General features: G+C 39.1%; 4 protein-coding genes across 5 annotated transcripts; 2 read left to right on the top strand and 2 right to left on the bottom strand.

Moving 5' to 3' along the window:
- The first annotated feature begins 7,293 nt into the window (after positions 1-7,293).
- On the top strand, positions 7,294-12,242 carry LOC135218622 (uncharacterized). Its single transcript, XM_064255059.1, has 4 exons — positions 7,294-7,450; positions 10,580-10,922; positions 11,049-11,183; positions 12,107-12,242. Exons 1-4 carry the CDS (start codon positions 7,369-7,371, stop codon positions 12,138-12,140), a joined length of 594 nt encoding a protein of 197 aa, XP_064111129.1. The 5' UTR covers positions 7,294-7,368; the 3' UTR covers positions 12,141-12,242.
- Positions 12,243-12,451: 209 nt separating this feature from the next.
- Positions 12,452-24,354, top strand: LOC135218105 (uncharacterized). The gene is made up of 5 exons (XM_064254251.1): positions 12,452-12,496; positions 12,672-12,884; positions 17,348-17,528; positions 22,867-22,949; positions 23,591-24,354. The coding sequence occupies exons 1-5, from the start codon at positions 12,452-12,454 to the stop codon at positions 23,855-23,857; spliced, it is 789 nt and encodes a 262-aa protein (XP_064110321.1). The 3' UTR covers positions 23,858-24,354.
- A 7,967-nt stretch (positions 24,355-32,321) lies between these two features.
- On the bottom strand, positions 32,322-38,656 carry LOC135218357 (zinc finger protein 79-like). Its single transcript, XM_064254597.1, has 3 exons — positions 38,547-38,656; positions 36,732-36,873; positions 32,322-36,286 (listed from the first exon to the last, which is right to left on the bottom strand). The coding sequence occupies exon 3, from the start codon at positions 35,892-35,894 to the stop codon at positions 35,283-35,285; it is 612 nt and encodes a 203-aa protein (XP_064110667.1). The 5' UTR covers positions 35,895-36,286; positions 36,732-36,873; positions 38,547-38,656; the 3' UTR covers positions 32,322-35,282.
- A 4,359-nt stretch (positions 38,657-43,015) lies between these two features.
- On the bottom strand, positions 43,016-55,772 carry LOC135218356 (gastrula zinc finger protein xLCGF3.1-like). Of its 2 annotated transcripts, none has more exons than XM_064254596.1 (3): positions 55,651-55,772; positions 43,735-51,025; positions 43,016-43,333 (listed from the first exon to the last, which is right to left on the bottom strand). In XM_064254596.1, exon 2 carries the CDS (start codon positions 50,518-50,520, stop codon positions 49,396-49,398), a length of 1,125 nt encoding a protein of 374 aa, XP_064110666.1. In that variant the 5' UTR covers positions 50,521-51,025; positions 55,651-55,772; the 3' UTR covers positions 43,016-43,333; positions 43,735-49,395. The 2 variants fall into 2 exon arrangements, with proteins under 2 accessions (XP_064110666.1, XP_064110665.1); XM_064254595.1 differs by having other exon boundaries at positions 43,803-51,025.
- Between the last annotated feature and the right edge of the window lie 9,228 nt (positions 55,773-65,000).

Raw genomic sequence — 65,000 nt, 5'->3', positions numbered from 1 at the left:
TCTTCTCCCATTCCCTCTCTCCCTATGGCTGTGAAGGGAAGGGGAGGGATCCTACAGAGCATTCTCCGTAGGATTCCACGTTGGGGACTGCGCTCCTGGAGGGACCTTCAGGTCCTACCGGACGTAAGTCCCCTTAGTTGAGGAAGGATCTTGCCTTAGCCTCGATTTCTACGGGAATCGGGAGGACCACCACCCAATGATCGTCTGACAAATTCAGGCGGGGGTTTTATCCGAGCACTTAGAATTCTTCGGAGTTTCTAGCACTCTCCGAGTGTTCTGGTCTTCTACGATCTGCAAACACTTGGGCGAAACCATGGTCCAGAGTGGGCGAGACGAGAATCCCAGATAATTGTTACGACGATAATTGGGAATCTCGCCGAATGCTCGAATTCCTGGAGTTTCTAGCGTTCGAGGGAAGTACTGCTGCTGAAGGAAGAATATCTCGGGAGGGGCTCAGCCTGGATGGACCTGATGGTCCGTCGCCTCAGTAGGCGGCCAACCCCGGGATAGAGAAAAACGAGTGGGAACATCCAGTTCGGCTTGAACTATCGTCTTCAGTATCCTGTTATCACCGTAGAAGTTTTCCTTTGGAAAAACTTCACCTTCGCTCTCTTCATTAGAGAATGCAGGGTGTCGACTTCCAGTCCTTATTCTTGTTCCTCGAATGGAAGAGAATTTAGGATGGAGGTCTATGTACAGGAACCTACAAATATACTACATATATTGCCCTCGTGACATGCTTCTGTTATCAGTTGAATTGTCCGAGGTGTAAGCACATACCGTAGTTAACTCTACAGGTTGTGATTGAGACGAATATCCTCTTAATTGAACTGCAACTCGGGACTGCCCTGCAACCTCCCAGGAGTTACTAGTTTCGATTTTGAGATACTTGTGGTATTGTTACAACAACACCACCACAGCATTTGCATTCACCAAAATCCTTTTCGAGTAAATGCAAAATTCTCTAGCGTATTTTTTTGCTCTCGATGGTTCTAGCCGAACGCATTCCTTCTTGGAATGGATTACCTGGCAACTCAGGATAACGAGTGAGCGAGAGCTAGCGGTGTATGGCTTGCCTGCCAGCCCTGCCTGACGCAGCCCAGTACTAGCTGGCTCTCCAAGATGTACGGTCAGATATTCTCTCCTCTGTGATGATTGACTACCGAACCGAATCTCAGCCCGGCAATCACAGACTTAGTTCTCTGGTTGGCAGGAATTCTCGCATACGTGTATGACCATCTCTATTGCATCGCCTTTGACATTGCAAGAATTTTCAGACAGATATCTCACTAGACTTGCTATCATCTTTCTGTTTACCGCACGGTTACAGAAGTCTGTAGCCTAGTGTCCCGCTGCATCGCACCTGCCACTGCCATGACGCGGAATGATTTCTTCAGACATCTGAGTTTGTCTTCTAAATATATCTCGTATTCGTAGGTGTGCAATTGTTCATTATCCACCCCGAATTGTAGATGTATAATGGAAGACATCACCTGTTCTCCGCCCTGCCAGCTCTACTTCCAAGTATATAGATGTCCTCCCTGATTCAGCCCATGAGAAGCGGTTCTTCAGGCAGTACAATCCCTGTGTTTTCTTTACTGAAAAGCACTCTGCTTTCATTGCAACTCTGACTTCTCACCAAACAGTAATGAAGTAGCGGTTTAGCGTTTTCAGTCCTCCGTAAAACAACAGGGATTAAGCTGTCTTCACGGGTTGGTGTCATCAGCAGGACTTTTCTACGTTTAGAGTCTTGAGAGTTAACTTCTCTCGATTTAGCTGTGAAGACGTACGTAGGTCTGCAATCACCTATCACCTTCGTCTTCAACGGCACATGTATTTTTTCTCCTTAGTTGAGATTCAATTACTATGAGAAATTCTGTCTTGCCATGAGGGGCCTCGGTCTCTAGAAGGCAATTGACTTTCGTCTGTTGGGCACATGCCTTGAGAGAATCATCATCTCGCCTTCCAGCATCGGTGGCAACAGATAGACGATATGTATGGTCTCTCGGCATAACCCCCTCAAAAGGCGAGGGTCACATGACTACGCCTGGGATGCATGGACGGCTCGCCCCACACAACCGAACGCAGTCAGTCGGCAGCTATCGAAGCGTCCGAGACCGTCATTAGCTACGTTGTGGACTTTGTATCGGTTGATCCAGATCAGTCATTACTTCGTCCTAGTGGCGTGTTACGGTACCCATAACTGTTGACACCCGCCATGGAGTGTCGGTGTCTTTATCCACTATGGAGACGACGAGACCACAGGATACTTCGTCGCAGTGGGATACGAGACCACGAGAGACTTCAATGCAGTGGGATACGAAACCGAGAGAGACTTCGCTGCAGATGGATAGACCAGTAGTGGGTACTGGACGTCACTCCGAAGAATATGTCGGACAGGGAGATGGATAGGCCATTGCGACCATATCTTTCTTTCCCTTCGGGACTGCCCACAGGTCCTTGGAACCTCATTTCCCTGGACCAGTGGTGGATGCTTGCAAGATATGTTTGCTTACCCAGCACCGTCAAGAGGACAAGTTGCATCTCGTCCATGGTGTGCAGTTGTAGAGGTAAGAAGGATGCAAGTGTGACTGGCTCTCCCCCCTTCCACGCCTCGACCCTCCATTCCTTGTCCTTCGGGTTTCTGGATAGGACTCAAACTCTCACTGGCTGGTCGGACGATTGATACGGTAAGCTTACACATAGAGCATCCTTTTTATGTTTCTTATCAGAATCATAGAAGCAATCCTCCTTCCTCTAGCAAGGGGAGGAAGGAGACTGACAATAATGCAAACCCTTCCCAGAACTTTGCATTAATGTCTCCAACACCAAATGTTCTTCACAGCCCTTTTTCAGATGAGTCACGATACCTCACTCATTTCGAAAAGACCCAGAAGGCTGACTCTGGATCATGCAGCTCCTATACTCTGATCAAGTTGTCAGAGGCAGCAGGGCACTCCTCCTCGCTCTTACGACCAGGAGTAACCTAGGTGGGCAGAACTCCAGTCAGTTCTAGAGGCTCACTCAGATTCCTCCTACCAATCAGTGAGTCTTCCTTATTTATGCTAAAGGACCGAGGGTTTGTATTACGTATCGGAACAAATCACAATTTGTCGAAAATTGTATTTTTCCTAACTATACAAACCTGAGGTCTTTTAACAGATATGCCACCCCTCAATCTGAACCTGGGCCGAAAGGCAAAGTGGAGTATTTACATCTGGGCAGGCTTGCCTGCCCCACGGTAGTTACTGCCTAACCACCTTGTTCAAGATTCAGCGGCCGTAATTCCAGCTACGCCGTAAGTACATTCCTATTGTTAAAGGACCTCAGGTTTGTATAGTTAGGAAAAATACAATTTCAACAGATTGTGATTTTGCTGCGCGCCGTGACTCGAGAGCACGGGAAAGCTCATTGGTGTGCTATGCAGTGTAGATAAGGTGTTGTGTGCTGTAACGCTGTTTTAATTGTTATCAGGTATATAATATCTAGATATAATATCTAGACTGGATTTCATCTGTTTACTGCTGACCAAGGTAAGAACACTAGCTGTCCATCTATGTAAGCATAAACAGTGGTCCCCAACATGTATATATACCGCCAACTCTGACTTGAAAGAAAAACGGAAGGTAGGAGCTTAGGTTGGGATGAATAAAAAGAAAGCTGTTTACCATACGAATAAGCTGCAATTCTAATGATATCAGCCACCATCAGAATAAACTTAAACATTTATAAGAATAACCTCAGTTGATTATCAAACTGATTTTTTCACACACTTTTAAAAATAATTTCATTGCCAGGTCACCGTGAGAAATTACTCTCTCGACGATTTTTTCAGTATTTTGTGTATTAACTTGTTTCCATATTATCCATCGCTTTCTATAGAGTTCTATTGATTGATTTTTCATTGTGACTTTAGTAGACTTTAGTAACAAAAGTATAATTTGTATCTTATTTTTTAGTATCCTCAGTTAATTTTATATATATATATATATATATATATATATTATATATATATATATATATATATATATATATCTATATATATATATGAAATTTTTGCTCTTGGTGAATGTATTGCGCATACCACATATGATAACAGATGAAGGTGTTATTGAGTTTGTTGGTGCATAAACCCATTAGGAGAGGTCAAGAGTTCATAAGGGGAAAGGAACAGAGGAGAGAGAGAGAGAGAGAGACGCGTACCACTCTCGTCGTCCTACAGCATTTCATAGCGACTTATGATCAGAGTTCACGTCAATAGGGACTGCTAAGTAAGTTAAAGCACTTAATGTTATTCTCGTAAGCAATGAATTGGGTTGAGAGATCTCCCCGTAATTTAGAAACAGCAAAGGGAACCTTGTGGTGTTGTTATGTAAGGCTTTTAGCAGTTTTTACCAAGTGGTAGCTAAAGTGGTATTTATATCATTTATAATAATAATAGTTATGATATTGATGGTAGTAGTAACAATTATTAACAATAATTATATCTTCTAAGATCTTGTAAAATGTTTTACATTTAGTTCCATCAGCTAACGTATAAATAATTAGCTTTATATAAGTCCAACAAAAATGGACTAATTGATAACTCAATCTCACCCATCCAAACTCCGTTTTTTGGGCGGCTATTTTATTTTGTCGACGTGTCTTCGCATCATCTTCAGATATAATAAGTAATGGATGTGTTCATATCAGCAACTAATTTAATAATTGTAGTAATAACACTTATCAGTAATAATATTAAAAAGCATTTGTTAACTTTGGTGAGAATGTTTGTGTACAACGTTGCGCATCGCGCTCGTCATTTGTTTGTGAGGTTTGTTTATGTTGTGAGCGGGAAGGACAAGCGATTGGAAACGTTGTAGGCACTTGTCAGGTTGGGACTGAGAGGTAAATAAACACCGTTTTCATGTCTGCCTTTGATTTACCCTGCCACACTGGTCTACACGATCAACAAATGGTAGCAGAGCGTGGTTGTGGCAGGAAAGAGGGGATTGACAAGTACTAGTTTAGAAGATAGGCTAAGACATCGTAAACATGAGTAGCATCTGCGAATGTGACGGTAGGCTGGTATTGCCAGTTTTCGGTGCTGATAAGGGCTACTATGACCGCTGGAAACAAGAGCTAAACATCTCCCTCATCACTAAACATCTCCCTCACCACCAGCCACTGCATCACCCACAGCAGAGTCAGCACTTACCTATTCTTTATGAAGTTGAGGAAGAAGAATAATACTCTCCACCTAGCTCAGATGAGGAGTAATGTGAGTATAGGTCTAGGTTCTTTAAGTTATTTAGTCTAAAGAAAACTGTTCCGTGGCAGAGAAGGGAGGGAGAGATGAAGAGGGGGGTTAAGAGTTTTTACATATAATAATAATAACGTACAAGTTATAGAATTGCCTCCGTCGCGGTACAATGCATCACCATACTGCCTTAGTTTTCTATTTAGTTCTACATGTTCTTATACCTCTTGCAATTTTTGCAGAAACTTATTATTAGGGGAGGTAGTACTCCACTGTGATCACAACAGATGTAGCCCACAGCGACACAGCTTACTACAAAAGGTTGGGGACCACTGCATGCAGTACGTAATAGATTTTAAGCAGTAATGATTAAATTTTGGGTGAATTTACATGGAATGACCCATATATATATATATATATATACAACAGTTTCATCAGTTGTTATCACTAGCTGTAAGTGATTGCTTTTTTATGTTTAACAAGGAGGTATATAAACAGGTAGACGGCGTAGCAATGGGTAACCCGTTAGGACCAACACTAGCCAATGCTTTCCTAGCTCATTATGAAGAGGAATGGTTGAATGAATGTCCCGAAGATTTCAAACCTATGATGTACAGGCGATATGTCGATGACACATTCTTAATCTTTAGATCTAGTAACCACATTTCACTCTTTTTAGAATATTTGAACTCAAAGCACAGCAATATCGAATTCACTTCAGAAACCGAGGCAGAAGGAAAGCTGGCCTTTCTTGATATACTAATCAGCCACAGTGAAAACGGATTTATCAACATCTGTTTATAGGAAACCGACCTTTCACGAGTTTGACCACCAAAATGTCCTCATTTATTCCTGTTCAGTTCAAGAGAAATTTGATTACGACCTTAACATCGAGGGCTTTTAATATATGTTCAAATTATGTTAATATGAACCTAGAGTTTAATTTCATCAAGCAGTGCTTATTTTTGAACGGTTTTAGCAAAAGTTTTACTGATACGTATATAGGAAAGGAGCTTCAAAAATTATTACTTCCAAAACCTACAACTGTCACTGTCAACAGAGCAGTTTAGTGTATTTTCCCATCAGGTTTCTTGGAATAGGTCCTTTAATGTTAAAAAAAAGAGTAACAAACTTTTGCATGAATTCTACCCACAAGTAAACATTCGAGTAATATTTAAGCCTAAATCTACATTACAAAAATTCTTCAGGTTCAAGGATGTGATACCAACTGAACTGCAGTCAGCTATTGTGTATAAGTATAAGTGTCATTGCTGTAGTGCAATGTACATTGGAAAATCTAAACGACAGTTCAGGGTTCGCATCTTCGAACATCTCGGAAGATCTGTTAGGACCAAATAGGCCATTAAGCAAACCACCATTTAGTGCCATTCGTCAACACTCTGAAGAATATGACCATCCTATCAATGTAGCTTCCTTTTCAGTCCTTACTTGCAGAACCAACGCAATGGAGCTCGGAGTGGTTGAGTCTCTATATACCATAAGAGATAAACCCTCCCTTTGTAATAATGAAAGGTCTGTTGACATGCTGTGTTTTTAGATTTTAGATTTTTTCTGCTCTCTTTGACAACAAACAATGTATTTCTCTATATTTTAAGATTTTGCTGCGAGTTTAGGTTATTATGTCTTGTAATTGTGTAATTTTATATTTTATTTTGCTTCGTTAATTTTAATGTAAACTTATAGTAACTATGTAATTTTATCTTATTTTGCTTTGTTTTAATGTAACTTATATTACGTCATTGATTTTAATTGTAAATAATATTTCATTATAGATTGCCCGATGACGGAGGTAAAGTAAATCTCCGAAACTAGTCGCAAATAAAGATGCTCTTCATTCAAGCCCTGTTTTTAATTTTATTATATATATATATATATATATATATATATATATATATATATATAGAGAGAGAGAGAAGAGAGAGAGAAGAGAAGAGAAGAGAGGATTGAGAGAGAGAGAGAGAGAGAGAGAGAGAGAGAGAGACGAGAGAGAGAGAGAGAGAGAGAGAGAGAGAGTATATATATCTTCATTCATTTATATATGATGTAGAGGTGCTGTTAATTTTATAATTAGCTTTGTGATATTAATATTAGGATCTATTACAGACGTAATGGTGTCGACGTGGGGCATTGCCGAGGTTTCTGCTTGGCTTACAAGAATAGGATTACAAAAATATGTTCAAGCTTTTGTGGGTAAGTCCTTCGCGTGAACAAATAAGAAGTGTTTACTTTTCAGCAAACATTTGTTTTTTTCCTCAATATTAAACTATTGAAGTACTTGCCTAATATACTTATTGACATAAAACCAAAATGAGTGCATCTTAAAATTCTGCCTCCGACCATATATCACATGATGCAAAGGTTAAGGTCAAGATCACAGAAAAACAAAAAACAAACTTTTTTTCACACTAATTCACGGTAGAATCATCATATAGCTAGGTATTAAACCGAAACCAAAATGTGTCTTTCAATTCTGCATCTGACCTCCTTGGCGGAGGTTTGTTATGAGCTCTGAGGGTTTTTTGTTTTTTTTTCTTGTATTTTGTCACAATCTTTTGCGTTTATTTTTTCAATACTGTTTTTAAAATTGTAGTTCCATTGATCAAAATAACAACTCAACCTCATATACAGTTTTTGTTTCTTTTTAAATTGATTAGTAATGTTACAGAACCGTAATTAACTTTTCTTTTTACAGATCTGTAGAACAACATAATGCCTAATGTCAAAGCCCATCCACTTCCTGGCCCATTTTGTAGTTTGCCAATTTACAGTTTTTGTGAATACACTACGCACTTACAGATATTTCATGAACATGAAAAAAGGTTCAAAATCAATTGCCTTGATCCTGATTGTTATAAAACCTTTACAAGAGTGACGCCATATAAGCGGCATAATCAAAGAAATCATGCAATAAAAGAATTCTTTGACTTCCCATCAATTAGTTCTCCAAAACTTGCAGAATCAAACATAATAAACAATGCTGAGAAGCCACAGCATGAACATACTGGGGAAACCGATTCACCTGGAAACAATTGTGGTGAAAGCCAAGAAGGTGTGAAGGGGGATTTTACAAAGCATTTTGCACACTACCTCTCAGTAGAACACATGCTACCAGACAATTTTGCAAAGGTCTCTTCATTTTCAGAGCTAGAGTTTTTACTGAAATTTCATTGGTAAATTTACATTTAAACAAATGGTTAAATCAATGTTTCTTAGAAGAACATGGATGTTACCCAAAGAATTTTCAAACATACAAAAAATTAATGGCTCAGGAAACAATGTTTGATGAGGAGATAAATGCGGTCAACAGTATGTTCAAATTAAAGAACTTTGTTATATCAAACTTTACTTATGTTGCACCACGTACATATTTATTATCTGTTCATGACAGAGACTCCCACATATTATTATGTCCTAATAATTGATATGCTAAAAGCATTTCTTTTAAGGATTGATGTCCACAACAGCTGTTATTAAGCTTCACATGTACATAGATGAGTTTGAACTCTGCAATCCAATTGGTGCCAAGCGAGGGGACTACAAATTGACTGCAGTGTATTTTACGATTGGAAACTTGCCTAAAATCTACAGAAATAAAGATACCATATTTTTGTGCTTACTAGCTAGGCATAAGTATTTGAAATTATATGATCGCACATACCAAGCATTGTTTGAGCCATTGTTAACAGACTGCAAACTCTTTGAAAATCAGGCCTTTGAACTTGAGTATGAATCAGGCTCTAAAAAACTTGAACTTGCGCAGTATTGGAGGTTGTGCTGGGAGAGCATTTATCTTCCCATCTGTGCTGTTTTCAGACATTTTAGTTCAGGGTCCTTTTGTAGATTTTGTTCTATAAAATACTCTCAGTTCAGGGACACATTATGCATATCTAAACTTAGAGAAAGGAATAATGCTGCTTATGCCAATCAAATCAAGTTCATCGATGATGATGCAGCAGATGCAGCTATATATGGCATTAAGCATAGATGTGCATTCTCTCAACTAAGTTACTTCAAAGTTCCTGAAGCATTTCCTTCTGATATAATGCATGACTGCCTTGAAGGAATCATTCCCCTCACAGTTGAACTTGTTCTTAAACAACTTTATAATGAGAAGCTTGTTACAGTTAAAGATTTGAATGAATCCCTCCTTCACACCAGGTTACCTGTCAGTGATAAGACTATTTCTTTTTCTGACAATTTTTCTAGAGGTGGTTGCAAGATTGTGGGTAAGGCTTCACAGAAGTTAGAGCTTTTTCTAATCTTGCCTCAGCTTGTTGATCTTACCTCTGAGGGGAGCTCTGCAGCATGGGATGTATGGATTTTATATTCAGTCCAGTTATTGAGAAAGATTCTCTGCCATTTTTAGGGAGCTTAATTGAATCCTATCTTCTAAAATTCAAGAGTACATTTGGTCCTGGTAATTTAATACCTAAACATCATTTCATGATGCACTTTCCATCACAAATAGAGAAATTCGGACCCCTGAGGAATTTGTGGTGTATGAATTTTGAGGCTAAACATCAATATTTTAAAAAACTTATTGTAAATACTAGGAATTTTAAGAATGTAACTCAAACACTGACTGAAAGACATCAAATGAAAGTTGCTCATGCACTTGCATCTACATGTTTTTTGCATGAGGGAAAGGAACCACACTGCAGTAAAATATATTGATGTTAACAGCTTACCACAATCTCTAAAAGTTGCACTTCAAGATAAGATTGGTAAACCATTACCTGACACAGTTAAAGTTGTAAATTGTCTGAAAGTTGATGGCATAGTTCATAACATTAATTCAAATGCTTGCTATATTTTAGATTGCATTGATGAAATTCCATGTTTTGCACAAGTCAAACACATAGTATTATTGGAAGATGAGTGGTATTTTTGTCTAAAATTGTTTTTACCTCAGAAGTATGAGATTGCTCATGCATATGAAGTTGAACCTCAGTCAGTTTGGATTATTGTTCTCCCTGATTCTTTACTTGACAGTCACAAACATAGACTTTACAAGAAAAATCAGGTAACATATGCTTATTGTATATTCTTTGTCAACAAGTACCTCCAATACCTTAAGTAAGATTATGAAGCCTTCGTTTTTCTCTCTTTGGAACTGAAAAATTATTTTCTGGGCTCAGTTCGTGTTGCTGCGTGAAATAATCCTTAAGTTCATTATTTCTAAGGTAAATGAAGCTAACGAAAAGAAAAATTATTATATGTGCATGTTTTTTTAACAGTAATGTACAGTTTAAGCAATTCACAATGTGGATTTTTGTACCAAACCGTTTAAAAAGATTGTGATTATTTATATTTCATTAGACAATGAAATGGAAGGGCAAGACATTTTGGACATTAGTGAGATGATGATTGGGAAGCTGATACCTCCAATGGGAAAACAGCTCCTTTACTTAAGGGAGCAGGCTATTTTGAAGTGCTCATCTTCTCCCTCAAAGCTGGATGCCAAACCTGGAGCTGAAACGCAGTCACCTCCGACAGGAAACTCATCAGAAATAACTTCTACCCCAACAAGCAGTACATCAGGAATAACCTCTAGGCCGAGCAGTACGTCAGGAAAACAATCACCAACTTCCCAGATAGACACTTTGTTCACTGATGATGAGGAAAACCCTGATGAACTTTGGAATGATCTACAGAATTACAAGTGAGTTGCTGCTCTTTATAACAAAAAATTTATTTCTGGGCCCCTGCACGCTTTTTTGAATGTATGCATTACCAGAGTGGCCTTCTCTTGATGCTCACCACATATATATAATTTTTGACATTTCAGACTGCCTCTATTTTCACCATGCATAAAGACCATCTTGCAAACAAGGAAAAGTCCACGGGATTACCTGCCTGGGACTTCAAACAGAAGGGCAGTCATCAGGGCCCTTACAGATGATCTAGTAAAGAAGCATATTGTGTAAGTACCTCATTCTTTATCTATTTCATTGCTTTCATACCTTAAATGCCCCTGGTATATTATGTTATCCCTTGCTCATATATTGTCTGCAACAATATTAATTAAATTTCAGTGTATTATTAAACATTATAGTTTTGTAATCTCTCAGCTTATAAATAAAAATAATATAAAGTATGTATATACTTCACAGCCTGCAATATTGTGCAGGGCAATAATTGATTTTCTGTGACTTGTTTCCTGTTCATAATATAATAGTGTTGGGTTTCTATTCAGGACACTGTCAAAGCAAGGATACACCAACCTAGTGAATGCCCTGTTCAGTGAATATCCACACATTGGAGACCCTGTGAGAATGTGTACACTGTTATTAATGTTCACTATGTAATGTCCATCTCACCTGTGTTTGTTGTCCATTTTTATTTACTTGATCAAAGCATAAGTAGCTTTCTAGATTTAGCGTATGGAAGTATAATGTTAAAGTATGCCAATATATTTTAACTTTTTTTTATTAACTATTCTGTAATACATGTTTGTTTGCTTGTGGGGAAAATAAGTAATTCATAACACTCACCCTTCATTATACCCCTTATGATATGTTTGATCACTGGAAGTACTGTATCTATCTGAATTTTTTCACAAATCTCTGCATGTTACTAACTGTGCAATGGTAAACTTATTTATATTTATTGTTTCATATTCTCTTTTATACATAAAGGTCAATAATCAGTATGTACTAATTATTACAATACAGCCATCTGGCATTTTCTCACCGGCTGCTGAACTCAAGGAATTATACAAACTTTATCTCTCACATGGTTTGTTTATATTTCTAATGTAAGTTTATCTTTTAAGATATAGTGTATCATATGTGCACTGTACTAAACTACAGCATATTTATTCTAAGAGCATTTTTTGTTCAACAGAAATGTTGGAGGATGTCCCTTCGTACCAAGATGAAAAATATTCGAATGCCATTAGAATTGAATAATGTGCAATTTCTTAAAAAAAAAAATTTGGTTGCCTAGGGACAGGAGGTCGTAAGAGGGTTGCAGAAACAGTAGATGAAGAAAGGGAGGCTGTTAGAAAAGACAGAAACTTAAGGTACTATATTTTTTATTTCTATTCCTGCCTGCTTATTTATGATTAAGGTTCTGTTCGGTTTGGTTGGGGATAGTTCAGAGGGGGGGGGGGGGGGGGGGAATTTTAGAAGAAAATTAGAAGAGAGAAGAAAAAAAGATAGAAAATGGAAGAAGTTGAAGATTAACAGAATGGGGCCAACCTATTTGCTCTTGTCAGTTCATAATTTGTTTGGTGTAATGGGACAAGGGCTCATTCATTCTGTCTTACTTTCATATGTCTTGTTGCTTCCGTACTCCAGGCACACTCATTTGCAGTTCTGGTTGCTCACATTCTTGAGATTATGGTTAGTTATTCACGATAATGATACTTCATATAACCACTCTTTAAACTTTTTTATTTATTTTCCAGATTGATTTAGAAGGACCTGGGGATGATGAAGTGACCACACTCAGCCACATAGATATTTTAAAGGCTGAATGTCAAAAAGAATCACCTGATCTTGCTATGATTGCAAGAAAAATGGAGAGGACATTTGCCTTCAGATGGAAGAAGATCAACAATCCAAATTTGTCTGTGGAAGACATCCTCTTAGATTTTCCAGCTCTAAGGGAAAGAAATTTTGTAAGTTTCATTGTCATCATCTTATTTCTGATGTTTCTTTTTTTTAGGAGGGGATGTGAAAGATTGTGATTTATCATGAGTTTTGTTATATTACATTTATTACTGATAATATCATACTTCACATTATATAAAAAACCTTTTTTCATAGACAAAGCATTGTTGTGGCAGAAGGAATAGAAATTGTCATTACAAGTGGTCCCCCCGTATTCGCTGGGGATGCATACCAGACCCCCCCGCGAATAGTTAGAATCTGCGAATGTTTGGAACCCCCCTCTAAAAATGCTAATAAACTCCTATCCTGAACATGCAAACACCATAGTATCCCTAAAAAGACCATCCTTCATTAAATATACATAAAATATCCTATTATGGTTCATATTAATCTTTGAAATATTATTAATACTGTTTTAAAGTAAATCTTACATTTTATGGTTATACATAAATACATACTATGTACGTACTGCATGACTTAGTTACGTTTGTCAAAATAATTCAGTCCCCCATAAGTATTCAGTCATGCACATTTTCTTTCATATGGTTACTATTTGAGGCATTCATTTTCTTTTTACAAGGGAAACAATTATATGTGAAATCACAAGCGATTGAGAGAAAGAACAAAATTTGTATGAACATGAAACAATTGTTTTACGCTAGTACAACATATGTAAACAGGGTACTCACCAGTGATGAATGTTGATTAAAGATGATGATGATGAATTAACCGTGCAGTCCGATGAATGACAATGAAGATATGACTGCACAGCTAAGCAGAGGAGTTACATATCCTCTGAGGGCGCCTCTTCACCTTCAGGAGGCAGTGACTCAGGCGATTTGGGAGGCACTTCTTCAGGCGATTCAAGAGGCACTACTTCAGGTGATTTGGGAGGCTTTGGAGGGTCTTTCTTCGTTCGTGTGATGAACATTGTGATTGGCAACTGCTGCTGTTGCTTCTTCATGGTGGTGAGAGCTTGATTATAGGGCTCCAATGCTGTGTCTAGAATATTAGAAAATTTCAAGGAGCGCTCCATGTAAGGATCCCATGTTGCGACAAACTCCTGGAGGTCGTTTACCATTTTTTTAACTTGGGACAGGCATTCCAAAGTCAGGCCCTCCTCCTCCTCCTCCTGATCCCCTCCTGAACCTGGAGTGTCTTCTTCCTCGCTGGCGGACTTCATCAACTCTTCCAAGTCCTGGTCGGTAAGGGGGTCAGAGTGGGCATCAATGAGGGTGCCGACTTCTTCCTCCGTGATGTCGTCAAAGCCCTCACCACCAAGAATTTTTGCCAACTGGACTGCCTTATTAATGGCTGAATGCTGGATTTCCTGGGGAGAAAAGCCTGTATAATTATGGACGCAGTCTGGCCACAACTTACTCCAGCAGGCATTCAGTGTCTCCTTCTTCATGTCCTTCAACAACCGGTCAATGACAGACAGACACGTGGCAATCGTGAATTTACGCCAATAATCTTTCTGCGTAAATTCACTGTCACAATCCATTGCATCAACAAGGTGCTGGAGGGAGTTCCCGGTGTGAGTGCCTTGAAGGCACGGATGACGCCCTGATCCATAGGCTGGAGGAGAGAGGTGGTGTTGGGAGGAAGGAACTCAAGCTGGACTCCCATTATCAGCAAGACCTTGAAGTTGATGTCCAAATCGGCCAGGTATTGCCTAACTTGAGGAATGAAACTCTGGTGAAACCAGTACTCCGTCAGGACTTTGGTGATCCAGGCCTTGGGATTATGCATCCAGAAGACGGGCAGTAACGCCTTGTTCTTGTTCTTGAGTGCCCTGGGATTTGCAGCCTTGTAAATGAGGCCTGGTTTCAGCATGAAACCAGCTGCATTCCCGCACATCAGGAGGGTCACCCTGTCCTTTTGTGCCTTGAATCCGGAGGCTTTAGCTTCATCCTTTTAAAGGTACGTCCGGGACGGCATTTTCTTCCAGAACAGGCCAGTTTCGTCCATATTGAACACCTGTTCTGGGCGATATCCTTTCTCCTGGATTATTTTCATGAAGGCCTCCGGATATTTTGCGGCTGCCTCTTTGTCTGCAGATGCAGCTTCCCCATGTAGGGAAACAGACTTTAGATGGAACCGGTGGAACCATCCTTTGCTCGCCTGAAATCCTTGGGGAGCTGAGGACTGTCCCGGTTGTGGTTCTTCTTCTTCGTCTTCCTCTTCAGGAGCTGGTTCTCCAAAGTCCAAGAATTCCAATGTCCCTTCTTCATCGCCTTCCAGTGCCTCCACATCTTCGGCTTTGGCTTCCTCTTCCTCACCACCTTGTGAAGCAGTAGGAGTTGATAGCAGCTGGTAGATCTGTCGTGCTTTTTGGCGTATGATCTTGGAGTCAAGGGGCACGTTCTTCTTCCTGCAGTCCTTGATCCAGAACGCGAGTGCAGATTCCATTTTCACGATGGTTTTGTCTCTCTCTGTGAACACAGCCTTTGCGGTGCCATAGTATGTCATACTAACACTTTTTCTTAATTCATTTTCTTTTTTCTTTATATATCCGTGCTCTCATTCACTTTGAAATGGCGGCCGACTGCAGTGTAACTTTTTCCCTCCTTCAACATATCGAGAAGTTTCACCTTCTCGTCAAGCTTCATTACGGTCTTCTTTCTTTTAGCTTCTTGGCCAGAAGCCTTAGAAGGAGTAGGGCGCTTTTTAGGGGCCATTTTCGGTACGATGTACTCAGATATTTGCTGATACGCACAAGAGCTTAGCGTTAACGTTCACGTATTCCTGTAAGTTTCTGCGCAGTGAGGCTGCTCGGGTACTGGATGCGCGATACCCACAATTCCATCTCCGCGAAATGGGGCCAGGGTTCAACCAATCAACACCAAGTGTACAGCCAATGAGCGACAAGGAAAATGAATGTTGCTCCTGGATTGGCTGCTGTGCAGACAACAGCCAATAGCGTTTTAAATATCATTTCGTTTGGGTACTGCTCTAAGAAGGCGTCACGGCATCATTTCGTTTGGGTACTGCTCTAAGAAGGCGTCACGGCATCATAAGATTTGTTTATCTGCGGAAAGTTGGCTTGGGTAGAGCATCTTTTAAGAAAACCCGACTTTGTTACCGACATTTTGCTGTGTTTATAGGAAAGTATTACAGAAATGTAATATTTGAAAATTAATAAAGCTTTTTTTCATCATAAAAATGTATTTTGTCACAAAAATATACTCATTATGTACATATGAAAAATACACGTACATATAGGTATTTAATCATTGTCTTACGTACTTGAGATATGGTCTGCATACTTTTATTATCATCATAAAACAATTTATGTATGTACATACATGTCATATTTAGAAATCATCTTAAAAATTTCATAAAATGTACAGCCTGCACAATGCGTACCCAATTGACCCAATACGTATGTATGTAAGTTCAATGGCAGTGTTGCTAAACTAACGCGTTTCACGCTAGATCTGGAGTTTTCAGATTTAATATAGCACCATTGTTTTCCAATTTGCGCGGTCGCGCAATCCTAGAGATTTTTATGATTATCTAACGTGAAATTTGGCTTGTTATCGAAGGTAATGGACAAATTATTAATAATATATTAACACAGTGGTGCTTAAAAATCTGCCCTGATGCCAATTTTACAAAAACAACACCTGTCACGTGTGTGACACACCTTTGAATGTCTTTGAGACAAACCCAAAGGCTATAATTATAAGATTATAGGGGTTGTTTTTCATTTCCAGGTACTGCTTAAATCACCTTCCTACATCCGCCCTGCCCTTGATCTCTCTCTCTTTTCTACATCTTACAGTTATCCAAGTGAGAGTTTTTTTTTTTATGGGATAACATAGGCCCTCCAATTGCTTTTTTATCTGGAAAATATTTATTTTGTATACAATTGCCTTTTCTCGGCTGTGAAGTTGATGTCTATCCGTGGCTGTGAGATGACCAGGAATGACATGTAAGTCAGTGTCAAAGTAACTCTACACTTCAGTCAGACCAAAACTTTGTTGCCATATCATATTCAAGCAATACATATTCCGTTATTGTTTCTTATCTATCATTTTGTGAGAGAGAGAGAGAGATGGCTGTACGTATGCGATTGTTTATTTTCTCAGTCGCCAAACTCACTCTGTTATGCTTTATTTCATATTATCTTGCTCACCAATTTATACCTACGATATTTTTATTCAATTCATTACATTAAGATTTATAAGGAATGTCTAATAAACAGAATAACCATATCATTATGAAATGTCCATGTACGAATAGTAAACACATAAAAATTTGCATCCGCGAATAGCCGGGGATGACCGCGAATAATTATGTATATGTTCCACAGAGAACCCCGCGAATGGGCGAGTCCTTCCTCGAATAATTTCTAGATAGGTTCCAAAGAAAAATCTGCAAATATGGGGGGCCCACTGTAATGCTATTAAACAAATATTTTTAGAAAAAGTTAGATTGCATAATTTGTAACGCTTTATTATTTCAGCTTGCAGGGGAAGCTGAACGTCATGGTATTTTCAAGCCTCTTTGGAATACCTACCTAAAGTTACAGACGTCATTGGTCGAGTTAATGAAGTATGCAAAGTTGCGCTCCAAAAACTACAAAAGACACTACTCAGAGTATCAAGAAGGCATGGATAGCACTTTGGATGAAGATCAGAGAACTGGTAAATATCATGAAAAATATTTTGTCAATTTAAAAATAACTCACGCTAACTTGAACTTACCCCATCAAGTCAGAGATGTGATTCACAAAGGTGTCAGCCACTGTTCTGTTACCACTCTTGACCAGTCTCTTACTGTTAAACCCCCCCCCCCCCCCCCACACCCCCCCCCCCCCCCCCCCCCCCCCCCCCACACATATAAAAATATAGATATATAATATATATATATATATATTATATATATATATATATATATATATATATATATATATATATATATATATACAGTAATACTTTGGGTTACGAACGATTAGTATACGAATTTTTTAACTTACGAAGTGACGCCCTCATTCTGGAATACGAATTTCACTTGGAATACGAATGCGCGAATTTCTATCATGGGAGGCCGCCTGCTTTGTTTACATTGGACATCGGATGAGCGTGGGATCTGCGAACGCATTTTTTTCGGCCAAAACTTAATGCCTGCTTTGTTTACATCGGATGAGCGTGGGATCTGCGAACGCATTTTTTTCGGCCAAAACTTAACGAGGGTCACGTGACTTCCTCCCATGCATCCCTTGACCCGTTTTAAACCATAACTCTTTCACTATCTCGCTGGCGTTAAGATTGAATGCATCTGTCCGTGATACGCTCTCAAATTTGCTTAGTGATTTGCGCACGTGTTGTGTTTCCGTGATAGTGCTTATACATTATTATTACCCAAATACTAAAGACAATGGCTCCCAAGATGACGAAGGCAAGCAGCAAGAAGGAAAGCATAAGAAAGAAGGAGATGATCACAGTCGAAATGAAGAAGGAAATTATCCAAATGCATGATGAAGGCGAGCGCGTGAAAGACATTGCAGCATTCTTCAAGCGGTCGCAATCAACGATGTGCACTATTTTGAAGAAAAAGGAAGAATTAAAGCAGTAAAGCATCAAAAGGTGTCACAGTATTGACGAAACAACGGCCTTATATTCTCGACGATGTAGATTTGCTCATGGTTTGGATAAACGAGAAGCAGCTGGCAAGAGATTCCGTAAGTGAGAGCATCATTTGCGAAAAGGCTCGTAAGATCTACGAAGATTTGAGTAAAAATGAACCAGGCACATCTGCAGACAGTGAAAAAGACAGTTTTAAGGCGAGCCGTGGCTGGTTCGAGAATTTTAAGAGAAGGACTGGCATCCACAGTGTTGTTCGCCATGGTGAGGCTGCAAGCTCAGATACGAAGGCGGCAGAGGCTACGTAAAAGTTTAAAAGGTCGTGGATTCCGAGAATACCTCCCCCAACAAGTCTTCAATTGCGACGAGACAGGGTTATTCTGGAAGAAGATGCCCAGGAGGACGTTCATTAGGCAGAAGAGAAGGCACTTCCCAGTCACAAGCCCATGAAAGACCGTCTAACCCTACTGTTTTGTGCCAATGCAAGCGGGGATTGCAAGGTTAAGCCTCTCCTCGTGTATCACTCAGAAAATCCACGCGCCTTTAAGAAAAACAACGTGCAGAAGAAGCTGTTGCATGTTATGTGGCGGTCTAATACCAAGGCTTGGGTGACAAGGATCTTGTTCGTCGAGTGGATGAACGAGGTTTTTGGTCCCGAGGTGAAGAAGTATCTCCGGGAGAAGGATCTCCCATTCAAAGCCTTACTTGTGATGGACAATGCTCCTGCCCATCCTCCATCCGTTGAAGAGGACTTACTGGACGAATTCAAGTTCATTTAAAGTCAAGTTTCTTGCCCGCCAACACCACTCCAATACTCCAGCCCATGGACCAGCAAGTTATCGCCAATTTCAAGAAATTGTATACGAAGGCTATGTTCCAGCGCTGCTTTGAGATGACGGAAGGCACCACCTTACCCTCCCTCAGAGAGTTTTGGAAGGATCACTACTCTGTTTACAACTGCCTCAATCTGATTGACAAAGCCTGTCAGGGAATCACCAGGAGAACCCTCAATTCTGCATGGAAGAAACTGTGGCCCGACTGCGTTGCTGAACGAGATTTTTGATGGGGTTTCGAAACCGTCGAGAAGGGGGCAGTTGAAGACGAGATTGTATCCTTGGGCATGTCCTTGGGGCTGGAGGTTGACACGGACGACATCGAGGACCTCCTGACTGAGCATGGGCAGCAGCTGACGACCGACGAGCTGTTGGAGCTACACAAGAGCAACAGAGACGGTAAACGGAGGAATATCTCATCTGAGGAGGAGGGGAAGACGCTGCACAGTCGCTTCCTTCGAGCGAGATCAAGGATTTTTTGAAACACTGGGAAATTGTGAAAAGTTTTATCAAGAAAAATCACCCGAATAAGGCTGCGTCAGGGCGTGCAACAAATTTGTTTATCGATAATGGGGTGGGTCATTTCTATAAAATTTTAAGAACAGGCAAAAGCAAGCCTCCATAGAAAAAATATTTTTTCAAAATTGTGAAAGACAGACACAGTGTCGCGTAAGCGTAAAATTAGTGATTGTAGTGAACGGTGCTCTCTAGAGAAAGAACAGAAAGTCTTCCAGAAGTGTTCACGGAGGAAGATTTCCCCCCCAAGACCCTAACCCTCTCCTTCTCACCCTTCCCCTCCTCCCGTCTCCGTCAAACCAGCAGCCACACTCGCCAAAGGTAAAGTTCAGGTTTTACTGTGCATGCATATTAAATCTAGTGTTTATATTTAATTTCATTCTTCAATTTTTATAATATTGTAAGGTTCCTACACGAATTTTCAACCTTAGTGAACAAAAATAAATGGAAAAATATGAATTGAAATGGTCATTCATGGTCGGTGGAACGCATTATTTGCTTTTTATAACATTCTTATGGGAAAATCCATTTAGGTTACGAATTTTTTTAATTTTTTAAGTTACGAAGCAGGTTCTGGAACGGATTAAATTCGTAACCCAAGGTATTACGTATATATATATATATATATATATATATATATAATATATAATATATATATATATATGTATATATATATATATATATATATTATATATATATATATATATATAATATATAATATATATATATATATATATATATATATATATATTATATATATATATATATATATATATATATATATAAATTATATATAATATAAATATATATATATATATATATAGGAGGCCATTCTGGATCAATTTTGTTGAAGTCTACAGCAGTTTCAGCATTGTTCTTTTTATATGAAGTTTTCTCAATTTTCCTTGTGAGGGCACAAAAATCACCATTAAGTTGGTTAAGTATGTTTCCAAAACTCTTCTCAAGACATTGAACCTAACAATAGGCCATCTTCAGGAGAAGTGGTTCTGAAAAAGTTTGACTTGAGGTAGCAGACAGGTAGGTATTTATATCTGGTGGGGAGGTGAGTGGCCATGGGTTTCAGCCAATTTTTATAGATGCTTTAAATATACAACAGCTGCTTGAGTCAACATTGCCATCTAGTAGAAGAAACCCTACCCCAAGCAGTGGCTCAAGTTAGGAATTTATCTATATACCTTTCTGATTGGCTAACAGCTTCTCTTGGAAATACTGTACTGAATTTTCATTGGATGAAAACATTTCTGGGAACTTCTGAGAATCCTGAATTTCATTGCTGAAACAAACCAATGTGTAGCGTTTTCACTTCCCCACCAGATATAAACGCACCTGCCTGTCTGCATGCTACCTCTAATCATTCTTTTGCAGAACCACTTCTCCTGAAGATGGATGGCCTATTGTCAGGTTGAAAGTCGTTCTGAGATATTGTTTAGGCTAATATTAATTCATCTGTATTTTATGCATGATGTTTTTCCTTCTTTTCTATATATATATATATATATATATATATATATATATATATATATATATATATATATATACAGTGGGTACCTCGAAATACGAAAGGCTCAACTTACAAAAAACTCGAGAAACGAAAGCAAATACGAAAAATTTTACAGCTCTACATACGAAAAGTTTTCAAGATACGAAAGGTTGTTGCTGTAAAGTCCGAGATTCGCCCGCCCGGACCACCAAGAACAATTTTAAAACTCCCGCGCCGCCAACTGAGTAAACTCGCCACCATCTTCCCGCTCTCCCATTGGTTCCTGATGCTAGTCACATTATAAGATCCTGCTCTCTTATTGGTCAGCATCTACCCCTTGTGCTTTAAGTATTCTATTGGTAAAAGGATGCTGTAAATTGAAAAACTTATTCATGCAATACATTTAATAAAAAAAAAAACATTAGGTAAAGATAGAATAAAGAATAGAAATGAATGGTTATGATACTGTTTGGTAGTTTCAGTAGTTGAAGAGAGATAATGAAAATTTATGGCTTACTGTGTACTAGGAAAGGTGATTGCTTGACGATCGTTGGATACTCGTAGTGCTGGATGTAAACAGAAGTTTGGGAAGCTTTTTTTTCTTTTTTGTTTATTATAGTTAATGGTTACTTAATAATTATTTGAAATGAGTACATGCAATACATTTAATAAAAAAAATTGTGAATTAGATATCATAAAATTTAAAATAAATCAGACTTCTATCATACGTATTTTTTAGAATTCTTCTGTTTTAATATTACGTTACGTATATGTTTCATTATAGCTGTCAGTAACTCGGTATCTCCATTAGGTAAAGATAGAATAAAGAATAGAAATGAATGGTTATACTGTTTGGTGGTTTCAATAGTTGAAGAGAGATACTAATGAAAATGTATGGCTTACTGTGTCCTAGGAAAAAGTGATTGCTTGGCGTTTGTTCAGTACTCGTAAGACGGTAAGAGCTGAATGTAAACAATCGATTGGAAGGTTTTTTTTTTTTTTTTTTTTTTTTTTTTTTTTTTTTTTTTGTGTATTATAGTTAATGATTAATTAATAATTATTTGAAATGAGTACATACTGATTATTTATACATTTTATTGGCATATTCTAAGCTTTTAGCTTCTTAGGTTTAGATGTCAGAATCATAGACTAGGCTACAGTAGCAACCGCTAACATAGGCTAGGCTTATTGCTAAGGGACATATGCTAAAGTCCTAATATATGCAGTAAAAATGGGGTTGAACATTACATGCAGTTGAATATTACTCAAGTATGTACAGTATTTTGCCTTTTTGGAGTCATATTTCTTCCGTCGGATCGGCGTCGTAACCCTAGAACATGTGTTTTAGGCCTGGAAATATAATTTACTGGGGTGTTTTTGGAGGGCTTGGAACGGATTAGTCATTTTACATGTAAAATGTGGTCCAAGATACGAAAACCTCATGATACGAAGGGCGCCTCGGAACGGATTAATTTCGTGTCTCGATGTACTACTGTATATATTTAGTATATAACATTTAGACACACTAACAAATATTTTCTTTTCACAGATTTATGCGCACGGTTTGCTTTGCAGCTCCTGCCATCACTCTTTAAAGAGAACGAAGAATATCTTCTAGTTCATTCACAAGAGGTAACCCACTGTTATTAAATTGCATAGTATTATTACTGTTGCTATACATATATTTCATCATTTTGTGTATATAACATGTCGAAATATACTTTCATCTTAAAAATTATTTCTGCTAGACCAGAAAGGCAACCAAAACTAGTGGTTACCTAATATATAACTCTGTATCCCAGCACGTTCCACAGTCTAAAGCGTGTAACCAATGCTATCATTAAATAGCTATATAATGCCATTAAAATATCTTGCCTGCATAGAAAATTATTACCTTTACCCCTCATGTATATTATAATTATTATATATAAAGCATATAAGCTATTAGTCAATATGATATATATATAATATAAATATACTTTCATCTTAAAAATTATTTCTGCTAGACCAGAAAGGCAACCAAAACTAGTGGTTACCTAATATTAACTTGTATCCCAGCACGCTTCTCTGTCAAAAGGTGTCAACCAATGCATTCATTTAAATAGTATTAATGCATTAAAATATCTTGCTGAAATTATTACCTTTTCCCATTGTATATATATATATATATATATATATATATATATATATATATATATATATATATATATATATATATATATATATACTATACTGGTCAGTTTACACAGTTTCTGATACAGACTCCTTTTCAGGATATAAAATCTCCAGCTCCAGTCCTCACCTTTCAAGGAGGAGATTACCAGCTTCACATTAATGGCAGCTCTGTCTTTTCTAGGAAAAACTCCAAGTTCACAAATGCTTTTGAATCAATGTTTCAGTCCTATTTTGTATTTTCATTGGAATATCCAAAACCAATTGAAAAAACTTTGTTATTCTTGGAATCATATATATTTCAACATAACTGTAAATTACCTTCTTGTGTTTGTACATGGGCAGAAAAAATTGGCATGGGGGCATAATAATGAGTCTACATGTGGTTGCTTTTCCTTATGTTAGGAATTTAAAATATATGATAATATGCATATTATACTGACTTTGTTTTTTGTAAATGAACTACTGAGATGGCAATTTGTCTGTCCGTCCGCACTTTTCCTGTCTGCCCTCAGATCTTGAAAACTACTGAGGCTAGAGGGCTGCAAATTGGTATGCTGATCATATAGCCTCCAATCATGAAATATACTAAATTACAGTCTTCTAGCCTCAGTATATATTGTAACTGCGAATGTGTAATCAAGTGACTTTTGGCAACAATATAATTGTAAAGTATTACATCTGTATCACACCAAACTTGCTTCAAAATTATAATGTATACATTCATATATATATATATAAATCAGGCGTTGACTCAAGGAAACAGGCCAATCTACATATTTCTTTATTCCGACGTTTCGTAATAACATTTATTACATCTGGGAATCTGTCAGTTAATCGATATAAAATTATAAAACAATTCAAATTTTCTATAAATTACCTTCTTTTCCACACCCTTAATTATGAATTATATAATGATGAAGCAATATGTCATGTTTGGCAAAATGTACTAATTTAGAATTCCCGGTATAGAAAATAAACGCTTCCAATAGCCTTCATATATTAAGATCTCTATCAATGAACAAAATGAAAATCAGAACTTACAAATTAAAAAGGATGATACACAGAAGTAAGAAGGCAAAGAAAAACGAGATATCTTTCAAATTAAATCCTGGTGACAGAAGGAATTTTATGCCTTATGTGTCAGTCTCACACCGGTGCTGTCTCTTGGCCACCCTTTCACCAGGAAAAAAACCGTTTAGAAAAGTTATAAGAATCATAGAAAAAGATCTTTCATATAAATGCAAACACACACACACCCAATCCCCGAAGGAAAGAAAACAAACGATGGAATTCCGCAAGGCCTCTCAACTTCTTGTCCTTTACTTGCTGAGTAAAGAACAAGAAGTCGAAAGGCCTTCCAGAACTCCTTTGCTTCTCTTTCCCTCAGGGATTTGCCCTTTATTAATATATTCATCATTTCCCATATGTTCGTGATTCAGTTATACGAACATACACACACATGTATATGTGTGTATGTATGTAAACCTTTATATATATATATATATATATATATATAATATATATATATATATATATTATATATATATATATAATATTAGTATGAGTGAAATCTATTGAGAAGGCTAAATTGGATAGCCTGCAATATAGATATATTTCATAAGGCACAAAAAGTCAGTAATAAGGGATTTTGACGTAGGAAAAATCTATTTCTGGGCGAGGAAGCCGTGTCGCCCAGTGAAATATGTCTGCTTTAGCACTATTTCTAGTAAAATATTGCTATAATACCAGAGAACTGCTAAATTGGACATGTCAGAAGCTTCTGACTCGCTCACCTATATAAAAGGTGTCGGTATGAAACTGGGGCGAGTGTTAAACACTACCGACAGCAACCCCTCCAATTAGCCTTTTCCTCATCAAAAAGACCCTAAATACGGGGAGCCGACCCATAGGTCACACCTAGCTACCCGTTGAAGGCGTCTGTGACGTCATACTTTTCGATAGCCATATTGTGTTCGTACGTTCGAATATAGCTATTTGTTCTTTTATTTTTATTCTTGGTTACGGATCGTCAATCTACCTCTTCACCCAAGTTAAGTACTGGTTCCGCCCTTTTTCAATATTTAGAGTGATTTGCCTTTCGTTTTGCCTTTATTTAGGATTTTATTAGCGTCACTTATAAGTAGCGGGCGGGCGGCAAGTCGTCTTTACAGCTTATCCTTGAATTGTACCGATTTCGAGTGGATTATTCCTCTTTGCTTGTAACATGTGAATTATTTCAGTCATCTTATATTTATTTATTTCTTGGGTAGCAGTTTTTAGTCGATCCTATTTTCATTTATTTTTTGTTATTTTCATTATTTTCATGTTTTTAACGGGGGTCTTCATTCGAGCAAGTTTCTTTATTTCGTGTTTCGCCGTTTATCCACCGTCCCCCCCCCCCCACCCCCCCCCCCCCCCCTGTTATTTTTAAGTTTGGTTTATTTCATTCAAGAATTTTCCCTTTTTTCTTTTCGTCAACTTGCCGTTTCTTATCGTTTTGTCAGTAGGCAAGTAGTTTTTCCCTTTTGCAACCACCGTTATCGAGTGGCCTTCATTGCGGTTTTATATTTTACGTAAGTTTATTTCATTTCCCCCCGTGTTTAAAGCATGATTTTCTTTTAGCTTTAAGTAATTGATTTTATTTTCTCTATGTATATGTTGGATGTTAGGTCGGTTAGCCTACATAGGCTATGCCTGCGTTTTCCTCGTGATCTTTTATTTGTGAGGGTACGCTGCTCACGTGATCGTCACCCCATCAGCCCTCCCTCCCTCCCCCTCACGTGGGGCCCCCCAGTAGTTGGGTGCTCCTCTCGCCTCGGTTGTCGCTGACAGCCGTTCCCATCAGCGGAGGGGGGGATGTTGAAAGGGTCCTCCAGGACCTTAGGGTTTGGTGGGGTCCGCTTCTTCAGCCGACCGCCTCCGGAGTTGATGATTGCTTTGCGTATGCAGCCTCGGCTTCCATGGATTTGTTGCGCTCTGCTTCTTTCAGCTCCCGAAGCTTACATAATCCGCCTACAACATTCCCTCTCCGCATAAGGCGGATTTAGATTCCGGCTTCTCCGGTAGTCGTGAGGGCTATGTTTACAGAAGTTACTCTTCCGTAGGCGGAGATATGATATTTGTTTATTTTAGTTCTCCTTTTTTTTTTTTTTTTTTTTTTTTTTTTTTTTTTTTTTTTTTTTTTTTGCCACGAACTTGTTCGGGTTCATGTGGCCATCCCGGGTTACTCGTGTACCCCCCACCCCGGGTCATACAGCTCCGGGTGGTTTTATTTCTTACACAGCCCCCAGGACGCAAATTTATGAATATATATATATATATATTTTCCTTTCTTTTGCCACGGAACTTGCGAGTTCATGTGGCCGTCCCGGGTTGACTTCGTGTACCCCCCACCCCGCCCGGGTCATACAGCTCCGGGTTGTTTTAATTATTACACAGTCCCCGGGACGTAAAATATATGAATATATAATATATACATATATTTATATTTTTTATATATATATTATTTCAGTCTGATGCTCCGGCATATGACATTATTATCATTATAATCCTAATAAGTTTGTGCAAATTGTTCTTATATATTATTGCACTTACAGGCCACTCAGTGTTTGGCCTTGCCGGTCTACAGGATCCGTGCAACCATGATGTTTGCCGGGAACCATGCCCCGTGCGCAAGTATAGCTTACCCGGTTCCGTAGTCTGGCATCACACAACTGCTTTGCCTGCATACGGACTTGTACAACAGGTTACCTGTTCGGTAAGTTACCGCACTGCTTGTTCTATGCATATTGTGATGGAATTATATTACACTACTTTTGTTAGTGTAAAAAAAAAATAAAAATAAAAAATAAATAAATAAAAAAAAAAATAAATAAATAAAAAAATCAAATAAAATAAAATAAATAAATAATAAAAATTTCTTTAAATTAAATTACATTAATTAATCAACATATGTAAGGATATAATGTTCAAAGATTTTACTCGAAATTGACACATTCCTTGCATTACAGACGGAGCTTCTGTTAAGCATGCTGCACTCTCCACCCTCAAGATCTGGGTTGGAGGTTTTGGACAGAATGTAGGGAAAGCTAAGCCTTATATTCTACCTCAAGATATGGCAGCCTTCCCCATTAAGGGAAAGCTGCCAGATACGTTGAAACCCAAAAGTCGCAGCACCTTTTATCAAATCAATTCAAATTTCAGTTAGGGAACAGCAAGAGGCAGAGTTGCCCGGACTTTTGGTTTGGAAGTAGTCTCACTTGAAGTAGTGAGGATTTGCCCGTTACACTAGATATGGTTACAGGTAACAGTGTTAATGAGGCTAGCCTAGTTGGTCACGGGGTCTTTCCTCGAGTGACTCTGATTCTTCCTCTCCCCTTTACTCCCAATTCCTTCATGGGTTTCACAGGAGGTTTGCCCCCTCCCTCCCAGGTTGCATTCCTTCTCTGTGATTCCTAGATTAAAGAGAAAACCTTCGGTAAATCCTTGCTTAAAAAGCCAATCAGACAACAAAAGCCAAGGCCTGGGCAGGTGCCAGAGGTTCATACACATTAAACGTAGGCTGAGATTTCTAAGTCTGCAAATCCAAGGCCTTAAGGAGAGAACTCTTCCCATTGCCCCTCAAGTCCCATCCCTTCAAACGTCTGAGATCGGATACCTCATAAGGTACCGTAGGGAGGGCTGGAAGGTTCCCCTTTAGTCGGCAAAGACCTGTTCAACACGAATATTTTAAATCAGGTCAGTGGTCTTGCTAACTTAGTCAGTTCAGTCGCAGCAAGGTTTGAAAGGGTGTTTTTAAAAGTTTAGGTGCACAGGACTCCCTGATTGCAGGTCTCAGACAGGAGTCGCAGTGCCGGCACCTCCTAGTAACTTGGTGCAAGGTCAGAGCATGCCTGACAGGTCCACGCTCCCTCCGTTCCACCCTGGTGATCCTTGGAGGGTAGTGAACTTCGCTCCGTTTGTCAGCGGGATGTTGACTGCAGAAGGTTGTGGTACACGTAGACTCGAGGATTTCGAGTTCTTCCCCGAAAGGTTATGGCCACCATTTATAGGTTATGTTAGGCTTGTGGAGGCAGCTTGGTTTAGGGAGGACAAGGTCTCCAAGGGGACTGTTATCCTTTCTAGCAATCAGGCTCATCAAGTATGGATATGGAGCCTAGAAGTGGATCTGCTCAAATACTAAGGTAACAGCATTTAAAAGCCCTTTCACGATGTTTACGTCTGATGACGGGAACTCCTTACCTTTTACATAAAAGGTAGCAGGACTTACCCTTCAGGCAGTGACTCGGGAAGAGCCCCAGCTTAGCAAGACAGATCCCACATCATTGCTACTCCCAGGTAGGGAGAATTTGTGGAAAGTTTGCTGGCTACATTCTCGGTAGGCAAGCTTAAGCCAAACTGTGCAATCAACTTGTTTAGTGAGCGCCTCTGTCAGACGCACTGATCCAAGCCGAATTTGATGCTAGGACACGTCTTGCAAGGTCTCTTAACTCTCTAGTGATGACGGAGACGGCGGCTCTGGAGTACACTCATGAACCGCTGTTTAAGGTCATTGCGGAGTAGTTACTTTTAAGCATGCAATGTGACTCGTTCGGCTTTGCGGCTACTAAGAGAAATGGCAGGAAGCATGTTCTATTTGAGGCTACGATCAGGCACGAACCCAACAAGCTTCTGGCTTCCTCAATCTGGGGTGCAGATCTCTTCCCAGCTTCGGCAGTAAACGAGGTTCAGAACGAGGCATCACGTTTTAATCAAAGCATCAGATTGCGTTGGGGCATTCCTTTCAAAAGGAAATTAGAGTCTTCTTCCTCCAGTTTTAGGGCTAGGAAGGGTCAAAGAAGGTACCAACCTTTCCAAGTTCCGCAACAGCATCCTGTGCTACAAGCTGTTCTAATTCAGCAAGTTCCCCAACCTTCATCTACTAAGGCTCAGCCTCGGCAACAGCATCAATTTGTTTTCCTTTCGCCGTCGGCTAGCCAACAGGTTCCCCAACTGTATTCAGTGTCGCCTGCTTTTAACCCGTTCTATGAGAATCGGGTATTTCAACCTTTTACCAAGGTTGCTAGGGGTTGCAGGGCTAGAGGTCCCTTTCGTCAGCGCGGAGGAACCGGAGCCCAAGGGCGAGCTAGAGATGCATGGTCAGGAAAGGAACCCGACCCTCATCATCTCAATGAAGTTCCTCAAATAGGAGGCAGGCTATATCTCTTTTAACATCGTTGGGGGTTCAGCAGCTGAGCGGAAAGCATAGTATCCATCTATCAGCATCCAACCCACGGGTTGATGGATTACTCCAGGGATCTTCTCCAGAAGGGAGCAGTCTCCGGGACAAAGAACTTGAAATTTCAGAGTCGTCTATTCAGTGTCCCAAAGAAAGGGACCGACCAAAGAAGGGTGATCTTAGACTTGTCCCGTTTAAACTTGTACATTCCTTGCGACAAGTTCTAAATGCTGACCATCTCTCAGGTACAGGCCTTACTTCCCCGTGGGGGTGTCACCACCTCTATAGATCTTACAGACGTCTATTATCATGTCCCGATGGCTCGGCACTTCCATCCATTCCTGGGCTTCAAACAAGGGAAAGAAGCCTATTCCTTCAAGGTGATGCCCTTCGGGCTGAATATAGCCCCAAGGGTTTTCACGAAACTGGCGGAGGTAGTGGTGCAGGAGCTAGGGTCTCAGGTTTTATTGGTGGTGGCGTACCTAAATGACTGGCTAATCTGGGAGATGGCCAAAGGCAAGTCTATGTAAGCCACGGACGAGGTCATATCTATCCTGGAATATATAGGGTTCAAGATCAACAGGACCAAGTCCCGATTGGCCCCAGAATCCAAGTTCCAGTGGCTAGGTATCCATTGGGGCTTGGATTCACACAATCTTTCCATTCCATCAGGGAAGGGGATGCCAAGGTAACAAGCCAATTCTAAAAATGCAAAAAGGCTTCGAGAAGGAATCAGGAGACGATCCTAGGCTCGCTCCAATTTGCCTCAGTCACAGACGTTCTGTTGAAAGCCAAGCTCAAGGACATCAATCGAGTTTGACGTTCAAAGGCCAATGCCAAGTGTCGCGACAAGTTCGGCTGGGTACCTCTGATTCCCAAGGAACGTCTACGTCCATGGGCAATGGCCGAAAACCTAGCCAAGAGTTACAGTTGCAGTTCCCTCCCCCGTCCCTACTGGTGCATACAGTCGCATCACTGTCAGGTTGGGGAGGTTATTCACAGCACGACAAGGTTCAGGGAACTTGGTCACCTCAGTTCCTAAAGCTTCACATCAACATCCTGGAAGCTATGGCAGTGTTTCTGACCTTAATGAAGCTCCGTACTCCGGAGGAGACTCATATCAGATTGGCTCTCGACAGTGCGGTAGTGATACACGGTATAAACATAGGTGGTTCAAAGTCAAGTCATGTGAACCACGTGGTAATAGCAACTTTTTCTCTAGCTGACAAGAACACCTGGCATCTATCGGCTACCCATCTGGCAGGAGTCCACAATGTAGTAGCAGACGCACTGTCCCGGTCAGTCCCCCTGGAGTCAGAATGGTCACTGGACCAGGAATCCACCAGGAATCCTTCAAGAGGGTTTGTAGGAGAGTACCGGGTCTGAAAGTAGATATGTTCGCTACAGGGGCAAACCACAAGCTGCCTTGTTACATAGCCCCAAATATGGACCCTCTAGCATACGCTATGGACGCCCTGAGTATAGGTTGGAACCAGTGGAGGGATGTTTATTTATTCCCTCCAGTGAACCTTCTCCTGAAGGTGCTGCACAAGTTGAAATCCTTCAAAAGTCAGGTGGCTCTCAATAGCCCCTTACTGGCCCAAGAACAATTGGTTTCCCCTTCTCCTGGAACTAGGTCTTCGTCCTCACCCATCATCCTCACCCTCTCCCGGACTTGAGGCTGTCGCAACAAGTTCAAACGGTGACTGTGTTCGATTCCTCAGGTCTTCACAAAACCCTAACTTTATGGAGTTCATGAAGTTTGCAGGTAGGAGGGTAGGGGACATTGATCCACAGAACATTTTGTTCTTGGAGTCAGACAAAAGAGAATCTACACTTCGCCAGTATGGTTCAGCAGTTAAACAATTGCCTACATTTCTCAGGGAATCAAATGTCAAAGTAATGACAATGAACGTGGCTATATCATTCTTCAGGACTTTATTCAAACAAGGCTTGGCAGTTGCCACAATAACAACCACTAAGTCAGCTCTGAAAAAGATTTTTCTTCTCGGGTTTGGTATAACTTTATCTGAGTCTTATTTCACCTCAATCCCAAGGGCTTGTGCACGCCTGCGGCTTATTCACAGGCCGTCGTCAGTGTCATGGTTTCTTAACGATGTTCTCAGGTTAGACTCTAAAACAGACAACTTCAAATGTGATTGCCAAACCCTTTTGCGTAAGGCACTGTTTTTATTAAGTCTGGCTTCAGGTACCAGAACATCGCAGATGTAATCTTTATCTAGTGGCCAAGGGCATATAGAATTCCTTTCCTCGGGTGACGTGTTGCTTTCACCAAATAAATATTTTATGGCTAAGAATGAGAACCCTTTGGTAAGGTGATCCCCATGGAAGGTTGTTCCGATTCCGCAACATCCTTCTTTACGTCCTGTTAAAACTCCTAAGGACTATTTATCTAGAACATCTACCTTTTCCGAAGGCCCCACTCCCCCCCTTTTACATATTTCACGGGAGCGACACGGCTGAGCCCAGAAAAAGGAGCCTCATACTCAAACTCTCAATGAAACAAGGGAAGTCAAAGCGTCAACTAAAATATAAAAAGAAAAACAAACCAGGTTCTCATGAAACAAAAAAGGATAAAGACACGAACTTCATAAAATAGCAAACTATAATTGATCGTAATTTTGCATTCAGAAAGTAAATAATTCAGCGAGTCCTCCTCAGGTAATATCAGTTTGTACAAAGGGTTTTAACTGAACGGGATTAATGAGTCACTACAATCATCTATATAGTTCAGTGGTTCCTAACCAGGGGTCCATAGAGATTCTACTTATTTTTAAATTTATTATACTGGAATTAGGAGACATGCAGCTCAGAACAAAATTCATACTACTGAACACAATCCTTAAAACTGAATGCTTAAATGCTAGAATTGCTATACATTAGCTAACGTTACTTTCCTGACTTAAGCCCTTGGCAAAAAATCCGTTCTTATGTCAGGTTGATGATGTGTTAGAAGACGCACAAGAAGAGTTCATTGAGCTTATCCACGATTCAACAGCCAAGAATGTTATTTCATTTTTATGATACTTCCTATTGCGGCGTTTACCTTAGAAAATAGAGTAAAATCCACGGTAGGATTTAGGCCAAATGCTGGGACCTGTAAAGTCAATCGCCGCTGTAAGGAAAATTGACACTAGGAAGTTTGGAAGGTGTAACAGGAGGAGAAGGTGGAAAGTCAGGCGGAAGAAAGAGAAATGAACACAATGTGTTTAGTTAAGTTTTCCTTTGGGACTGAAGAATAACAAAACATGGCCAAGCTGTTTATATACCATACTTTTTACTTAAGTCTTGAATGTCAAGTGTCAAGTAAAAGTCGGTTTAGGAGCTATTTAAAATTGCTGTTAGCTGTGAGATATCTATTATTTTTGGCTCTTAATGACATTTTCTGGACCACTTTTAAGAAGCCATTCCACAGGAACTTTTGACAAATGAATCTCATGACTCGACCCTCATGAGTTGAGGCCATTTTTGCTTCACCTCTGGTACTACATAATGGCAGGAAAGCAGGAAATGACAATACATGCACAGACATTCAGAGAAATGAAAAAAAGTTTTCTGTGCCAATTCTCGGTGAGAAATGACACATCCATTTGCATGTTGCACTTTTCTTTGACCAACTGCACATCCGGAAACACAACTTGCCATGAAACTTGTCATGTGTAGAGTGATACCAGCCTCCTTTCTATGGCACCTTCATGATCCTTAATATAAAAAAAAGTGTACTCGAAATTCTCGCATGTCCTAAGAGGGGAAATGTTACATACGCAAACTAAAAAGGCCTTAGAGTCAGTGACTTACATTCATAGTACATTCTCACTAAGACAAAAGCATCATTACCTAATTCCTGAGTCTAATAAACATATAAAAAGGTGTACAAAATCAGATCAAATCAATAGAAATATAACTCACAGAATATTAAGAAATATTCCCTGATAATTCAATCCATTTGGTAACATATAAAGGCTACTTGTCAAACAAAGAAAGTAATATATAAAACACATCCCTATTTTGGTGATTTAAGCATCTTAACAGTGTGATGCCTTCTGTTCATCAAGGCATTTCTATTCTCGAAGCCGCTCAGACAGAAGATCTACGACTGACTATTTGGCTTTCTGGAGATTCTATCTTCATAAAAATGGGACTCACTGTCTATTTTATGCATTCTCTACAAAAATTAGGTTGCATGGCAAAACTGAATTACCTCCTTACCACATCTGATAAAGTTACATAAAGGAATTTCCCTGAGTTTTACAAAAGTACACTTCGTTCCATGTCAGCGAAACGGAATTTGAAAAGGAATCTGACAATTTGTTTAGTTACGAAGATAGCGCAGGTTTACCTCCATTCCATGAATGTCCAAGATTGTCTTTGGTACTTTTGGAACACCTACAGAATTACAATCAGCAGCAACATCATAAAATAAACTATATCAGTAAGAAAAAATTTCAGTAACTTAGTTTCAAGTTATAATCATTTCTAGACAAAACTATCAAGCTGTTAAGGACAACATTAGCAAACATTAACAAAGTGGATGATCCCAAATAAAGAAATCTGGACATCTCTGAAGAATGAAATCCTTTTGAAGACTATTGTATTTTATGTTAATATTTTTGAAAACCAAATATGTCTGCTTAAGGAAAAATACTATCTAATTTTCCTACTGTTTATGAGCAAACTACCAGACAAATTGCATAAACATGTAAGTCACTGGAAAGAAAATTACATCACTTTTACAAAACTACTTCACATAAAAGTAAAGAAATACAGCACAATTATTCAGCTTGAGAATGAGACCAAAACCAGGGTTGTGTCAGCAAAAATAAATTCGTAGATGTCAATAAAAAAAATTGTCTGCGATCAGAAACAGTACACTAGAACTCTCCTTCTTCCTCAGTGTTCCCTCAACACATTTATTGATAACACTGACAAATGAATTGGTCTCAACTAAACAATAAGTTCCCTAAAAACATTTAAAATCATCAGAATACCAGCAAGACACTGAAATTGTAAAGTGATTCTGTATCTAAGAACCAGTGGTTATTAACCAATAATCTTATAAATATAACAAAAAAAAATTCTCACAAAGTAAATATAATCATTTTTAACTTGCTGCACTTATCTGAGCTCATAAGTAAAAGTCTCCCTAGATGAAAAAAAAAGAGCATTTTCTTGTCCACACTTTCGTCAAACAAAATTTCACTTACAAATGTTACTCAAGTTCTTTCTTAACGATACTCAAATTACATCAGTTATATAAAAGCAATTAATAAAAATGACTAGGACAGAGATCAAGCAATATACAGATTCTGTCGAGTGTGAATTCTAGTGTCTTTTGAGATTGTTTAAGTGAATGCTTTCTCTCATGCATGAGTTCTCATGTGTTTTGTGAGATTACTTGAAGCAGAAAAACTCCTTTGACATACTAAGCACGTATATGGTTTCTCTCTCGTTTGAGTATTCGTGACGTTTGAGAGTACTAGAACCAGAAAAACTTTTTTGACATACAGAACAAGTATATGGTTTCTCTTCAGTATGAGTTTTCATGTGATTTTTTAATCTCCTGTATGAGTTTTCATGTGAGTTTTTAAATGAGATAATTGAGCAAAATTTCTTTGACATACAAAGCAACTATATGGTTTCTCACCCGTATGAGTTTTCATGTGATGTTTGAGAGTATATGAACCAGAAAACCTTTGTTGACATACAGAGCATGTATATGGTTTCTCTCCCGTATGAGTTCTCATGTGATATGTGAGAGCACTTGAATCAGAAAACCTTTTTTGACATACAGAGCAAGTATATGGTTTCTCTCCCGAATGAGTTTTTGTGTGTCTTTTGAGATTACTTGAAGTAGAAAAACTTTTTTGACATACAGAGCAAGTATATGGTTTCTCTCCCGTATGAGTTCTCTTGTGACTTATGAGAGCACTTGAAATAGAAAAACTTTTTTGACATACAGAGCAAGTATATGGTTTCTCTCCTGTATGAGTTGTCATGTGATATTTGAGAGCACTTGAATCAAAAAAACTTTTTTGACATACAGAGCAAGTATATGGTTTCTCTCCCGTATGAGTTCTCATGTGATATATGAGAACACTTGAATAAGAAAAACTTTTTTGACATACAGAGCAAGTATATGGTTTCTCTCCTGTATGAGTTCTCATGTGGGATTTCAGTCTGTCAATTTTTGAAAATATCCTTTGGCATTCAGTACAAGTGAATCTCTTCCCTGCTGTGTTACAGATCTTTTCCTTTCCACTCTCATCATCACAGTTTGGAGAGCTCTCCTTTTCATACTTGATAGTAGATAGGGAAGAGCAGTTCACATCAAAATCACCATAGTCAAAAAATTCTGGTTCCGCCTTGACTTCTAAGAAGGGGTCTGCAAACGAAGAGTTGTCATCTGCATTTTCAGTTGACCCTCCTCCAGGTCCTCCTTCTCTTCTTTGAGTAGCAGCAATGATGATGATTCTTCAGCTTCCATTTCCAGGATGTTCTATGTGCAATACTCACTCCTAGTTAGGATCCGAAGGAAATTTCCTCCGTTTGCAAGAATCTGAAATAAAACAAACAATCTGAGACCAACAAGTTCTGAACGGCACCGTTCATAACAACTCTTAAAAGTAAGCATCCTCAAGGAAAATAAAAATCACAATGCAATGATCATCTGGACACAATTTGTCTCAAAAGAAATAAAACATCATAAGCAACAAATTAGTCAAGCCAAAGTTGTTGACAATTCAACAACCAGCTCTGACTTGCGCCGTATTTCCTCCTACAATAAACATTAGGAAAGGGTCTCTGTCGTAACTTTGGGACTGCCTGTCTCGTATATCAGATGGAGGTTCATACCCTCGTAGGAACAAATGATTTTGATTTTTCAATTCTGATGCCAAGAGAGCTAAGCCTAAACAGGAAGTTCCTACCCTCAAGAGTTAAACTTGAAACCGTACATGAACGACATTACTCATAAACGTAAAAATAATCTGTTGAATACTCACAGCAGAATAAAATGAACGACGGTCCTCACAAGTTCCCAACAAGACCAAGGAATAGAGTTCCTTTTTGATAATTATGTACAGTAACTTAAATTTCCAAGGACATCTCACTCACCAAGTCTGTATTTGGTGCTTTGCAAATTATCTGCAAGATAGAGAAAGTGATCATTATAAATATGCAGGAAGTGTATTGAGGTTACATTAGTACAGAGGTATATTAATGTTTTCCTCTGACAACCCCCATGATAGTTAGAACCCGCAAATAGTTGGGTCTCCTATAAAAACGCTGAAACAGCTTTTGTTAGTTAAAACTAAAGAAAAACCCACTAAAAATTTTTATACCTGGTTTTTTAAATAAGTACTAGTTTCATCACGAAAAGTGCATTTTATGATTTAAAAAAAAACGGAAATTTTTGGATATTTCTCATAGAAAATACAGCTCCAGAGAGAAATCTAGGAATGCTTGAGTCCGCGAATCCAGAGAAATTGAATATGGTGGGTCCACTAATATATAACTTTTTAAAGGATTCATGGAAAAGATGCATATTTGTTAAGTTTTTATTTTGTAATTATACACAGCTACCAGCCACCTGACATCGCTCAGTTATACCGATGTCGGACCGAATCTAATTCTCGATTTGTGTCCAATTTTTTTTTTTTTCTAGTACTGATACATTCAGAATACAGTGAACTTCCAGAATAGGCTTCTATTGATAAATTACTATACCATATACATAGTATAGAGCATACTGTAGGTTAGGCTAGTGTATTCTTAAGTATATGATATACCATAGTATACACTAGGCTGACTCTTGTTAATGTTATTCAAGTTTTCTTAGAACTAAATGATCGTAAGCCAATACCCATGCAACTGAGAGAATTAGCAGAAATTAATCATTACTATACAGTATATATATAAAGTTAAAACTGTATAGTGTAGGCTAGGCTACCCTATATGTAAAGATGGTACTGATTACCCTAGTGTAGGCTAGGCTATATTCGAGATAAGATTTTTCCAAAAAACGATGGGATTTTGGAATCTAACCCCATCGTAAGTAGGAGAATACCTGTAATTTGTGAATATTTCTCTGTGTAAAATATCGCAAATAAGCACTTTCTGCTAATAATGGGTGCATAATGTCCATAGAAAATCCACGAATGGACAAGTCATTGAATAAATGAGGTCGACTGAAAGCACAAGGACAGCCAAAAGCGAAGCGACACTATAGGACCTCCCACCTGGTTGTTAGGTAGTTAACTACCACACCACCTGTTAGTAGCCTAACGTCCAGTTTCCAGATTTGCCGAACTGTACGTAGTGCCTCTACAAAGACCAAAAGGTTGGTTTGTATGTTGTGTAGGAACTAGCTAGTAGCCTAATTCTTTCCGTGGTCCCAGTACCTATAACCGATTCCCGCCAATCATCGACCGGGAACAGGTTCCTCATGCATAAAAACACATTCCTAAACTTTCCAGTCGAACCAGATCCTGACCTGACCATTACCTTCCCTACCTAACCCAACTCGGGGCCTCCCCTGCCTCCCTTCCCATCGCCCCCCCAAAGGGGGATGGGGTATGCTGATTCGATGGCCCACATACCATACTGGGGCGAGTTCATTGACCCCATCCCCCCATATGACCACAGGACTCCTTCCTTATGGCCAACAGGAACCCCCACCTCAATGACCAATGGCCCCCCTTACGACCACAGGAACAAACCCGCCCCCACCAACCCATACGATAAGAAACCCCTTCACGCCCAACGGGGCGAAGAAGAATCCCTCCCACGCCCACACTCGTATATAATACAACCATTACCTCCGAATACGCCCACAAGTCAGACCACGGGTCCGTTTCGGGTGCAATTCCGACAAAATATTATAATAGGAATAGGAACGACATACAGCATCGTATTAGTAGTAGTAGTAAGTGGGATGTGCCTTTAAAACGGCTTCCTTCCTTGTATTATTCCTCCTTTGTTTGTGTTTGTTTGAGTTTCTTCTCTCTTAAATACCATATTTCTTTTAGAAAATCTTTCCTATTCTCCACTTCCTCCCTCAGAAGATCTACCAATAAGAGTGTATTTGCTACTAATTCCTCTATTTTCTTGATATGGTTGCTGCATAAAACTATATCTAATCTCATTGTATGCTGGGCAGTAGGAAATGTTCTAAATTTTCATTTTGTTCCTCACGGCATAAATATTCTGTATCTTCTCCTTTTATCCTATTTCCATCATTTAATCCTAGTATACCTAGTCTGGCCCTACTGATCAGCATTGTTTTTCCAGTGCTGTCATACCAGATTTCTTCTCTTATGTTTTCTATATATTTTCTGTAGATTCTTAACATTGACTTTTCATTCATTTCTTTCTACCATGCTTTTCTGTCCCAATTGTTTATTATTTCTCTTAACTGTTTGTCTTTAACCGTTTCAATTTTACTTAAATTTGTGTTTAGTTCTTTCATGTATTCTTTTACTTGCATTATCCAGTTTTATATAAATATATATATAGATATATATATATATATATATATATATATATACTGATTCATGGTGTAGGATGTTTACATGTATTGCATATGAAAGTTACTTGTATTCCCGCGAAAATGGTTTAAGGCGGGATATTCAACAACACCCAGAAGAGGGTCCTTCGACGGGCTGCACGTAGCCGCACTAATGATGGGAATGAGGAACTTCTGAGTGCAATGGCAAACCTTTTCTTGCAGCAGTTACAGAGCAGTGGTGCCAACTCAGGTACGAGAGCAATTATGCCCGACAAAAATTCGTACGAAAGGTCACAAGGAGCATTTAGGAAGTGGCGTAGGTCTATGACAGATTGGTTCCAAATTGGCAGGGTTTCTACCGAAGATGCTTTACTAAGCATTCGTTTTGAACTGCGATGATCAATTACAAAGGGCACTGGACGCCTGTTACACGTCCGATGAATGGAAAGCCCTTTCTCTACATCAGGCATTAGATGCCTTCCAAGAAATAACTCAAAAGTATGTGAACCGTGCAATTCGTGGGATAAATATTTTAGTGCTCAACAAGGGCCTATGGAACCCGCGAAGACATATGTACATTGGTGTCAGGAATTGTGCTTTCCGCTGCCCTCGGTGCCAAAATGACACGAGTGACTATATGCTGACTCACAGGTTAGCCAGTGGTTTGAATAACTGTGGATTGAAACAAGCAATACTCCAAGACTACGAAAAATATAAGTGTCGCCAAAATACTACAGAATTGTGAAGTATATGAGGTAGCTGAAAGGGATAGTGGGGCCAGCAAAATTAACCAGACTCATTACTGCCAAGGTGGGGAAAGAATTGCTGCCTTTTAATAAATAATGAAACAGAACATAGTGATGTTGCGGCAGTAAAATCGAACCTTTGTCGACAAAAAGATAGTAAGCTACTCATGTCAGGTAAAAGATGTGATAATTGTGGGCGCATTCATGAGAAAAATAAATCTAGCTGCTATGCAAGTGAATTGTGTTGCCACAACTGTGATGTAAAGGGCCATTTAGCCAGATATTGCAAAAAAAACGTGCGAATAACAAGGCAGCATGCATTGAAGTTGATCATGATGACGACACCATGTCGGTGACGGCATGCACGTGACGTTAGTGCAGCACTGTGGGGTCCAGCAGGTGACAGCATTGGCGATTTGGCGGGAAAGTCACCGCATGTGCGCGTAAAAGTTGAACATAAAATGAGACGTGATGTATGTATGAAGCATTCATCGATGCTATTGTCGATACTGGGGCTGAAGTTTGTATTATGGGAGAAAAGGTTTTGCATCAATTAGGACTGCACGTTAAACATTTTTGTCGTTCGAACGCCATGGTTAATCATGCCGCCGAAAAACCCATGAAAGTACTGGGTAGTGTAAGTTGTACAATAACATTGGGTAGAAATAATGCTCTAAACATAGAGGTGTTAGTAGTGTGCGGTGTCTCTAGGCTATACCTATTTATAGATGTATGTAAGTGTTTAGGATTTGTGGATGCAAACTTTCCCCATCATGTTAAGGTAGACGGAATTTCAGTATATAATATTGTTAGGGAACGGCCCAATAGTGTGGGCCAATGATGTCACCAGTGATGGGAGCAACCAAGACCACCGAGATAGAAGGCCTTACTTGAAACACAAGTTATAAGATTAATATAAAATGCTGAACCAAAACAATTTCTTTAGTTACAATACAGTGTTTACCAAAGAATAAACAGCAGTGCATAGGTTTACATCACAAAAAACCATGGTTCTTTCTACTTTATGTGAATGAAATAATTCTCTCTTACATACAGTCATTATTTGGTATTTCAATTATCTAACTTTCTCTGGCTACAATAGTTATTTTCTTGAACAACAATTATTCAATGAAACGTTAGTAGAAACCCCCATGTTTTTCTGTACTGTAACCTTCATTACTTATTGAGCAGCTTATCTATTATTTACCCTTTGACATTTAAACGTTTAAATTCATGATTGTCGACCAAATGTAAAATTTTGACATTTGCATCCTGAATAAAAACGATATACTCATTGATTATGAACATTTGGTTCTCAACATCTATATCATGAAGTTTTTCAAGGGCTGAATGATGCATAATGAATTTTGTTTTCCAAATTATTGACATTAAAGGAGAACTGAGGTAACTTCATTGTTTTATTTATAACTTTCTGGCCAAGCCAATTATTCCTGATATATTTTAACAATTGTACTGAAAAATACACGAATATGTGCATTTGTTACTCTGAAATGGGTGAGGATACACTATAGACAGCTGAGGAATCCTGGGAAAATAGGACATTGCTTTCCCAATGATAGCATTATGATGTGTCATCTTGTTGCCAATTAATGATAGGTGAACAATGTATTAGATTATTTTTACTGTTAATTAGTTAAGAATGGTAATTGCTAGTTTTCTCCTCTCCGGTGTTTGACTTGTTGTATGTTTTTGCTAATCCTCTTTTCAAATTCCATATTTGGTGATTTCACTGGGAGTGGTCTTCTCCCCCTCCAACGCCCCCGGCTCTTGCTATCCAGTGGGGATATGGAAGTCTTCGGTGGTGATAATATGATCTAGTTGTTTCCTGGACCTTGCCTTGGAGTTGGGCGCTATTTGAACTGATCGTTGGTACTGATTTTTGGTCTCTGCTCTTGTACATGGACTGGAGATCATTTACCCCCTACATACCTTTTGGATCTCCAAGTCTGCAGCTTCAGGATTTATCCTTAATGCTCTTGGTTCAGTTTTAAAGCCAAGGGGACCTCTATGTCCCAGGGTAAAATTATATACTTATTGAGCTCACAGCAAATGTTCCTCTGCTGTCAGTTTCAGTGAACCGCTTGATACTTGCTAGCCACCTATTGATATTTATGGATTCAGCGCTGTGATTGGATTAGCATCTGATAATCACCCTGATTTGTCCTCCAGACGTGGAGTTGCACCTTGCCTTGCAAGAGGAGAACTTTAAAATATACGGAGAAGTTGTTAGGGATATTAGTGTGTATTTGTTAGGATATTCTTTCTTTTTGCCTTTCTCCTCCTTTCTGGGCCCCCTCCTTTTTGTGGTTGAATGTGTTAGTTTTTTTTATTAGTTGCGTATTTGGGATTTGTTTAGTGATTATTTAAGGGTGAGTGTTATTCATATATTTTTGTATTATAAGAGGTTCAGGTGTAATTTCTGCCTAACGAATTTTGTATTAAATTTAAGTGATTTTTCTGAAGTGTTTATTTTCACAACTGAATTGATTTTGCACACTGTGGTTTAAGGTTGTGGTACGATTTCACACCTTGTGAATACAGGAGTAACCTATATTTTGATAAGTGTATCGTGAGGTGGTTAACACTCCATCACAGATGTTACAATGCAAAACACGGTAAAAATGATTTTTTTCTTAAGCCTATAATTACTTTCTTCTGTGTGCAGTGCAGAACATCAGCTTTTATGCTTTAATTGGGAATTTGTGCAACTTTAATTTAGACTTACCTGTACAACATAAAGTAAAATGCACCTGTCGCAGCTCCACTATTGCCAAAGGCTGAACCAACAATATTTTTGCCTTTATGATGAAAATGTGGTATTAAGTACGTGAGTTTCATCCACCATCAGTATCACTATTTTGTCATTGGGTAGTAATGATTTACATTTTAATGTACATAAGAAAATTCGAGCCCTTTTGTTATGATGCTGGGCAGACCTGCTTGAAAACACTCTCCTTATGGTACAGTAACTTTGTGGGTAACAACTATAGGTAGCTATAACAAAAACACAATATTACCTGCTCTGATGAATAATCAAATTTATTCAGCCATAACTAGAGCTACAATTATTGCCATGAAATAACTAGTTTTATAACAGCAATGTAATATATATTGCAGTGTTCGAAATACATTCAGCAGTATCAGCTCTCTGGAGTTATTGAACATCTACTTAATGATAATTGTATCATGAACCTCTGTAGGAATCTTGAAATCTCCTAAGTGACGTACTTCATTGACATGAAAAATGCATGTACTGTACAGTTAGGATTAACTGTAGGTAGGACATTGTGGCATAAGTATGGCATTTCATTAATCTGTACTGAAGTTTTACCTGTGGAAGAAGAAAGATGCTCTTTTAATATTCTTATGTGTATATATGAGCACTGAAACCTAGTAATGCAATGAGGATAGGTTAGGTTTGGTTAGGTTAGTGAAATTTCTAATATAGGCTCCTGTTTTAAACCTGAAACCCTTAGATGTCTATGACAGTCTACTTTTTTTCACCCTAACCCATCTAGGCCCAAAAGGTTTGTCCCATGCCTTTGACTATTGTCAATGGAAACTTGCCTATTTCCCCACCACTAGCTAGGCTACACTGGGAGTTCTTTAACTTAGTCTAACCTATACCTATTCGACTCTGTTAAGCATTGGTTGACATGAATTCCTCTAAAATTCAATGTAGGCTTAACCAGTCTTTATATTGTACCTGACCTTGTTGCTCACAACTCCTACCTAGAATGCAGAGTGTATTTATACTGCAGTTGAAAGTCATCCAGAGAGAAAAGTCAAATTGGTAGTACCTGTTGCAGTCGGAAGTGAGTCGATTGTCACTCGCGTCAGAGAGTCGGACCACCAGGCCCCAGGGTCGACATCATCACGTCATGACGTCACATCGAACAGGCCTTCTATCTCGGTGGTCTTGGCAGAGCACTCTGTTTCTTACCCTCTTTTCTACCAATTTTTTCACCGGCTGGACTTATTTGTTTTCCATTGTTTTATATGTCGATATTCAGAGAATTTTGTTGGCTTTCTCATAAAAAATAATTCATTCGCCTAACTGTTATAGCTTTTGAGCTACGAACAATAATGTTGACAACGGTAACATTTTTTCTCGTCTCAATCAACTTATAACGTCAAGATGAAGCTGTTGCCATTACCAAAGCCATATTTCTTGACTTTCCCTTTATTTTTCGTTTCCTCTACATTTTCGTATATTTACAAAGGAATTTCTATGAAAAATAAACGAGATAGGGCTTAAAAAAAAAAATTCTAGCGATAATTCTAACCAATCAGACCGTGATTTGTAGCGGTGACGTCGTGAGACTCCGCCCTCCTAGCGCTACCATGTATACGCTTTTCTTAATTCTTGCAGAAGCACCAGTTATATTAATGTTATATAATAGGTTTAATATTGGTAAATATAGTTATTATAGATGTATACGGTGCCCATGGCAATCAGCCGCTTCATTACATAATAATTCATGCAGAAGCACCAGTTTTGAGAATATAATCTTGTGAGGTTATAATATTGGTAAATATAATTATGAAAAAAAGTACCGAGATACGCAAGGCATATGGCTGGCAACATTGCTCAATGAAATACACCAGAAGGGCTATGATCCCATGTCAATCAGCTGTTTCGTTACGTAATACTTCACCCGTTGAAAAATGATTTAACTACTTATATTGGCCTCGACAGGAGGACTATGATCTCCTGGCAATCAGCTGTTTCGTTACGTAATACTTCACCCATTGAAAAAATGACCCAACTACTCATATTGGCCTCGGCACTTAGGCATTTAGTTAATGAAGTAGGCTGACAGTTTAAAATTTTTGTTATTTTGAATTTTATTTGGAATCATTTCTAATGTTGTTTTGTAGTTTTTACTCAATGTTTTTGAAATGTACATATTTAGTCAGGTTAGGCTAGAATACAGATGGTAATTCATGTTCGGAAGTATACATGGTGTGAGACAGGAAATATAGACCTTTATTGTAGTTGCTAGGGTAAATCTATGTTGCAATAAAAAAAAGCATATTCTTTTAATAATATCCAACGGAAATGAGTAGCAAATTCATTCTAGTCAAAGAAAAATATACCAGAAAAATTTGTCAATTTGCACAGATACGTAATAAAGCACAAATTTACGCTGCGTATTACAACCAAGGCCATGCTCAGGTTTTGTTGTGCAGATATCCTAAACTATGCAAAATTTTTGCTTTGCTTATATTATACATATGTATTACCATTGCAGCCTCGGATACCAAAAAGCTTTCCTTTGCTGATATTTTATTGTAAATTTTAAAATCAACTGCATAGCTTGGAATATAAGGGAAAAAAACAAATTATTTACAAAAGATTATTTTATACAAAAGTTTATTATATACAAAAGATTATTCACATACAATTCTTGATGTTGAATACTTCTCTCCACTTGTCGAAATCTTCCCTTGATTTAGCAGTAGTTCGTAAGCACACGAAATCTTTATTTTTCTGCAAAATAATATTATGGAAGCCACTGCCTTCAAAATCTAGCAACTCGGGATTTCTTGTACACTCCATAGTGACTAAAGTACAAGTAACACACGACGAAAAAAACGACTAGGAGGACTGTAGACTACAGACTCAACAATTCGGCATAAGTTACAGAACAGGAACAGCACATGCAGTTTGTTTACATTGAGCAGTGTTGCCATATACCTCGCCTACTCAGACTCTCAGTACCTTTTTATAATAACAAGCTCCAGCGTAAATGCTAACTGGTACAGCATAGTTGATACGTATATTCTGTATGCATCTATAATAACTAATATACTTTACCAATATTATAACGTATTATATAAGATTAATATTTTCAAAACTGGTGCTTTTGCAAGAATTAAGAAAAGTTTATAGGTGGTAACACTAAGGAGGACGGAGTCTCACAACGTCAGGGCTCCAAAACACGCTCTGATTGGTTCTAATATCCCAGAGGGTCTATTTCCATCCAGACTTCAGGAATATGCGCGCCGCCGGGCAGAGCGCTCTGTTTCTTACCCTCTTTTCTATCAATTTTTCCACCGGCTGGACTTAATCGTTTTCCATTGATTTATATGTCAATATTTAGAAAATTTTATTGGCTTTCTCATAAAAAATAATTCACTTGCCTGACTTTCATAGTTTGTGGGTTACGAACGAAAACATAAAAAAAAGGAATTTTTTTTTTTTTAAATAACTCACATTTTTTCGTATTTAGAGGGCTGGGACTCTTATTCTGACTATTCCACCATAAAATATTAACATTTAGAAAAAAAGGACAGCAAAATTAACGTTGTTGGCATCAAATTTATATTTTTGCTGAATTTTCTAAATAATTATTTTTTCGCACTGTCGAGCGCGCCTCCCAGACACCTTGGGTCTCTGGGAGAGTGTGCTCAAAACTATGCGGATAAGAAAGTTAAAAAATAACTATCCAAGGAAGATTGCTTTTGCCTGCTTTTCAAAATGTTCCAGAAACGACTCAGGCAAACGTCATCGAACTGCGCAAGCATACGACCTGTGTTTGAAGGTTGTTGAATTTGTTGTGATTGTGAGTTTCTGTTGTTATATATGAGTTGTTATAGCTGTTAGTTGTTGAGGGATATTGTTGGATGAGCTGATGTGATTTCTTGATGTTGTTAATGGGTGTGTGTGTGTAGTTGGCTTGTCATATTGTTGTTATTTTGTGTTGTTAGCGATTGTTTGTGCAGTGGTCTTTTAAAGTTGTGGATGTTGTCTTTGTTTGGTGGTTTGTGTATTGTGTTACAAAGGCCGTATATATGGGAAGTACCACAAGTGTTATGATATGAGTTTTTATTTATTAAGCCGTGGCATCATCATCCATAGTCTTCACCAAAACTACTACTACTAGTAATAACTAAAAAAACAATTATTTTTGCTTTTCAGTAGGTTTAAGTTTTTTTTTATTAATATCTTGAAAATCCTACATTGGAAACAGGTTATGTCAAAGGCATTCATGTTGATAAATCTGCTTCTATCTGTAATAAAATGTACTGAAGTTACTGGATTTTAATTAAGACTCTCAGGCAGTCACATTATCATTCCAACCTCTACTCTTGTTATATATATCATATTTTTATATAATTATAATTGTAGCATTTAAACATGGCATAATAAAAAAAACCAGCTTGCTAGTATATTAGAAAATTTATTTTTTTGTCAAATTTACTATATTTTTTGTTAGTAATAAATTTTATTTATTTCTCACAAAATTGATTATATTCCTTCATTTTTATTTTTTTCCAAATTGATTTTATTATTTTTTGTTATAGTATTAAATCGTTTCCATTGGTTTATTTGGTTTTTATTCTGTGAATTGAATCAATAATTCAATTTATAATTATTATTCTAACTTCACTTGTATTTTTTTATTGAAGGATTTCTATGAATTGTAGTAGTACTTTTAGGATTTTTAGTATCTGTAGGATTTCTATGGTTTGTATTATTTGTAGGACTTTTGTAGTTGGAGGCTTATTTCTACCACTGGCTCGGCATCACACACCCAGAACATGCATTGTAACCTGGGAAATAAATAATTTTTGGTAAATATATTTGAAGAGCACTGTAAACTCGGAAGGCATAAGCTGAGTCTGGCGTAACCCGGGGAGGGACTCCCTGTATTTGACCATGAGGCGTAGAGGGAGGGGTCCCTGTAGACACAGTCAATAATTAGGTCCATAGTTCTGTCTACAGGGATGCAGCAGTAAGTTGCACGAGGCCGATACAAGAATAAAATACACAATTTATCAAGATTTGGGCTGAAATACATCATAACATATCAGCTACATCAAGCCTGAAGAACATTTGAACGTAGATTTGACATAGCTTCTGTTATTATCTGTTCTTGTGTAGTGTTACATCTAGATGTCATTGGCTACGTAGCCAATGCCTTGTTACTAGACCTCCTCCTGTCTTACTAGAGAAGTCCAGATTAATGTTGTTCGTTGCCAAAATGGTTCTTTATTTGTTCTTCAACGCAAATAAAACCCTACATCCTTTACAGAGCCATTTAGTTTAACTTTCAGACAAGGTCATTAACTACCAGCAGTGGGTAGGTAGGGAGAGCCATGAACTGCTTATTTATAAGCAGGGTTTACATAAGGAGAGAGAGAAAAAAGGACACTTACTGGGGGAAGCAGACGGATAATGAAAAGAATTATTAACATTTTCACTTATAATTTTATAAGTGAATAAAAAATTACATTTAAATTAAGCTTAGAATTATAAATTACATTAAATTATTACAGAAAAATACTATGAATAATATTACACAGGGATAAAAATATTGAGAAGCCGATTGAATAAAATTCAAGTCACTTAATTACTTAATAAAAATAATCTATCGCAAATTTGAATGTTTCTCAAACCACTTATGTAAGTAATTAATTATTTAACTACTTTTTTGGACGCCTGCTGTCACTTAGGTGGCCCTACCCAACCCAAATCTTTGTTAAGTAATTAACAAAGTAGACCCTCCAATAATCTCTTTATTAAGTGATTTATTTAACTTTCCCACTCTTTGCTTCATGTTGAAATTGAGTTTCCTCCTGCTACACCTTTCAAACCTTTCTGTTCCTGTCGATTTCCCTTTCAGCGATGAATGATCTCATAGGACGAATTCATCATAGGTCACAGCATTTGACCTATGACCTGGGTTCTGCACATTCCATTCCGTAAGGAAAAGATGCTTCTTATCTAGCAGTTAATAGGCCGATAGCCCTCACCACTTGCATCCATAGGCTAATGGAAGCAAAATGGTCAGAAAGAGGGAGTTCCTCGGGTAGGGTTCCAGTGCCACTTTATCTGTGCTACCCAGAGGGAGCTCTTCCAGGGGGATTCCTCGGGGTAGTGTTCTAGTGCCAATCTCTTTCGCTGTTCCTCAACGCAGTGTCACCCATCTGCCACATTGGTACTGTATTTTTGTATATAGCTAGTATTATTTGATCTGGTAGTAATGTACAGTGCAATTTTACTGTACCTCTGTTTGAGATCCTTTGAATGAACCTTTTAGTTAACGTTTCCAGAGTGCTTTTGCTGGCCATGCCTCCTTTAGGTTTTCTTCCAACCACCTATTTGAAGTATAAATCAGTCTCACCTGGTCCTCTACTGTGATTAAGTGCCCAATGGAGTAGCCGTCTTATTCTTCATATTGTTGTAATGTATTCGAGTTCTTTTATAAATTTTGTGCGAACATGTATTTTATTTAAGGTTACATATTTAATTTTGGTATTTGTGGGCTGCAGAAGTGTTTGAGTGATTCCTCGTTTCATGCGGTAAGCTGGGCTAACAGTAACTGTGTAAATCATGGTGTTCTTTTATTATTGTTAGTTTTTGCTCAAGTTTGAAATGAAACCTTACTTATCAGATTCTATGATGTGGTGGACCTTCATGTGTCTCCTCAGAATGTGCGAAAACGAGAAGCTGCGGTTGCACTCGGCGCAGGAGTAGGGCTTCTCCCCCGTGTGGGACTTCATGTGGCTCTTCAGATCGAAGGAGCGGGAGAAGCTCCGCGGACACTCGGAGCACGCGAAGGGCTTCTCGCCCCTGTGCTTCCTCATGTGGACAGTCAGGTTGTGAAGCTGGGTGAAGCTGGCCTGGCACTCTTCGCAGGCGAAGGGCTTCTCCCCCGTGTGAGTGCGCACGTGTCTCTGCAGGTTGCTGGAGTTGGAAAAGCTGCTCTCGCACTCCGTGCAGCTGAAGGGTTTCTCTCCCGTGTGCGTTCTCATGTGGTTCTTCACTTTGTACAGCATGGAGAAGCGGCTGTCACACACCGTGCAGACGAAGGGCTTCTCCCCCGCAGGGCCCACGGGCGCCTTTTCCCCCGTGTGGATCCTCGCGTGCCTCCTGAGGTGGCCCGACGTCGAGAAACGGCTCTGGCACTCCGCGCAGGCGAAGGGCTTCTCCCCCGTATGGGTTCGCATATGAATCTTGAGGGTGCTTGACCTGGCGAACCTCCTGGGGCATTCGGTGCAGCAGAAGGGCTTCTCGCCCGTGTGGGTCCTCATGTGGATCTCAAAGTGGCTGAAGCCGGTGGAACGGTGCTGGCACACAGAGCAGGTGAACACCTTCTTCCCGGCAAGTGCCGGGTCTCTGCCTCTGCCTCTGCCTGCATTTCCACGGCTTTCAGAAGGCCATTCTGGTTCTAGCAGTTCCCCGCACGAGACGAAGGGTATCTCGGGGATGTCCTTTGGAGTCTCGTTCGTCTGTACATCATCGTCTTCTTCCTTAATCTCCTTAGCATACTCTTCGTCGCAGCTCAGTGGATCTTTCTCAAGTTTGACTGAGGCCGTGCATGGATACTTCACATCGATCTCATCAGGATCTATGAATTCTGGCTGAGCTTCCGGCTCCGCCTTGATTTCCACGCTAGGTTCCATGAATTCCAAGCTGTCGGCGGCACCGACCGCAGGTAGGTCATCTTCCACAGCCTCATTTTCCTGTTTGATTGAAGACAACTTTAAATGACCTTCCGATTCCATCTTCAAGAATGGGCTGCCCAAAATAATGTGCTGGAAGTCCTTCTCCTTCTCCAAATTGTTTAAAACAGAGACCTGTTACACTTACTCTTTGTCATTAGCTTTCACAAATTTCCATGATTAAACTGTCTTCTCGTAATCAACATTACGTAAAGTAAAACCATTATGTTAGAAAGTCTATGTATACATCAATCTCTGTGGGTTTGTCAAAAACAGAGACCTGTTACCCTCACTCTCCCTGTCATCAGCTTTTATGATTCTCTGCCATTAAAATAATGCTCATCTCCTGAATCAATCTTCCATGACAAATCAAAGGACTGGCAAAGGCATTTTCAAACTGGGTAATGTTCAGTAACATCAAATGCAACATCCATTCATCAGAGACATAATAGTATTTTAACATTAATTTTGTTGCATTAAATATTACCCATTTCAACATTCAGTCTTTTCATAGATTTACATGTCAGGATCTCACTCGCGAGATTCCATGTGTCACCCAAGTAAGAATCTGAAATGAAAAAGAGAATAAATTTGATTTGCAGAAAAGATGACGACATGATATAAGTTGAAAATATGATCATATTTGCACTATAATAATAATAACCTTAATTTACAAACTGACGACAGCCATCTCCCAATTAAAAGAAGGTATTGTAGATCGTTTCACTGTCTAAATATTACTGTCAACATTTTAATTCTAAATACATTTTCGGTTGGAGGTTAGTGCTGCCCTAAGTGCACATCACACCGTACTACAATGAAGGCATTACTTAATAGGGTTCTTTGCGGCAGCCCTTCCTTCCTTCCTTCTTTCTGCCATCTTACTTTCCCCCTCAATCCTGTCATAATAGCTGTAGCTGTTCCATAATGGAGGGAAAATAAAAACAGTTCAGTAATTCTGCTGACATCTATCCCTGCTAGCAACCGGGGGGGGGCCATGACGTCTCTTCCTCCCTACTTCCCTTTGCAATTATATAAATTTTCATAATAGCATTTATTATTTGGATACTTACCTACTGTTAAAGTTAGCTATATCTCCCCGCCAATTAGGCGAGTCAGCATTCAAACAAAAAATTGAATGGCTTCCTGGATGACTGTCTAGTTTACCTGTTCTCCACCAGACGTGTTTCAAATGTTTTAGCTCTTGTCAGAATTCTCCTTGACAGCCCACTAAGTTGTGGGGAGGCTGGGTGGGTCTACTTTAACAGTAGGTAAGTATCCAAATAATAAATCTTATTATGAAAATTTATATTATTTGAGCTGAATCTTACCTGCTGTTAAAGTTAGCTGATTCCCACATTAAGAAGAGGATGGTGGCTAGTGCAGCTAAACAAAAACCATTCGGCCATTCAAGCTAAAGGTTTTTTGCATGAAATCCAAAACATTCTCACCTGATCTGGAATCCTTGGTGGATTTTACTACCACCAGAAGTTGGATTCCATTTAGGGAGCAAGGCTCTCATACACATGCAGCAAAGAGCAGCCTTGCAGAGAAAACCACTTTGATTCAGCCAAAATGAAACAAAAGCAGTATGAGGGACCCCTGTGTCTGGGTTCAAAAGCCCTATAAATAACACAGTCACTTAAAATAAATACCTTTACAATACGTATAAAGGTACGCTCCAATACAAAATGTGTACCTTCACGCTCCCCAGAATATTAAAACCAGGGATTTAAACAAAAGAGCAAAAAGAATTGTTCTTTTTTCGGTTCAGGAAAAGACTACCCACTACTGGTAGTGGATTAAGGGCTTTACTGTTTCCAAACACAATTCTGTATACTTAGGGTAGCGAGCAGGTAAAAACCAAATTGTACTTCTACTGTGCCACATCAATCCTATTCTGGAGTGACAAATTGACTAACACTAAATGAAGTTACAACTGCTGCTCACATTATGAATGTTCACCTTCAATAAAGGTAGAAGATATGGAGCTAGTTCTCATACACTAGCCTATCCAATACATCACAGAGGTCCTCATGTTCCTTGACAAAGACGTTATTAGTTTCTAAAAATCACAACACATAAGGTTAACTTTGCCTCTTCCAGGCTTAACCTTCACAAATACATTCTAGGTTTTCTAAAACCACAAAACAATAAATTAACTTTGCCATCAAGCTTAACCATTGGCAAAGACAGTTAGGTTTTCTAAAACCACAAAACAAAAGGTTGATTTCTGCCTCTTCCAGGCTTAACCTTTGACAACAACATCTATGTTTCTTAAAACCACAAAACCAAAGGTTAACTTTGCCTCTTCCAGCATTTACCTTTGACATAGATGTTCAAGGTTTCTTAAAGGATGATTTAGGTTTAACCTATCTGATCAAATTTTAAATGCCTCTACAGGATAGAGAAGTTTCCTCTTCTTCCCCCCCTAAGGGTTACATTGGAATTCTTACAGGGCACTGTAAAGCATAGCCTTAACATCACCCTCAGCTCTAAGGAAGAAAGCTAAAATAGCATTCCCTATACACCAGCTTACAGAAGGGTGCTGACAATAAATTTACTTATTGACTGCTGCTAGTACTAAATAAAAGGTTTTACAGTAAATTCAGATAAAGTTTAGACTCGCATCTAAACTCCAGAGAGAGACTGAAACAGAGATGAAGGGGCTTCAATCTCAACACCTTAAGTGCTGGTCCTCAGCAAGATCTAAATGTACTTGATGCAATACCGAGGAAAGTACGTATGGAATGATAACTTTGAAAGTAGACAGTGAAAAGTCTTATTATCTCTAAACCGAAAACATTGACGTCTACAAGGTTCCAGGTGCTGAAAATTCCTCTAGAATGGCACCCACAGCAATACACAGACCACTACTTCTGACCCCAGGCCACGGCAGTTTTAAATTAAGGACAGATCCTATGATAACTTGTAAATCTTATTATTGGGAGGGGACATTCTAACATCTCCAAGCAGTTAGGGAGATGCCTAAGTTAATGGAAGTGTATGGAACTGTGTAGTAAAGTTGATTTCATCTCAACGGAAGAATGAGACATCTACCGATAGAATTGGAAATTTTGAAAATCATTTGCCCTGAGGCTACAAGGTCTCTACAGAAGACACTAAGCAATTCTTGAACTTGAAATTGCTCTATAGTATTCAGAGTAGATACGAGGGGCAGGCCTATGAGTCTGAATTAGGCCAAATTTAAGGAAACCTCCACTGCTCAAGCCTGAGGGCCATCAAAGTAGTAGTAATCATTTGGAAGTTAGAATTTCTAACTCGGCGAGAACTTACAGTGTAGACTTGAAAGAGAAACATTAATCGAGGCAGTAGTAAGAGATTTGCCGATAGCCGAAGAGGAAGCAGGCAAAGAACGAACACAAGCATTATGAAAAAAAAGGAATATGCTAGCAGACGAGAATTTAGAATAACCAAAACATGAGAGAGATAAACAGTCGACTGAGTCGACATATCTAAATGTGTAAAACTCGCTACAGATACATTATCATCTCAATAAATTGTCTATACCTATATTATATATCATTAATCCTATGCATGCTAACACCTCAAACAAATTTGGAAGACGGCAGAATGTGCCTGCGGAGCGAGGATTAACGCTTACCGAATGGTCCTTATGTGAACGCTTTAACGGTCCTTAGGCGATCGCTTTAACGGTCCTTTGGCTTGAAACGAGATTCAGACCATGAAAATGGCGAAGTAGGTGGAGGGCACAGAACCCCATCATCCCGAGAACCGACCCAGTTCCCTGGCAGCAGACATTACCAACTGTCGCAGGGCATTCCTAGGCTCAGGCTATGTACAGATGAGGGCACCAACACCTTACTTCTAGCAGGGAACGCGAAAAAGAGCGCACACTATGGAGAGATTCGGAACGTTCCCATCACGAACTCAGTTCAACTTGTATTAGAACTAAAAATAGGTTTAATGTTATGTTCTAACTTCTCTCACTTTTCCTGGACCGAATGGGGAGCAGAGGGCAGAGCTACAAAGGAAGTCAATACTAGGCTACCAAAATGCCTAATCTGAGTAGGGATAGTCTGACAGGGTTAAGTCCTGACCTAACTAATTACTTTCGCAATCTACTAGTTTCCCGTCTTACCTATATCTGACATATTCAGGCATAAATTTCCCAGAACAATTCCCAACATTCTTCACATCTAGTAGTTCCAAGATCACACTCTGCACCCTTACAAGTACAAACCGAATGTTGATGAACTTCCAATTTCAACACCCTGGTTACACCAAAATCATTCCTAGCCTGATGTTATTGGTTTTGCTTCCGGTGGAAGATATCCTAGAAAAATGAAATTACAATACCGTAAACAGGTGTAAAACTGCCAAACTTCATAGAATACCAAAAATTGCCTAACCGCAATGGCGGCAAGGAGAATTCTGACAAGAGCTAAAACATTCGAAACACACCTGGTAGAGAACAGGTAAACTAGACAGTCATCCATGCAGCCATTTGATTTTTTGTTTGAATGCTGACTCGCCTAATCGGTGCAGAGATATAGCTAACTTTAACAGCAGGTAAGATTCATCTTAAATAATCTATTTTGGGAACAAATTTCCGCACTCCATTCTCAATAAATTCAAAGATCCAAGAACCAGTCTCCAGTTCAGTAAAAAATACAGCGCCCATCCTGTGGACCACCTGGAAAGTCTCCATGGAACAATAGTGGTCTATGGAAGCACTGTCCTAGGGGAAAAATACAAATAGATGTCTATGCTATTCTTGGGACGCATTTTATCGACAGGTAAACAAGTGTAGCGACCTCTAACAATGGAATGAAATATAAAATTCAGGTCAGAGGTGAAGCACGATTAGGGCATTTGGTGCTGAAAGGGAAATTGCACGGAATATAAAGGTTTGAAAGACATAACAAGAGGAAAACACCTCAATTGCAACACAAAGAAATGGAAAGGGTTGCGGCACAGAACCTCATTGATACCTACAGTGCCCTGTATGAGGCGCAAAGACAAACAAAAATGGATCTACATATGGCAATACTCTTCTTCAGAGCTTGTCTGTCTTTTTTTATTAAGTTTTTGGGAGTTTATTCTTTCGCCTCTCATTATTTCCACCCCACAATGAAGAGAGAGAGAGAGAGAAGTTTTATCAAGCACGATGAAAAAGCCTAACCTGACATTAGTACCTATGCCACTCACCTCAAGTTCCTCAAGTAGGCGTAGGGTCACTTCGGCTCCAGTCTTCGTTGACCTCTGACATGTTCCCGGGCCAATGACAGCGGCTGTGTGTTGCTAGTTACCTGCAAGTTAAAAAGAAATTAACTGCTGCTTACATCATTAGGCTCAAGTCAAGCTGCCTATGGTGACTGATGCCAACAAAAATAAAAAACAATCTTTTTTTAAGTCTTACACATTTAAGTGTTTTTAAGTGCTTTCTTTAATAAGCTGTACTTAAAAAAGTGGATTGCACACACTTACAAGTCCTACGAATAAAGCAATTTTATGTTGTTTTGCTTAAAGGTTCAAATTGCAGGGATACAATAAGCCACATGAGAGCTGTACATCATCGAAATGTACAATTTGTCAGAATTTTAACCAAATTTGAAGATATAATTAATCACTTTTTATATAAATTATTATTCAAGCCTTTTCATACATAAAATATTATTTACATCTTCCACTCATGAAACAATTACATAAGGAGAACAAATTTACTGAAGAAGGAACAACTTTGAGTTAAATTAGGCTAGGGTAGGACACACCCTCTGGCTTTCTATGTCAGGTTAGTCCAAGGGGTTGTTTGCAAGTGTAAAAAATTTTTGTGGGTAAAATGAAGGACAAAGAACGTATCCTAAAGCATGTTAAGGATGCTGCACCAATGAAGGCAACAGTGATTAATGTGAAGCAACATAGTCAGAACATCGTGGAGATGGAGAAGTTATTGATGATCTAGCTGGAAGACCAGAATCAGCAATGAGTCCCAGTGAGCCTAAGTGTGATTCAAGACAAGGCTAGAGAGCTGTACGTGGCAGTAGTGAAAAAACATGGGGAAGGCAGTGGCTGTGGAGAAGTTTCCGCCAGTAGAGGTTGGTTTAACCGTTTTAAGGCTCATGCGAATTTGCATAATGTGAAGCTGCAAATATTTTTCCCGGTGGTTTAGCAGAAACATAATTAGGGAAGGTGGTTACACTTCTGACCAGGTTTTTAATGTCAATGAGACGGGGTTAGTATTTTGGAAGATGCCCAACCGTACGTACATTTCCAAGTAGAAGTCAGCACCAGGTCCTAAAGCTGGTAAGGAGTGACTGACTTTACTCTTTGGGACCAATGCTGGTGAATTTGGAAGGGAATCCCAGGACTTTCAAGGGCATTTTCAAGAGTCAACTCCCCATCATTTGGAAGTTTAACAAGAAGGCTTGGGTTACCTTGATGGTCTTCGAAGATTGGTTCAGCAATCATTTTGTGCCACCATTTGAATGGCATGTGCCTCGAAGGGTCTGCATTTTAAGGTCCTGCTTGTTTTAGATGCTCTTGGTCACCCTTGAAATTTGAGCAATATGCCCTAGGTAAGGGCATATTGCTCAAATTTCAATATGCCCTAGGTAAGGGCATATTGCTTCCACCAAATACAACGTCGCTCATACAGCCAATGGACTAGGGAGTAATCAATAACTTCAAGGCATACTACCTTAGAAGGACAGTACGCTCTGCTCTGATTGTTCTGTTTGTTTGTTTGTATGGTGTTTTACGTTGCATGGAACCAGTGGTTATTCAGCAACGGGATCAACGGCTTTACGTGACTTCTGAACCACGTCGAGAGTGAACTTCTACCTCCAGAAATACACACCTCTAACTCCTCTATGGAATGCCAGAGATTGATTGATTGATTGATTGATTGATTGATTGTGGGTTTTCTGGTGTCACAACTACCAGGGTCACTGACACCGAATACTAAGTGTGATCTTTTAACTTTATTTAAAATCTTGTTTAATATATTATAATCTTTTTTATAAAGAGATACATATAAATTTGATTTTATAAAAATAAAATAAATTTCTGATAAAAATAAGAATAAAATTCTGATCAAATAAACTTCTAATAAAAAGAATTGTTAATTAATCTGAATAAATAACAATACAACATAAAAAAAGGGGAAAAAAAGTATATACTAAGACAGCACAGCTGTCAGATATATTTGAGAAGACCAGCTTCTTTGATAAAAGAGATAACGTTATTAACACATGCTTTCTCCCAACAGTTTTGGCATGCTATAATTACCACCTTCTTCACTACTACAAGCTAAAAAACGATTCCTAAGTTCCACTAGACTGGGACACTCAACCAGCAGATGCCTAACAGTCAGTGGAACTAAGCAACCGTCACAGAAGGGCTCATTCTCCCCATCCATCAGATAGCCGTGAGTTAAACGTGTATGGCCAATACATAATCTACACAATACAACCTCCCACTTCCTTGGTATTAGGTCATATTTCCAAGGGTGTGTCTGTCTAGTAATTTCTTTCATTTTATTGGGGCCTACTCTGTCCCACTGAAGTGCCCATAAATGCTGGACAGATTTCCATATATCAAAGAATGTATCACGATATGGAACAGGGCATTTTCTCGGTACCAAAGTTTACGCTGCTGATTTGGCTAGTTTGTCTGCCTCTTCATTTCCCGATATGTTCACATGGGCAGGAACCCAACAAAATGAAAATGCTGCCTCTACTTTGGTGCAAGAAAATCCACTGCAAGATCTTCAACACCAAGGGATGATCAGTATTAAGGACTTCCAGGGACTGTAGGGCACTTTTGGAGTCACAAAATATTGTGTAGCTACACACTGGGAGTGTTACAATATGTTCCAGTGGTACTAGGATGCCATACAATTCAGCTGTAAAGTTTGAGGCAATAGAAGGAAGTGCACCTCTTCAGCTAAAAGATTCGCTAAAAACTCCATATCCAACGCCGGCATTGGACTTGGAATCATCAGTAAATATAAAACATGTATCTATATGCTCTGATACATGCTCTAAAAATATTGCCCTTATTTCCTCATCAGATTTATTCCCTTTTGCTCCATTGAAGTACCTGCAGAATTTCACATCAGGTAACCTCCAGACAGGAGTATACTGGGATACACAAAGGGAATAATGGGAAATTTTTTAATATTTGTATCCTCTAAAATTTGTTTAATTCTATAGCTAAAAGATGGGATACCTTGGATGACTTTCGTAAAAACCGTTAAAAATATTTCTATTTGCCACAGCAAATGCCAGAGATTTGGGGAGTCTTTGCACTCTAAACCAGTACCAAAGTAATGATGACTGGCGATAGAGTTCAAGGGGCATCTCTCCTGCATCAACTAGCAAACTAGATATTGGTGACGAACGGAAAGCTCCTGTGGCTATACGAATAGCTGAATGACGTACTGAATCTAAAATTTTTAAGTTAGATGAGGAAGCTGAAGAATATATTTCACAACTGTATGACAGCTTTGACAAGATTAAAGATTTATGAAGCTTTAGTAAAAGATTTCTATCAGCTCCCCAACTGGTGTGAGAAAGCACCTTCAAGATGTGTAGAGCTGCTAGGCTCTTTGCTTTTATATGTTTGATATGGGGGACCCAAGTTAATCTACTGTCAAAAACTAGGCCTAAGAAGTGTGCCTGTTCTACACATGGGATTCTACGGCCATACAAATAGAGGTCTGGATCAGGATGCACTCCCCTGATCTGACAGAAGTGGACAGCAGTAGTCTTGCTTACAGAGATTTTAAAACCCTGTTTCTCAGCCCAACTTACTATTTTATTTATTGTTAATTGTAACTTTCTTTCGGCTACAGTCATCCGGGTGGCAGCATAGGATATTGACAAGTCATCCACAAACAGTGCCTTAAAGACTTCTCTTGGAATAACAGCTGCAACACTGTTTATGGCCAGAGCAAAAAGTGTTACACTGAGAACACTGCCCTGGGGAACACCTTCTTCTTGGCACCTTTTCTCTGATAAAGTACTGCCAACTTTAACTTTAAAATACCTACGATGTAAAAAGGATTTCACAAATAAAGGTAATTTGCCTCGTAGACCAACATTATGCATTGTCTTCAGAATCCCATGTCTTCCAAGCAGTGTTATATGCCTTTTCTATATCAAAAGACTGTCACACGGTGTTGTTTGGAGGCAAAGGCTTCACAGACAGAGGCTTCAAGTTGCAGTAAGATGTCCAGGGTGGAGTGCATTTCACGAAAACCACACTGAGAAATTGTTAGAATATTGTTGTACTCTAGATACCACATCAGTCTTACATTTACCATCTTTTCCATCAATTTACACAAACAGCAAGTTAAAGAAATGGGGCGGTAACTTGCTGCACAGAGAGGATCTTTTCCAGGCTTAAGGAATGGTAACATGGTAGCTAATTCCCATATGGAAGGGTAGCTGCTTTCATCCCATATTCTATTGATGATACTGATTATAAAAAGTTTTGTGTTCCTTCAAATGTGTTTAAACATTTCATAAGGAATCTCATCTGGACCAGGGGCAGTGTTCTTGCTCCTAGCTAAAGCAGAGTCAAATTCCCTTTCAGAAAAAGGCATATTATAATGATTCGCTTTCTTTGCCTGAAAAGTCCAAGTACCTGTTGCTTCCACATTCTGAAATTGTGTCCTGGGGAAATATCCTGATTTCTCAGAGACTGAGCGAAGGTGCCTCTGAAAACAATTTCTAACTTTCTGTGGCATTCAGTGACATGGTTATTATTCACTTTAAGTACTGGAGGAGGACTGGGTGTAAATTTACCCTGAATTTTTCTTATTTTCTTCCAAATGCTACAGACTGGTGTTCTACTGTTAATAGTGGATACATACCCAGCCCATGCTGATCTTCTGGCAGCTTTCATGGTTTTTCGAAATCGTGCCCTACACTGTTTGTAAATTATGACATTGTTCAAGGTGCGGTGTCTACGGCACCTGGTCAATGATGTCCTTGTAGCTCGGGGTAACAGCCTTAAGTCTTCTGACCACCACGGTACTGGCCGTCTCCTGAATAGTCTTTTAGATCGAGGAATTGAGTGCAGACCTGCAGTATGTAATGTTCCCTTGAGTTGATCAATGGCATCATCTACACTTGGGAAATCTTTTGCATCCCCCTCCAACTCACTCAAATCTTTGAATTTTCTCCAATTTGCTTTCTCTAAACACCATCGTGGTGATCTCGGGATAGGTGGACCAACCACAATTGGAGAATGGTCACTGGTATGCCAGTCATCACTTGTTCTCCAACTAAAATCAACACTGCAGTTTGTTGACTACATATTTGAAGGTCGATGCAGGAGACGGTGCCTGTCTGAATGTGGTAATGGGTAGGTTCTCCAGTATTAAGAAGACCTATATCTTCATTTTCTATTAAAGATGCCATCATATTCCCTTTTTGGTTTGATGTTACATCTCCCCACAATGGATGTCTACTGTTGAAGTCACCAAGTAGAAGAAATGGCTCTAGTAGTTGCTGCATCAAGTGTATTAAGTTCTCTTGGGAGACATGGCTATTGGGTGGTCTTGGGAGACATGGCTATTGGGTGGAATGTAAAGGGAACATATAGTATATTGCCTCCTTAAATTAATTCGTACAGCCACAGCTTGAAGTGGAGTATTTAGTTTCACTTTGTAGTGTGGAGCATCTCGACGGATGTAGATGAGGGATCCACCATGATTTCCAACTTCTAGATCAAATTTAGTTCTATAGTGAACATATTCCCTAGGGCAAGGGGTATATTCACCTAGCATGGTCTCCTGCAAACATATCCCTACAGGAGAGTGCTCATAGATCTAAAGCTTCACTTCCTCATACTTCGCTCGCAGTCCCTGACAGTTCCACTGAATAATGGAAGTGAATTTATTCATGTTTAGGACCAACATTGTGGTTCCTTTTTACAAGACTGGGAGGGTTCTTTTTTCTACTAGGGGGAGGCATTTTGATGGAAAGTTTTGTTGGCTTCTTGGGAGGAGTTATCGCCTTCGTATAGCCAACATCTTTTCCTTCAGTGTCTTTGACACTGAAGGGTTTTTTAGTTTCTTCGCTCTCCATCTCTATCGAGATGGAGAGAGCAGAGGTGTTCTCTAAAGAGACCACCTCAAGTGTCTTTGTATTGGTGGCAGTAGCCAGCTCTGCCTCTGATGAGGCAGAAGTACCAGCGAGGACTGGCACCGGGGGACCAGCATCTGCTGGTTTGTCCTCCAAAGAGCAATTGGCACCAACAGAAGCTGGCACCAGACCAGCAACCACTGGCCTTGCCTCCAAAGAGGCAGATGGTGGAGGGTGTATCTCAACTGGCACTTCAATTTTTTTCAATTCCACACTAGGGTCTTGTTGGTTCTAGTGAACCTTGTCTTTATAATCTCATCATCAGTTGACTCAGATGATTCAGTTAGCTGTCTTTTTAATGATTCTTTATTTGATTTTCCTTTTGTGCTCTTAACTTGGGTGTTTTTATTTGTCTCTTTCTTTTGGTTTCTTAATTTTGCTACTACAGTAGCAAAACTTAGACTGGGTCTTACAGTCTTTGCTTTGGCTCTCTCTGATGCTTCCTTAAATGTTGTTCTTTCAATTACTCTAATTGCTTGTATTTCCTGTTCAAGTAAATATATATCACACTGCTGAGATGACGATGCATGTCCCTCACCACAGTGAACACATTTAGGTTCCCTGGTGCACATGCCATGCTCATCTTCTCCACAGTTGACACAGACTGCAGGATTTTCTTGCAATTGGGATCAACACGATTGTAGGGTGTGTCCAAAATGCTGGCAATGGAAACACCTTCTGGGTCTTGGGATGTACTGTTTTACCTTAAACCTATACCAGGCTGCAAAGACATATTCTGGAAGTCTTAAAGCATTAAAAGTTAATATTAAGGTAGGCTGAGGTATTCTGATATTATCAACCTTCTTTGACATCCTGTCAACCTTTATTACACCCTGGCCTTTTAATTCTGTTAAAAGTCTCTCCTCAGAAAAAGCCATCAACTGAGGGGCATAAATCAAGCCCTTGCTGGAGTTCAGGCTAAAGTGGGGAGTGCACTCAACCGTAATTCCCGCAAGGTCCAACAATCCCATCAACTTACTGCTCTCCTCTGGGGAAATGCTTTCTACATATTTCCATTTTGGGCTGTTATTTTTGGCTGTTTGCCACAACATTTCACGATTTCCCTGTGTACTTGAAAAATGTCTATATTGTCACCTTCAAGCTTCAAATTCAGGTATTTATTAAAGGAATTGGGTACAAAGACCCCAGGAGCTATTTCATACTTTTTATTTTCCTTCATGGCAAATGGTTCTAGTGTGACAATACCGGAGCCAGATGCTTTTTGTTGAGATTTCTTGGCGGTATATCTACTTGCATTGCTTTGGGTCGTCATCTGTGTCCGTCTGTCATTCGGTCCAGGGGTACTACCCTGATCATAGGGACCGACCATGAAAAATTGAAGTTCGGGTTCCGTGGACAAGTCCTTTGACAAAAGCATAGGGTCGTCAGCCAAAATAGGGGGGGTTGCCATATAACATGAAAAACATAGTTCATCCAGATATTCCCCATACCCACCATGGAGTCACACTTAGAGGACGGGTCATCCCTTTAATTAGGGTCGTCCTAGGGGTAATTACCGGATATACACCCTATCTCAGGTGCTAAGGTGTCATGATGTCCGTCGAGATCAGACCCGGCACTGAAGATAGGGTTTGACAATAAACTTTCCCCTCGCTTGACCACGTCAGGTACTAGAGTTCTACGGGTTTAGTAGCATGCCGTCCATCCTCACCCTCCTTCAAATCCCTAGATTTAGCCTAAATCATGTCCAAAACCAAGCCAATAGTCATCATCATAGAATCCATACCTTATAAGAGGGAGGAAGGCAGAAAGATGAAATGTAGAAGGAAAAGTTCTGACTAATTTAGTTGGATCAGCAGCTGGGCCCCAAGGACCAGTGAGAAAGCAACCCCACCAGGCATCACGCCCCAGCTGCAGTGGTCCCTAAGCCCCCTACCCACATCAAGGGGTCAGCATCTGGGGGGGAATGTCCAAGAATCGAACTCGCAGCCACCGAGGTGGCAGTTAACACCATATTGACCATGCCACTGAGGCACTCGCTTTAAGGGCTGTTGAAGGTAACAAGGAGTTGGCTTTGAAGCAATTTTCAAAGGGCTACAACATGCAGATGCAGTGAAGAATATTGCAAGTGCTTGGGACAAGGTGAAGACCACCACTTTGAATGGGGCCTGGAAGAAACTGCATCCACAGTTTGTGCACACTTCTGAAGGGTTTGATCAGGAAGATGTCGAGACTGACAAGAAAAATCGTAGGGCTAAGCAAGAGGCTGAAATTGGATTGGGAAGCTGAGCTGCTGGCATCCCATGGAAAGGAGTTGTCCTCAGAGGACCTCATTTACCTGCAGCAGCAGATGACTGAGGAGGAGTTAGAGGTACCAGACCCAAAGCCAAGGGCATTAACTGTCAAAGGCTTGTCTGAGGGTTTCGTTGATCTGGAGAAGGCTCTGGCTGGTTTTGAGGGAGAAGACCCTAACGTTGCCAGATAAGACAAGATTCGGAGAGGGATCATGGATTTGGCCACTTTTTACAAAGAGACGTTGAAGGAGAAGCAGATGAGGAAAAGTGTGCAGTCTAGGCCAGCACCACCTGCCACTCATAGTCTTGGTAAGGAATTCCGAACTTTTTTTATTTTGTTTACTGTAATATAAAATGTGCTATAAATTGTAACATTTTTTTTAATTGTTTACTCTTGCATACACTAATATTTTTCATTATATGCCATTCCAAAAGTCTATGATAGTGATGACATGGCCCAAGATGACCCTGAACCCTTCCACGGTTTTGATGTCTCACCAACTCCATCAGGTAAGGGATTCTTAACATTGTTTTTGTTTAAAATGTTTAATAAATTGCTATAAATTTTATAAAAAGTAGTACGTACCATCAGGGATAGAATTCTTAACATTTTTATGTTTATAGTTTTGAATCGTATTATACTTACAGTAAATACTACTGTCTAAAGTAGTAACATTGTACAGAGTCTATCATTTTCATCTTTATCATCCCAGACTCCCGAGTACCTGCAGAATATTGTAAGGAAATTTCTGTTGTTGATTTATGAATTGTTATACATTTTATTACTGTAATAAACTATAACTTTACTAACATATGTACATTATCATTCCACACTGACATGCACCTGTAAATAACCTAACTGCTATTGTAACTGTACTACTACACTTCCTCATGTAGCCTACATCATTCAAATCACTGAAGGTCAGGAATTCTTAACTGATTTTAACATTATAAATTGTTAATATTTAACAGTACATTTTAAACTTATGTGGTTACATGCTTTCCTTTAATATTCTATATCACAAAATTGAACTATGTTAATCTAACAAAATACATGAATTGAGAGATCCCAAATGCACACAAGGCCAAAACAGGAAAGTTGAAAAAGCAGTGGGAAAAAAATCCTGTGACCTCAGTCTCCAGGATCCCG

Source organism: Macrobrachium nipponense, chromosome 9 (genome assembly GCF_015104395.2).
Source record: "Macrobrachium nipponense isolate FS-2020 chromosome 9, ASM1510439v2, whole genome shotgun sequence".
NCBI lineage: Eukaryota > Metazoa > Arthropoda > Malacostraca > Decapoda > Palaemonidae > Macrobrachium > Macrobrachium nipponense.
This window is presented reverse-complemented; position numbering and strand designations above follow the sequence as displayed.

Coding starts and splice junctions, on each gene's coding strand:
- LOC135218622 (XM_064255059.1), top strand. CDS start 7,369: ATGGTGTCGACGTGGGGCATTGCCGAGGTTTCTGCTTGGCTTACAAGA. Junction 10,923..11,048: donor AATGATCTACAGAATTACAA/GTGAGTTGCTGC, acceptor TTGACATTTCAG/ACTGCCTCTATTTTCACCAT. Junction 11,184..12,106: donor CTAGTAAAGAAGCATATTGT/GTAAGTACCTCA, acceptor TTTGTTCAACAG/AAATGTTGGAGGATGTCCCT.
- LOC135218105 (XM_064254251.1), top strand. CDS start 12,452: ATGGGGCCAACCTATTTGCTCTTGTCAGTTCATAATTTGTTTGGT. Junction 12,497..12,671: donor CAGTTCATAATTTGTTTGGT/GTAATGGGACAA, acceptor TTTATTTTCCAG/ATTGATTTAGAAGGACCTGG. Junction 12,885..17,347: donor CTCTAAGGGAAAGAAATTTT/GTAAGTTTCATT, acceptor TTATTATTTCAG/CTTGCAGGGGAAGCTGAACG.
- LOC135218357 (XM_064254597.1), bottom strand. CDS start 35,894: ATGAGAACTCATACAGGAGAGAAACCATATACTTGCTCTGTATGTCAA.
- LOC135218356 (XM_064254596.1), bottom strand. CDS start 50,520: ATGGAATCGGAAGGTCATTTAAAGTTGTCTTCAATCAAACAGGAAAAT.